The sequence below is a fragment of the Camellia sinensis genome, chromosome 8 (assembly GCF_055761805.1).
Source record: "Camellia sinensis isolate YWXY chromosome 8, ASM5576180v1, whole genome shotgun sequence".
NCBI classification, from domain to species: Eukaryota; Viridiplantae; Streptophyta; class Magnoliopsida; order Ericales; family Theaceae; genus Camellia; species Camellia sinensis.
The window spans coordinates 37,634,473-37,706,561 of NC_138968.1; the positions used below are offsets into that span (position 1 = coordinate 37,634,473).

A 72,089-nucleotide genomic window follows, 5' to 3' on the forward strand; every position below is an offset into this window, starting at 1 on the left:
AGATTGAGCTTCATAATGTTATAATCTTGCATTGGTGCCATATTAGTATGATTATATTTGAAATTTGAGCCATTGCATGCAAGTAATGTAGCTGGAAAATCGATTTGGAGCTCAAGAACACAACCTGGAATTTCCAGAATTTTGACTTCCGCTCGAGCGGGGGAAGGGCCGCTCGAGCGGAGAAATCGTGCTCCCAGCACTTTTTGCAGAGTTGGATGTCCGCTCGAGCGTGATATCTCACGCTCGAGCGGGGAGTTTTGTAGACAGGCCTTCCGCTCGAGCGCTCTATTCCATGCCCGAGCGTATTTTTCATGCAACCAGTACTTTTGCAGGCCTTAAGGGTCCGCTCGAGCGGGGAAGTTGACGCTCGAGCGGGGACCCTGTTCTCTGAAATTTTGTATGCTCGTTCTGTGTTTTGTTTTCTGTTCTTTTTCACTTGTAAGCACTCTTAGGCATGTGTTAAGCATTGTAGATGAGTTAATGAGATAAGAATAAAGCCTAAAGAGGAATATGTGAATTAAGGAACAGGTTGAATTGTTAATGACCCTTTTGTGTTCATGGAATGTGTAGGGTCAAGCTCCAGGGCGAATCCACAAGCCGATCACTGTGAGTAATATCGATATTTGAAAGCTTATCAATGTCCAATTGTGCATTCCCTTATAAGCTTTATGAGTTGCTAATTGGGATTGTGGACAAAAGTCTGACATGAATGGATAATTGGACCAAAGGTCGTTTTGATAATGATAAATGGACCAGAGGTCGCTTTGATAGAAATGAACGGACCGAAGGTCGTTCTGACATATCTGAATGGACCGAAGGTCGTTTTGACATGAATGAGTGGGCCGAAGGCCGTTTTGACATGAACGAGTGGGCCGAAGGCCATTTGACATGAACGAATGGGCCGAAGGCCATTTTGATAGAAATGAATGGGCCGAAGGCCGTTTCGACATAAGTAAATGGGCCGAAAGCCGTTTTGCCATGAATGGAAACCTGAATGGGCCAAAGGCCAGAATGTTTAGAACCACCGTTACTTGATTGAATTTCGCATAGTTATATATATCTGTTAAATAGAAGTATGAATTGGGCCCAAGGCCATTTGGAGCATGTTGTTCTACATATTGTTATGTAACTTCTGTATTTGATATTATCCACTGGGCTATCGCTCACGCTCATTCATATGTTTGTAGGTGAGCCAAGGGAGGCCCAAACCCAGCCCTAGTGAAGTTTGTCAGGAACAACAAAGGTTTTTGGAGAGTCAGCCCTTGTGTCTCACGCATGAGACCCATCCTTGCCATTTTGTTATATATATTGTATTTTGTCATGTTGGCGAGGGCTTGGGTATATTTGTATATATTCTGTTATGGGTTGACCCAGTTTGAGTGATCCTGTCTGTAAAGAATTTTATGGTATTGTACTTTTGATGTGGGTTATTAACGTATATGTAAGTGGTTTGTTTTGATGTGCATATAAGCACAACTCTGTGGACAAAGTTTTAAATTTGTGCTTCCGTTTGGCCCCTTTACTCTTTCGAGTTACGTTTGTTTTAGTTGAGGCCGTGGGTAATCTCAGGATTACTGGCCGGTTGTGTCCTTAACCCATAGGGGCGGGTTCGGGTCATGACAAGAATTGTGCCCACCAGCTGTCACAGTTAGCAGAAAATATCTACAAAAAGCAGATGGAAAGGTCTCGGCTAAAAAATATGGCCGATCGACCACAAAAAGTGTCAATCGACCAAAAAAAGTGCCGATCGGCCACAACTTTTGGCCGATGGTAAGAAAATAAGGCCGATGGCATCATGCCTTAGCCGATGGGTTAAGGGGATGGCCAACAAGCCACTCTCTTCCCTTAGAAGCAAAGCCACAAGTCCTTGGTCCACAACCAAGCACAAAACAGACAAGCTGAGAGATCCTAAGGCAAGGCGCGCAGCCGAGATCTTCGGGAACTCAAAACGAACACGAGCATGAATGATCATCGAGTGTTCAAACGATGACGTCCAAGTCTTGAGGACAATAAAAAATGGGGTGTCTACAGGGTGCTCATTTCAGGACCTTCCCCTCTCATACCCAAGTTCCCGAGCCGAGGCAACTTTGGTGATGACGGACATGTGGCTTTTGGCACTAGTCAGAGTTTTCTAAATTTTCTCAAAATAAAATATTTAGATGGCGACTCTGTAATCTGGCAAAACAGTCAAATTTTGGCATTATTTGATTCAAAATTTGATTTTCAAAAAAATTTGCCGGATTGGACTTTTTGGTGTTTATCAGTTTCACAATGCATTTTGTAAAATTAGATTCAGAACCGTGATAAAAGTCCGAACTGTAAGACCAATTCGAGCTCTCAGAAAGGGGGCGCGCAAAAGTCGAGCTACAATGATTAATTCTAAGAAAGGAATAAAAATGGTTTAGAAAGATAAATCACTTTAAACTTAATTTTTGTTTCTCACCAAAAGTGATAAGATTTGGTGAGAAATCAAAATTATTGTTTATAAAATATTTATAATATCTAAACCACCTCTTTAAATACAAAACAAATAAAATAAAAAGACACATGTATTATCTTTTTCTATCCACATTTTTGTTAGTTTTTGCAGTGTATACATTAGGAGACGAATAAGTATCCAAAAATTATTAATTTTAATCTTTAATTTGAACAAAATAATTAAATTAAAACTAAACTTAAACTGTAAGAAGCAAATTATTCAATTCAAAATAATATTTATATAGAAAACTCACTTTATATAAGGAATCAGATTCTCTCCAATCCACATAGTGGATTCGACCGTGTTGTTCAGACCCATAAAGCCCACCAACGGTCCTGTATCGATAATACGAACCGTTCTATTACACAAAGAAGGCAATCTATTTATAGAGGATGCCTTGGATGCCTATGAACAATAACATAATGCTACACTAACATAATGCACTAACATAATGCTACACTAACATAATACACTAACATAATGCACTAACATAATGCTACACTAACATAATGCACTACATAATGATACACTAACATAATGCTACACTAACAACCACAATGATGATACACTAATATACACTAACATCCCCCCGCAAACTCAAGGAGGGGAAGCATCAACCAAGTTGAGTTTGGAAACAAGATCATTGAAGCGGCCAGGAGGATGAGCCTTAGTGAAGATATCAGCGGGTTGATCGACGGAAGCGATAGGGAGAAGACGAACAGTACCACAGGTAACATGCTGGCGAATGAAATGACAATCAATCTCAATATGTTTGGTGCGATCATGAAAAACATCATTGTGAGCAATCTGAATGGCACTCTGATTGTCACAATAGAGAGGGGTAGGATCAGAAGAAGAAACACCCATATCAGCAAGGAGCCAGCGAAGCCAGAGAAGTTCCTGAGTAGTATCAGCAAGAGCTCGGTATTCAGCTTCGGTGCTAGAGCGGGCAGTGAGGGATTGTTTTTTGCTACGCCAAGCAAGAAGAGAGTCCCCTAAGAAGAAGCAAAATCCCGTGGTGGAGCGTCGATCCGTAGGATCCCCAGTCCAATCAGAATCGGAAAAGGCACGCAGTTCAAAAGAGGAGGAAGCAGAGAAGTGAAGACCATGGAACAGAGTGCCTTTGAGGTAGCGAAGGATGCGGAGTAGAGCAGTATAGTGGGGAGTGCGAGGAGCCGACATGTACTGACTGACAATGTGAACAGCATAGGCAATGTCAGGACGAGTTACTGTGAGATAGACAAGGCTGCCGACGAGTTGGCGATAAAGAGTAGCATTAGAGAGAAGAGTCCCATCGAGAGGAGTGAGACGAATCTGAGGATCAACTGGAGTAGAGGTAGTTTTGCAATCAGTCAGACCAGCACGAGCCAGAAGATCGGATGCATATTTGGCCTGGGACAAATAGGAACCAGTAGAATCATGAGAGACTTCAAGGCCTAAGAAGTAGTTAAGAGTACCAAGGTCCTTCATCTCAAACTGGCGGTGGAGAAACTGTTTGAGGTGGAGAATACCAGCTTCATCATTACCAGTGATAATCATATCATCCACATACAGAAGAAGAAGAGTGGTACCATGAGAAGTAGTCCGGATAAAAAGAGCAGAGTCATAGGAGCTAGAGGTGAACCCAAAATCATGAATGGTAGAACTGAACGTAGTAAACCAAGCACGAGGTGCTTGCTTGAGGCCATAAAGAGCACGCTGTAGTTTGCAAACCTGATGAGGGGGAAAAGTGGACCCAGGTGGAGGTTGCATGTAGACCTCCTCAATAAGATGACCATTGAGGAAAGCATTTTTGACATCCATCTGAAAGAGCCCCCAGTGGCGAGCAGCAACAACAGCAAGTAAACTGCGAACAGAGGTTAGCCGAGCAACATGAGAGAATGTCTCCTCATAATCAATACCATATTCCTAGTTGAAACCCTTGGCAACAAGACGAGCTTTGTAGCGTTCAATAGAGCCATCAGAATGTGTTTTGATTTTGTAAACCCATTTGCAGCCAATGGCAGTCTTGCCAGGAGGAAGATCAACAAGATCCCAAGTATGAGCTTTGTCCAAGGCCTGTAGTTCATCGGTCATAGCTTGCTGCCAAAGAGGATTAGTACAAGTCTCACGATAGGAGGTAGGTTCATAAGTAGAGAAGGCAGCAGATCCAACAATATAATCACGAAGATGGATAGGAGGTTGAGTAACCCGGCGTGGTCGACCCGTAGGAGGATCGGTGGGAGGAAGAACCGGTGGAGAAGGAGGTGTGGCAATAAGAGGTAGACCTTCAGGGAGAGCAGGCTGGACAGGATCAGGAGTGAGCAAGGGCGTCTCGATGGAGGAGGAACCTGTATCAAAATCAGCAGAGAAAAGATCGACAGAAGGATTAGTAAACAGGACAGTAGTGGAAAGTGCGGGTAAGTGAAAAGAGGATAGCGAGGAAAACATTTGGTGCTCCCAGAAAACGACATGGCGGGAGATACGAAGACGTTTAGAGAGAGGATCCCAACAGCGAAAGCCTTTATGTTCAATTCCATACCCAAGAAAGCAACAAAGACGAGAACGAGGTTCAAGCTTGGTGTGTTCATGGGATTGAAGTAGAACAAAGCAGGCAGAGCCAAAAACCCGGAGATTAGCGTAAGGAGGGGGAGTGCCATGCAGACGTTCAAAGGGAGTTTGATTATGGATAACAGGAGAAGGAGCACAGTTGATAGTGTAAACAGCAGTGAGGGCAGCTTCCCCCCAAAAGTTTTCAGGGCAGGAAGAAGAGAGAAGAAGGGCGCGAGTAGTGTCAAGAATATGCCTATGTTTCCGTTCAGCACGACCATTTTGCTGGGACGTGCCAGCACAAGAACGATGAGGCAGTGTACCATGATGCTGAAGAAAGGAAAGGAAATCAGAATCCCGATATTCCATAGCATTGTCAGAGCGAAAAATTTTGATGGTTTTGGAAAATTGGGTGTGGACCATTTGGGCAAATCTATAATAAATGTGTTTAAGTTCAGACCTAGTTTTCATGAGAAAAAGCCAAGTAAACCGAGAAAAATCATCAATAAAGACAACAAAATAGCGGGATCCCCCCATAGTAGTAGTAGGGGAGGGCCCCCAAATATCGGAATGGATAAGATCAAAAGGTGCAAGGGAAACTGAAGTACTTTTATTAAATGATAAAGCAGGTTGTTTGGCAAGTTGACAGGGGATACAATCGAAATTATCGGGAATTACATGACCCAACTGTCCACTAAAAACCAAAGACCGTAAGCGATTAACAGAAATATGCCCTAAACGACAATGCCAAAGATGAAAGGGAGATAATGAGGAAGTAGATGTAGGAGCAGCAATCGGAGGAGAGGCAGGAACATGAAGGTGAATGAGTTCATAGAGACGTCCATGCTTACGGCCGATCCCAATAGTCTGCCCCGTCTGAGGGTCCTGTACCAAACAATCAGTAGCAGAAAATGTGACAGTTAGACCAAGTTCACATAATTGACCAATGGAAATAAGGTTTAAGGTAAGAGTAGGGATATGATAAACTTGAGGGATAGATAAAGAAGAGGTGGAAACAGTACCAACATGACGGACAGACATTAGGGAACCATCAGCAGTATGTATTGAGGGAATATGAGGAGATGAAGAGAAGGAAGAAAAGATAGTAGAACTGGAGGTCATATGATTACAACAGGCAGAGTCAAAATACCAAGAAGAGTTACCTGGGATTACAGACAAAGCAGTAGGAGGAGGTGTACCAGATGGGGAGAGAAGTTGTTTGAGCATGGTCTCTACATCCGTTGGAGAAAAGCGAGGGGTAGACGGAGCAGACGACTCAGAGAACCCCGCAGAGGTGACAACATCAGTGTGGGGAGACTGATTCCCGGAAGCAGCAGCAGCAGTGGGATGAGGCTGATTCCTAGAAGCAGTAGCAGCAGTGGGATGAGGCTGATTCCCGGAACGATGAAAGCTTCCCCGGGCAGAGCCACCGCGAGAGGAGTGGCTATTGGACGATGATCGGGATGGATTGCGAAAACAATCCTGTTGCAGATGACCAGGACCAAGTTTGTTGCAGTAGCGGTAGGATCTGACGGGGCAATTGACCAGGAGATGGGTTGAAGGAAGACCCCGATTCTGACAATAGAGGCAAGCAGTGGTCCGCTGGGTAAATGATGGCCGGTACGGAGGAGTGGCCAGAACAGAGTCCACATGATGAGTTTGAAGAGTACCGAGACGCGTCTCCTCTGATAGCAACTCAGAAATTGCTTGTTCAAGAGTGGGCAATGGATGGCGATGAAGCAGAGAGGCACGTACGGGCTCAAAGGAGGAAGTAAGAGCCATAAGAAAATGCACCAACCTTTGCTGGTTGCGATAGATAGTAAATAAAACAGCATCTTCGGGGGTATGCCAAGTTGGTTCTGAAAGAGCAAGCTGATCCCAAACAGAGTACATTTGAGAAAGGAAGTCATTAATGGACTGAGTGGATTCTTGGCGCATGCGGTGAAGTTGGTTCTGAAGTTGATATTGGTGGGCAAGACCAGTAGTCTGGTATCGTTCTTTCAAGAAATCCCAGATGTCTTTTGCAGGAGTAGTTACAGAGTCAAGCTGAAAGCGACCAAACTGAAGACTGATGGATGTAACAGAGGTATTACGAAACCAGGTAATGATTTGGTAATTCTTACTGTCCCATTCCTCAAGTCGGTCTTCAAATGTAGCAGTAGGAACAGTAGTTTCATTAGTGTCACTGTCTTTCACCGGTTTAGTCACATCCCCGGTGACAATTCGCCAAAGCTTCTTCCCTTTTAGGAAGGAGGACATGGCTTGGGCCCACAGAACATAGTTTGAACCATTCAAAATAACGGAAATAGGATGGGAGGCATCATGACGATCCATAATACTAGTTGAATAGGGTTTAAAGTAATATGATAGACCTGTAGAAGCAAAATTAAGTAAAACAGAGTGTACCAATGAGTCCGGAAGGTCGAAAATAGCCAGGAAAGGTATGCTGGACAGAGATGATGTCAGCAAATATGTCAGCGGCGCACGTTAGCAGAGTGCAGGAAGGAACACGTTAGCAGGAAGCGGCGGTGCACGGTAGCGGCAGGCGCAGACGCGGCGCACGGTAGCGGATTCGGCGCACGCGGGTGCACAGTAGTGAAACGGCGCACGAGAGGCGCACAGTAGCAGGTGCGGCGTACGGGAGAGGCAGGGCTGACGTCAGCCGCGGGTCGTGTAGGCGCGTGTCGGAAGGGAGAAACAACGGATGGCGCGTGCGGGCGCGTGTGAGAGTGGTGGCGGAAATGGTGACGCGCAGTGGACACTGGCGGCGCGTGTGGGCGCGTGAAAGGTTTTCTGAGGCCGGGCTTGGTGCCGTTGGAATCGTGAGGAAATTCCGAGTGGTTTGATGTAGTGCCGCTGTGGATGGGACTAAACACCAAAATCGCAAATTGCCAGAAATGTAACACTGTGCTCTGATACCATGAAATAATAATTGGAGAAAGTGAGAGAAGATAGAGATGAGCGAATAGAGAGAGAGAGAGAGGCACAATTGTTTCTATAAATTGTATGTGTCTATTACACAAAGAAGGCAATCTATTTATAGAGGATGCCTTGGATGCCTATGAACAATAACATAATGCTACACTAACATAATGCACTAACATAATGCTACACTAACATAATGCACTAACATAATGCTACACTAACATAATGCAATACATAATGATACACTAACATAATGCTACACTAACAACCACAATGATGATACACTAATATACACTAACATATACATTGTATAATTCGAATTATCAAAATAAGACCCGTAGTGAATCTTCAGAGTCTAATCTCGAATTGAAAAGAAGGCTAGCCTTGTATAATGCGAGAGTTTTTTTTTCAAATAATAAGGCCTAATTTGCAAACATAACTAACTTTCCAAAATAAGTCTCACTACATTTTCAAGCCGTAAACTTTTACTTTAATTTTCACACACACGCGTCGAACTTATAGGAAATTTGACTATACGCTTTATTTAATTTCTAGGAAATCCTAGGTCTTATATCCATCTAAAAAAAAAAATACTACTTTTTATGTTCTAAATATTTTGGTATATTTTAATTATTTAATATTTAGTAGAAAAATCTTTCAGTTTTATATTTCATATGTCTCTTGGTGTAGTAAATTAATTTACATAATAGTTTTGTTGGTATTATCTAAAAACTTTTTAGTTGATCTTAAGTTTTTCTATACAATTTTTTTTAATTTTAAGAATTTTATTACTCTAAAAATCGCAATGATATATACACTTTCCATTTGAAAGTCTAGAACTAAAAGACCAAAAAAACAAAAAAATGATGGCAAACCTAACAAAAAGAAAGTTGGCCTTACCTGAGTTGAGATCCTCTCCTTATTTTCTCTTTTTATCTCTTTACTTGTAATGGTAGAGATGCACCTAAAGATGGTCTAACGGTCCAGATCTGACTATTTCAAAAAATAAACAAAATTAAAATAGTCAGATGTGGACCTTTGAATCATCTTGAGATGCATTTTCACTGTTGCAAACAAGGAAATAAGGAGAGAGATCAAATAGAGGATCTCAACTCAGTCCTACCTCCCAATAGTGTGCAAATATAACAAAATTCGTGGCAGTTTTTGTTGAATTGACAAAAATTCTAGTTAGTTTAGATTTTCCAAAGAATAATAGAAGGACAATTCTGCCAATTTATCAAAAATTATACATACTCTATATATGTATTTCTAAACTGGAAAGCACTTCTAGCATGTACTTTTCAAATGAAATGGCAAAATAATTATAAAAAAAGCTTATGTCAAAACAATTAATTATTTAGAAGGTAACTTTTAAAATTGTATGAGAGTTGTAAGAGGTTTTTTTTTTTTTTTTTTTTTTTTTTTAAAATGGGCAGTAGTGTGGTAAAAAACTGTGTGAGAGTTTTTTTTTGAATGTGAAGTTACCGTTTTATAATGAAATTACAAATTTATAATAAATTTCAGCAAAAGTTATAACATTATGTATAATGAATTTTATTTGGACAATTTAGAAAAGAGAAAAATATAAACTATTTTTTGTTCTTGGAGAGAGAATTTTTTTGTTGGGTGATACATTATTAAAAATTATCACATGGGTCAGGGAGATCACGTGACCATATGTCTATCCAATGAAATTATATCATTTTTTCACCATTCTCTTATTGTAGCACTATATAATTTAAGGGCCCGCACTATTGATTGGATATACCGTCAACATAAAATTTTAAAAAATTAGAATAATTACTCAATACCTGATAAACAAAATAGAAGACCACACCAACCAACTAAAAAGAAAAAGTTAAAAAATAAAAATAAAACAAATAAAAACTCTCTTATTAATATTATTAATTGAACACATAATCACCAAATAATTTAGGCTATCCAATACATTGCGTGGTATACAGTGTTGAATGCAGGCCGAAGGTGTGTTGATAATAATACAGTGTTGAATTTTACATTGGGATACTTTTCTCACCTTCTATTTTCTTGGAAAGAATAGCAAAGTCAAAAAGAAATTACATTTTCCTGTTTAATAAGTAATCACTAATTATGGCACGTTAACCCCACCCATTTCTGTTCGGTTGAAATTATTAATTAAGTTAAAATATATATAAATATATTATACTCATTTTTTTTAGACTTTTAGGAGTGGTTTAGGTCTAGTTTATTTTTTTTAAAATATTCATTTATTACGAAAGACGTGTCAAAAAGTAAAAAAAGTAAAATGATAAAAAAAAAAGAAGCAAATAAGTAATTGCTTATTTGTAGTGTTGTCAAACCACTTATTAGGTTTTATTTGATTATAAGATTTGAGGAGAGAAATGATAAGAAAAATAGAAATAAAAAGAAAATGAGAAATAATTGATAAGATTGGTATTTGAAGTTATGTTTGGCTGAATTATGAAATGAAAAAAGGAAAGAGCTTAAGTGAATAAAAAAGACAAAACATAGTATTACATTTCCCTCACTTCTTTTTTTTTTTTTTTTTCCGCTTTCTTTTTCATTATAACAAAATAAAAAATAAAATTATATTTCTTTTTATCTTTTTATTTCTTTCATTAAATCTTCCAACCAAACAAATCCTTATTACCATGGTTAGACTTAGGCCAAATAATTTGTGACGGTTGTCTTATCTCTACTAGCGTCCCCCTCTTGCCGATACATGGCGGTAGATAAAGTCCTTTTACGATCTCTTACTCATTACTTTCATTTTGAATTTTAATTTTTTAAAAGAAAAAGATAAATTATATTGATAATTTTTATATTTTATTTCTTGTGTTATTTTGATATTTATATTTTAATTGATTAAATTTTGATCATTATTTTTTGATTTTATATTATTTTGGTCCAATTGATAATACTATTAAAGTTTCTTGACGAAAAATGATTATTGAATTGATTAAGATTGACTTATTGAATTGAGTAAATTTATAATTTTACTCCTAACAGTATGAGACATGTTGATTATATAAGTATTTTTCATAAAAAATGTTAATAATTACAATCAATTCGATCAGATTGAGATAGTCATAAATTTATGATCAAAATTAAACCAATTGAAATTATAATAACTAAAATATAGGGACTATATTTCTGAACAAGAAAGCACTTCTAGCATGTATTTTTCAAATGAAATGGCAAAATAATTATATAAAAAAAAAATTATTTCAAAATCTATTTATCTATATATTATAGAAGGAAAATTGTGTTTTTAGTGAGGGACCTTGTGAGAATTTCAATATCTCAAACTAATTTTATTAATTTTCTTAATTTAAAACAATTAAGAAAATTTGTATTAGCTAGCTTTTATTTGATAATTCCACGTCGGAAAAAGAAGGAAAAAAATAAATTGTTTTAGTCATATAAATGGAATCTTATACTCTCATCCTATTTAGTGAAGAGTCTTGTGAGAGTTTTAATATCTCACACTAATTTTCTTGATTTTTTTAATTTTTAACAATTGAGAAAATCTCTATTGGCTAGTTTTTATTTGATAATCTCACATTGGGAAAAGAAGGAAAAAAAAAAAAGAGTTATTTTACTCATATAAAGTGAATCTTATACTCCAATTCTATTTAATATTATAGTGTTATACATGTTTCATATAATTTGAATTTTAAAAATTTTAATTAATTAATTAGTACCCAGCCGATTAGGCTAAATTATTTTTGATTTGATTGATTTGTTAGTTTAACTGCGATTTTAGCGATTTTATCAAAATATATTGATTAGATTTGGTTGGTTCGAAATAAACTAAAGATTTATCTGATTAAAGATTGAAAGACTAAGATTGCTTGATTAGAAATAAATTTTCTGTCCAAATAATTGTTCACTTTTATCCCCACATCAGGAAAAAAAAAAAAAAAGTGAGTTGTTTAATAGTGTAGTATTATCTATACTTCAATTCAAAACAGTTTAAATTTTAAAATTAAAATAACATTTAAAAGTTTTAATTAATTTTTTTTTTTTGTATAAGTTGGTTAGTCATTTGACTTAACCGATTAGGCTAAACCATTTTGGGTTTGACCGATTCGTTGGTTTAATCGTGATTCCTCATATTGATTTTATTAATTTTAAACAATTAAAAAAATTTCCATTGACTAACTTCCATTTAACCATATAAAAATAAAATGATAATTAGTTTATGATTTATTTTATAATCTCACATTGGGAGAAAAAGAAAAAGCAAATTTTGTTTCACTATTTATCGATATATTATATAAGGAAAATTAGGTTTTTAGGGAGAAACTTTTTAGAAGCTCCAAACCCTTATTCTAAAATTATTGAATTTTCTTAATTTTAAACAATTAAGAAAATTCGCGTTGGCTAGCTTCTATTTACATTTTATTTTTCAATCCCACATCTGAAAAAGAAAGAAAAAGTGAATTGTTTCATTTACATAAAATGAATCTTATACTCTCATTTATATAAACAAAAGAAGATTTTTAGTGAGAAACTCTATGATTAATATCTCATACTCATTTTTTTTATTTTCTTAATTTTAAACAATTAAGAAAATCCTCATTGGTTAGCTTCCATTTAACTTTTATTTTACAATCTCACATAGACATTTTTTATTTTAAAAATAATTTTGTATGAGATTTTGAAACTTTTATAATATTTAGCTTTAAAATAATTACAATCCTACATCGAGAAAAAAAAAAAAAAAAAAGTGAGTTGGTTCACTTATATAAAGTGTTACAATAACACATCGGGAAAAGAAAAAAATTGAGTTGTTTCACTTATATAAAATGAAGCTTATAAAAAAGGTTTTAAGGAGAACTCTTATAGAAATTTCAAACGCTCATTATAAAATTATTGAATTTTCTTAATTTTAAACAATTAAGAAAATTTTCATTGGTTAACTTTCATTTAACTTTTATTTTACAATCTCACATCGGAAAAAGAAAGAAAAAGTGAATTGTCTCACTTATATAAAGTGAATCTTGTACTCCCATTTATATAAGCAAAAAATTTTTTTTAGTGAGAAATCCTATAATCAATACCATTTTTTTTTCTTAATTTTAAACAATTAAGAAAATATCTATTGATTAGCTTCTATTTAATTTTTATTTTACAATCTGACATATAAAGTGAATATTATACTTTCATTTAATATTATAATAATATGCATGTTTCAGTTCAAGATAGTTTAAATTTTAAAATAAAATTTAAATGTTTTAATTAATTAATTTTGTTGTAAATTGTTTAGTCTTTTGACTTATCCGATTAGGTTGAATCGTTTTCGGTTTGACTGATTCATTGGTTTAACCACAGTTTTAGCTATTTTTATCAAAATATATTGCTTAGATTTGTTTGATTTGAAATAAACTAAGATTAACCTTGTTTAAAATTGAACGACTGAGATTGCTTGATTAGAATGAGCTTTCTGTCCAAATAACTGTTAACTTTTATTTTACAATCCTACATCAGGAAAATGAGAAAAAAAATGAGTTATTTCATTATATAAACTTTATGCTCCCATTTAATATCATAATGTTGTATATGTTTCAGTTTAAGATAGTTTAAATTTTAAAATTAAAATAAAATTTAAAAGTTTTAATTAATTAATTTTTGTATAAGTTGGTTGGTCTTTTGATCTAGCCGATAGGATGAACTGTTTTTGGTTTGACTGATTCGATGGGTTAACTGCGATTTTAGGGGTTTTATCAAAATATATTGGTTAAATTTGTTTGGTTTGAAAAAAAATTAAAGATTGACCTAATTAAAATTTAAACAGCTAAGATTGCTTAATTCAAAATAAACTTCCCGCTAAAACTATTGTTAACTTTTAAACAATTAAAAAAATCTTCATTGGCTAATTTTCATTTAACTTTTATTTTAAGGTAAATTACTTACACCTATCTTGAGGTTTAGGTAAATTACAAATTCTCCACTGAGGTTTTAGAAATTACATCTCACCCCCGAGGTTTATATTCGCATAGCAATTTGACCCCTATCGTTAACTAAACGTTAAGAATGATTAGTTGACATCACCAAAATATAAATTGATGGACGATATTGCCCATGCTAAAATTCTTTTGATAAATCAACAAAGTTTTCAAAAGAATTACGTTAGATGGAATTTGTTTTTTAAGTTTTTGGAACTATGTTTGTTTTGTTGTTTAAAAAAAAAAAATTCAGAATTTAAAAAAAAATAAAAACTAATTTAATAAAAATAAATATGAAAAAATATATTTAGTTTATAAAAATTATTTCCAACCACTCAAAAGATAAAATTATATAAAAATAATAATTATTTTTTATTTTTTTATTTCTTAACCAAATTAATTTTTTATTTTTTAAAAAAATAAAAAAATAAAATTCTAAAAATCAAACCAAACATATTCTAAGATTTTTTTGACAAGCATTTTCTTGTGTTATTAACTTATTTAATTATTTGTTAATTTTATGATATTTTCATCATCTGATTCACTACAACATATAAGAGTTTTAGAGACCAATTTTTTATATTTCTAAAAGTGAAAATTTTGTTGTAAAAGATATTTAGGGACTAATTTATATCGTCGTAATGATAGTCGCTAAAAGGTTGTTCTGAAAAGTCAAAAATAAGGCTTTTAGCGATAAAATTTCGAAAATCTCATTAATAAATAGATTTTTAGGGACAAAATAATTTGGTCTCAAAATGGTTTATTTTTTGAGACAAAAAATTTGATACCAAAAAAATAATTATTAATCACTAATGTTCAAGTTTCGTTGCTACAAATATAATAACGACTTTTTTCGCAACAAAAATATTTGGTCCCCTAAAAATAATTTAGTTCCTAAATTTTAGTCTCTAAAACCTTAATTTTTTGTAGGGTGATAAGTACTTTTCCATTTTAATTTTACATTTCATAACTTATTTAAAAATGATAATTTAGCTAAACCTCAAGGGGAATCTATAATTTAGCTAAACCTCAGGGGAATCTGTAATTTTGCTAAACCTCAAAGGGGTGTAGGTAATTTGCCCTTATTTGTCAAAAGGGCATTTTAGTCAATTTATGATATCCGTTAACGGCATTAATTGAGATGTGGGATGTAATTTTTGAAACTCCAAGAGGAAATCTGCAATTTTATTAAACCTCAAGGGAGGTGTAGGTAATTTTCCCTTTATTTTTTTTATAATCCCACATTCAGAAAAGAAGGAAAAAGTGAATTGTTTCATTTACATAAAGTGAATCTTATACTTCCATTTATATAAGCAAAATGAAATTTTTAGTGAGAAGCCTTATGATTAATATCTCATACTAATTTTTTTAATTTTCTTAATTTTAAACAATTAAGAAAATCCCGATTTGCTAGCTTTCATTTAACTTTTATTTAACAGTTTCACATAGAGGTTTTGATTTTAAAAATAATTTTGTATGAGATTTTGAAATTCTCATAATATCTCTCGTGAAAAATATTCTTTTATAAAATATATAGATATATCGATAATCTTAATATCACTCTTATTGTTCCTTAATACAAAAATTATGAGATAATTATGATAATTTTAAATTTATATTTAAAACTTATAAATCATGAGATAGATTATTATAATTTTAAATTTATATTGGGTCAATTTTAAAATTAATTTAATAGATTGCTTTTCATATTTACTGACAGTTTAAATTTTAATAAAATAAAATTTAAAAATTTTAATTAATTAATTTTTGTGTAAGCTGATTGGTCTTTTGACTTAACTGATTTGTTAGTTTAACCGTGATTTTAACGGTTTTACATGTTACGATGATTCTTTTTTACTCATTAAGTTTTTAAAATTTCTTTAATTATTTCTCTTTCAAAAACCAATATGATAATTTTTTAAAATTTATATATTTTTATTCTAAAATAGTGAAATATTAAAATTATGTCTTTTTTTTTAATAACAAAATATAATTTTAATTATTAATTGTCAATACAATAATTTTAATCTATCTATACTATATATTATTGTAAAGGAATATTTGAAAGAAAACCCTTAAACTTATAAATAAAATTTTAATTACGAGAGATAAAATATAAAAATATTAAATATAATTATCATATTTTTAATAAATGATATATTATTTTATCCCATACATAGAACGGGTGATATGTTAGTAATTAATTATTTAGAAGGTAACTTTTAAAATTGTATGAGAGTAAGAGTTTTTTTTTTTTTTTTTTTTTTAATGGGCAGTTATGTGGTAAAAAACTGTGGGGGAGTTTTTTTTTGAGTGTGAAGTTACCGTTTTATAAGGAAATTACAAATTTATAATAAATTTAAGCAAAAGTTATAACATAATGTACAAATTATAATGAATTTTATTTGGACAATTTAGAAAGGAGAAAATATACACTATTTTCAGTTCTAGGAGAGAGAATATTTTTTGTTGAGTGATTCATTATCAAAAATTATCACATGGGTCGGGAAGTTCATGTTGTCATGTAGGGGTGTGCGCGGTGCGGGTCGGTGCGGTTTGAGAGAAAAATAGAAACCGTATGGCGGGTGGCGGATTGATAAAAGTGTCACTAGAATTTGCCATTTTCCTTATCAAAAATCGGCGGTTCGGTTGGCAAATAATGACGGATTTGCCTTGGCGGTTCGGGCGGATTGGCGGTTTATAAAAAATATAATTCAAATTACAAAACTTAAATCAAAGAGTAAAAAAAAGACGAGAGATACCGTGATATTAAGCATCTTGCGAAGCTTTCTTCTGATGCAGCAAGTGTAGCAACAACATGATAATATCAACGACTATGCCATCAGTTCATTACAAGCATCTGTGAAAGCTACCATGATCAAATACAATACATAAAATTCCCCTCGAGCAGTAATGTAATACTATATTCTAAGGTATAGAACAACAAGCAAACTTAAGTAAAAAAGAATTTTTAGAATCTTATAAAACATGATTTAATAGCTTTGCGGGTCGGTGCGGTTTGGAAGAAAAATAGAAACCGGCGGATTGATAAAAGTGTCACTAGAATTTGCCATTTTTCTTACCAAAAACCAGCGGTTCGATTGACAAATAATAACGAAATTGCCTTGGCGGTGCGGTTCAGTGCGGTTTTGGCGGTTTCGACGGTTTCGGCGGTATTATGCACACCCCTATTGTCATGTGTCTATCCAATAAGATCATTTCATTTTTTTTATTATTCTCTTATTGTAGCACTATATAATTTAGGGATCCTTATTATTGATTAGGCACACCGTCAACATAAAATTATCAAAAATTAGGATAATTACTCGATACTTGATAAACAAAACGGAAGACCACACCAACCAACTAAAAAGACAATATTATTAATTGAACACATAATTACCGAATAATTTAGGCTATCCAGTACACTGCGTGGTATACAGTGTTGAATGCAGGCCGAAGGTGTGTTGATGATAATACAGTGTTGAATTTTACACTAGGATACTTTTCTCACCTTCTATTTTCTTGGAAAGAATAGCAAAATCAAAAAGAAATTACATATTCCTGTTTAATAAGTAATCACAAATTATGGCACGTCAAGCCCACCCATTTCTGTTCAGTTGAAATTATATTAATCAAGTAAGTTAAATATATATATATATATATATATATATATATATATATATATATATTATACTCGTTTTTTTTAGGCTTTTAGGGGTGGTTTAGGTATATTTTATTTTTAAAAAAAAATTATTTATTACAAAAAAATGTGTAAAAAATAAAAAAAAAATGATATGACCAAAAAAAAAAAAAAAAAAAAAGCAAATAAGTAATTGCTTATTTGTAGTGCTGTCAAACCACCTCTTAGGTTTTGTTTGATTATAGGATTTGATGAGAAATGGAAAGGGAAATAGATATAGAAAGAAAATGAAAAATAATTGATAAGATTCGTATTTTAAGTTACGCTTGGTTGAATTGGGAGATAGAAAAAGGAAAGAGCTTAATGTTGTATTTGGTTGAGAGATTTAGAATGAGAAAGAGAAAAGATGTGTGAAACTAGGTAAAATATAGGTATATTTTATTCATATTTCACCTAACTTTTCCCATTTCCGTTCCAAATCCCTCCTCAAATTTCCGAACCAAACACAACGTAAGGAAATAAAAAAAAACAAAAAATGGAATTGCATTTTCCTATCATTTTTTTCCCCTTTCTTTTTCATTATATTTCTTTTTTATTTTTTTATTTCTCCCATTAAATCTTCTAACCAAACAGACCCTTATTGTCATGGTTAGGCTTAGGCCATACACTTTATGACGGTTATCTTATTATCTCTAGATTCACCCCAAAATTAGGGGTGGGATGGTTGCTGCAGTCCTGTTGCGCAGTCAATGGGTTTTTTTTTTAGTCTCATTTTGACAATTTGAACTATTTACTTTTAAAAAACATTGAGTAGAATATACTTAAAAAAATTTAAGTTAATCAAATATTGATATCCCTTCCATTCAGATATTTATATTTAAAAAATTGAATGGTAAATTTAATTTTCAGTATAAATTTAAATACAAACATGACTTGATAAAAGAGATACCGATATCTAATTAATTTAAATTTTTACAAACACAGTTTATATAATATTTTTTAAAAACTAAATAATTCAAATTATTAAAATAAAACTTGAAAAATGTTTGATTGACCGCACATGCGCAGCAGCCTCCCAAGTTGCAAAATTAGCATCCCCCTCTTGCCGATACATGGCGGTAGATAGTCCTTTTACGATCTATTCCCATTACTTTCATTTTGAATTTTGATTTTTTAAAAGAAACATGATAAATTATATTGGTAATTTTTATATTTTGTCTCTTATATTATTTTGATCTTTATATTTTTAATTGGTTAAATTTTGATCATTATCTTTTGATTTTATATTACTTTGATCCAATTAATAATATTATTAAAGTTTCTTGACGGAAAATAATTATTGAATTGATTAAGATTAACTTATTGAGTTGAGTAAATTTATAATTTTACTCTTAATAGTATAACACATGTTGATTATGAGTATTTTTCATAAAAAAATGTTAACAATTATAGTCAATTCGACCAAATTGAGATAACCATAAATTCATGATCAAAATTGAGCCAATTGAAATTATAATAACTAAAATACAGGAACTATCAGCATAAATATAAATTTGCCCTCCAAAACAAATTAGAAGGGATTTGCGAAAGGATTTGGATCTTCATGATTTGGACTAGAGGGATTTGTTTGAACTTGTGGGATTTACTGCAGGTCCCATTTTAATGTTTTGAATCGTTTATTTTGTTAAACTGTTTGTATACATCATCCACACAAAAAAGTAGGTCAATCTAATATTCGTAGCCTATGCAATATGTCACATTTGTTATAAAAAAAAATAGGTAGTCTATTTTTTAATACGCACTTGCTGTTTTTTTTTTACATACAAATGTAATAAATTAAATAATTTATAATTATTAAATTAATCTAATTTTTGCGTGTGAATTACAAATACAAAAGGTCTGACAAGAATAAACGATTTAAATTATTAAAAGGAAATCCTGGCAAACACCACGGCCAGAACAGCATCCTCTTATGATCTATATTGAAGAAGCCAAGTCGTTTAACTTGTGATGTGACATATTTTGCTTTGATTTTATCACTGTGTTTGGTTTGAGTTTTTTGGATTAAGTTTTTTGAAAATTGAATTTTTTGATTTTCGTGTTTTTTTGTTTTTAGTGAATATTTTTAAAATTTTAAATATTTTTTTTACTTTTTTATATGCACCTTACTTAGATGTGTCTAAAAAATAAAAAATTGTGAAAAAATATTTTAAAAAATTAAGAAATACATAAAAATATAAAAAATGTACTAAATTCTTGTATTTTTTTTTATTTTTGATATTTAGTGAATTTTTAAAAGATTTTTTTTATAATTTTTTTTACTTTTTAGGTGTATTTATGTTAGGTGTGTCTAAAAAGTAAAAAATTTGCATAAAATATTAAAAAAATTCAGTAAAAACAAAAAAACACGGAAAATAAGAGTGTAGAATTTTTTGAAAACTGTTTTTAAAAAATAAGAACCAAGCAAATAACTTTTCTTTTACCTTATTTATTTATTTATTTATTTGGTGCCATAGATCTCTCCGCACAGACAATCTTAATTTCGTCTACAAATTTATGATTCTTCTGAATTTTTTTTTTTTTTTTAGTTTTTCTAAAAAAAAATGGGCAATAAAATAAAGAAAATGAATTGATTTTTTTTTTCACTTTTTGGACTATTTTAATCAATTAAAAATTGAGAAATGTTTGGGATCCTTTTTTTGGGGTTGCATGACCCGAATTTGATCTTTACCCTTGATGTGTGTGTGTGTGGGGGTCTATTCATGTATGTGTGGACCCCACATTATGAATAGTTGGGATGAGAGTAGGGGTTACAGAGGTTATGTATGTATGAGAGCCTGTATTACAGTTGATTAAAAATTACCAAACATGACCTTCATAGGTGGAGCTATGATTGGAAAGTACTGCTCTTGAGAATTTTTTTTGGTTGAAAAATGTTATGAATTTTAAATAATTTATCAAATTTTTTATCAAACTTTTTATATGAATGTGAGACCCGTACAAACCCACAAGTGTGTGAGTCTCATGCCCGTAAGAGGTTTAGTAAAAAATTTAATAAATCATATAGAATCCAAAGATAACTCTTTTTGGTTGGGTTGCTCTTCTGAACTCACATTGAGGTAACAACGTAGAAAACCATACAACCCAATCCAAATGAGAGTGATACCTCCCATTACTGCAACAAAAAATGAAAATTTTCAAAACCCAAAACTACTTCAATAACTACGAGAAGAACACAAGTGAATGAAATGCATTTAAGCAACAACTATTATCGAACACAAGAGAGTGACTCAATGTATTGAAAAGCATCACACCAGAAGTATATCAAAGAATCCTCGGTCACGCCCTCATTATCAACATCACATATCTTCTTGAAACTCTTATCAACAAGATTGTATCCTATGACTTTACCGGGTACATGAATCACTAGAAATGAGTCCTCTTCTTTTTCTTCCCTCACAAGTGTAAGCACAGCATATGCATAATGACTCGGATCCGTTGGCAGCCTCTTCATCATCCTAGGAAATGCAATACCTATCAAATCAAGATCAACACGGTATTTCACAGACCACCCCGAGTAATCTTTCTCCATCTCATAAACATTGAACCGAGTCATCAGACCATAAACTTGAACAAGATGCAAATGTCCGCGACACTCCACTAAACGCCAATTATCCCTCTCATCCACATCATTGCGCTCCGGACCTCCAATCATTGGCAAAACTCCAAGGCGTTCCTCATCGACATTGAAATACAACGAATCCCCCCAGTTACAAAACCAGTTAATCGCGCCATTCCAATAGACCCCACCATGAACATACATAAACATATCTGCAACGAAAGGTTCACCAGAAGCTTTCCACGAACCAGTCTCCGATGAATATATCTCAATTTGAAAGTAACTCTGGTCGGTGTATGACTCACTAAACGAATCATAGTTAGTACACCAAACATGAACAACTTTGTAATGAGGCGATCTTGAAGGATCAAACGCTAGACTCAAGTTTCCAAGCGCAGCACAGGGTTCAGGAAGCGAAGTGAATTGTTTGGTTGTAGGATTGAGAATATGATACTTTTGCTCATTCTCGCAACATATCAACCCTTTGCAAGAATTTATAATGCGAATGGCTGATAGACTTGGAAAGAGAGTTGGGTTTTCGATAGTTTCAAGAGGAATGAAATCGAGGTCGGGGACGAGTTTGTGTGTCGATGAGTGTAATAACAAGCCAGAGATAATATTCGGGTTGAGATTACGAATGCGGGCGAAGTAGGGGCTGGTGATGAGAGAGAGCCAGTGTTTGGATACGGACTTGAATTTTGGTAATGATGTCAGGGGTAGACGGGTTAAAATTTCGATTAAGAGATCGTCGTTTGCAGCAACTTGTTCTGCTGATGATGATGATGATGATGGGTCTTGTTTGGGCATGTTGATGAGTTTGGCTGTCTTGTCTGCTTCGATGGAAAGAAACATATTTTGTATCAAATTAGAGGTGATTGGTAGGATATGAAATTCTTGGATTTGTTTGTATTTATATGAGGAGTTGTGTGTTTGGGACATTGAGTGGGACAACCGCGTATATGTTCTTGGACGGTTTGGTTGCTGCGCAGAACTTCACCTTGATGATGTAGCCCGACTTTTTGTTTAAAATATTATGAAAGATATAGAAATTCAACTAAGAAACTGCTATTCAGCGTTGTTCTTAGAAGTTGATAAAAAATTAATTTTTTGACTTTTTTAGTGACCTTTTTTTGATAAAAGTTGGATTGTTTTGGGTAAAAAAACTGATTTTTTTGGACTAAAAAAGCTGATTTTTTTCAGTAACTTCTCAAAAGACCCCACAATTGAGGTTTGGAAAATGTTTGCAAACCTTGGAACAGTTCAGTTTTTAATTTAATACACATTTAATTTAAATGATGGTGGGACGTTATTCAGTTTTGTGGGCTTACACGAGTCTTGTTTTGATATTATGCATGGTTTATTTTGTCGAATATTTTGTATATATTATTTATAAAAAAATTAAATCGATATAATAATTATAATTTATTCAATTTATTATATTGGTTATAAAAAAATGAATATGGCGTTCAATTTTTATTTGTTTATGTATTTATAATAAACACCATAAATCATTTTTATTTTTATTTTTATAAATAAACAAATAATTTAAATTATTAAAAGAAAATCGGTGATAAACCCGCAGGAACCGAATAAACCATCCAATCGAGTCCATATTATAAACCGGAGGAATCCATTCACCTTTTTGTTTTTTTCTTTTTCTTCTGGAATTTGTTCTTCCTTATCAAATTCTCGATTCTAAGAAAATGAACGGTTTGTTTTTCCGGCTACTTTCGTCTATGGTGAAATACCTCTTTTACCCTTGTTTTTTGTACGTGCATCTTCTCATGCTTTGGGGGCAAGAATGTAAAATCACAAACAAAGCAAAGGAAAACCCTCGTCTGCGATGCGGAAGTGGACAAGCAAAGTCTTCTCCGACTTCGTCTCATGTGAGACAATAAAGGTAATTTTTATAAGAAAATTCCCCAAATCAGTCTTTGATTCCTGGATTTTCTCTTATTTTTGCTTTATCGATCCTTTTTACTGGTTAGCGATTTTGTCAATTTCGCTCAGTACTGTTTGTATTTTACGTTAAGTTTGTCAATCGTGTTACTTTACTTATTAATGTTATTTTAAAATAAAGTAATAGATTGTCATTTTTAACCTAAGGAATTTTTTAGTTCAAATTTTGTGTAGATGTGAAGATGGATTGAAGTTTGAGTAGGTTTGGGATGAGTTTTGATTAGGTTTTGTATAAAAGTTTCTAATATGAATGGGGGTATGCTCTATACTCCACTAGAATGACTAGAATGAGTTGGAATGAAATGATAATTTTTAGCCTCTGTTTGGGAAGAGGTTTTTGGGCTTTTTTTGGTTAAAATAGCCACAAAAGACAAAATAGACAAAATAGGCTATTTTAGCCACAACAAACAAAACATCATATCCAACCCATAATCATTACACTCTTCTTTCACAAAAAAAGTCAAAAAAGCCAAAAAAACCCTTCGTAAATTAAGTTTTTTAGCCTAGGTTAAAATAGCCAAAAAAGTCAAAAAGCCAAAAAGCCAGCCCACTTCCCAAACGAAACCTTAGGCTCCCTCTGCAGTTATCATTTCTTTATAGGCGGTGTTTGATTGGAGGATTTGATGAACGAAATGGAAAGGAAAATAGAAAGAAAAGGTGAAAGAATTGATAAGATTGAAATTCCAAACTATGTTTGGTTGAGTTGGGAAATGGAGAAAGAAAAGAGCCTGGCCTTGTTTGATTAGAAAGAAAAATTGGTAGAAAGCGAAAGTAAAAGAAAATGAAGTGAAAGAAAAGAAAATATATTTTCTTGCAAGCATTTGATTAAGATGAAAATTTTGTAAGAAAAATATAAAAAAATTTAAAAGTTTAGTTATATATAACTCACACATTCAATTTCTCTTGTGTATTCTTGTGTTTTTTTTCCAAGAAATAAAAAATTAGTTACATTTCCCAAACTAAGTTTTTTAGCCTAGGTTAAAATAGTCAAAAAAGTCAAAAAGCCAAAAAGCCAGCCCACTTCCCAAACGAAACCTTAGGCTCCCTCTGTAGTTATCATTTCTTTATAGGCGGTGTTTGATTGGAGGATTTGATGAAGGAAATGGAAAGGAAAATAGAAAGAAAAGGTGAAAGAATTGATAAGATTGAAATTCCAAACTATGTTTGGTTGAGTTGGGAAATGGAGAAAGAAAAGAGCCTGGCCTTGTTTGATTAGAAAGAAAAATTGGTAGAAAGCGAAAGTAAAAGAAAATGAAGTGAAAGAAAAGAAAATATATTTTCTTGCAAGCATTTGATTAAGATGAAAATTTTGTAAGAAAAATATAAAAAAATTTAAAAGTTTAGTTATAGATAACTCACACATTCAATTTCTCTTGTGTATTCTTGTGTTTTTTTTCCAAGAAATAAAAAATTAGTTACAATGCTAATATGAGTTGTACAAGAAAATTATTTTTCTTATACTTTCCACTACTTTCAAGCTAAACAAACTCATAGAAGTTAATTTTTTCTCTCTTTCACATTTTACTTTTTGATTCTAAACAAACTGAACCCAAGTGAGACCAAAAGACAAAAAGTGGGATTACATTTCCCTCTCATTTTCTTTTCCTGTGTTTTCTATTATAATCAAACAAAACATGGGATTGCATTTCCTTTTCCCTTTTCATTTTTCTCATCAAATCTTTCAATCAAACACAACCATAGTGGTGAATGATGATTCTATTTATAATATTTTTTTTAAAATTAATTTTTTAATCAATCAAATATGAGGATGCATATTTTGATAGAATGATTATTTCATTTTACTCCTTTCCAATGAACCATGGTCAGATTTCAAGATTTAGTAGTGAAGCTACTTTTTCCGAATAAATAAGTTTTGGTGGTCTAGGTAGCTTGGCAGTTTTGCAGTCGGTGGAGAGGCAATTCTTATCTACATAGGAGAAAGTCAAGAAAACAAGAATTAGACTGTTTAGATCAAAGTTATACTTCCTTTGTTACTTTTAGGCTATTATTGATCATTCATGTTATTAGTTAACAAATTTTAGTTTGCTCTTATTCTTCCTCACAAGTACAATTTCATGTTGTTGATGTTTTTCTCTTCTTCTGCATTGTTCTCTTCATTTTTTTTTAGATTCTAATAATGCTTTAATTCGTTTTTTGTTTTTGTTTTAATTTCGTGAGAAAAAATAGAAATCTAGAGTATATGAATTGTGTTTGCCACTGTTAATGCTTGCTACAAAGTTGTTTGCCTGTTCACAGACATTTAATGTTAGTGCAATTCAACTTGTATAATTTTGTCTTGGTGGGGGGATTTGGGGAGGGAAAAGGTGTATAAAACTAGGTGAAATGTAAGTATATTTTATTCACATTTCACCTACCTTTTTTATTTCCCTTTCTAAATCCCTCCTCAAATCCTCTAACCAAACACAACATTACAGTCTTTCATAGTGTGATTGTTACTTTAACACTAGGCTTGCTCTATTTTATAATTTTTTACAATGTTTTTTCCAGAAAGGTCACCTGTATCCTCAAAATTTATTAAAATTCTGTTATCACATAATCACCATCGCAATGATCAATTCTTTTGTTCTTTCATTTTCACTTCGAGAAAACCAAACAGTTTTCTATACTTTACCAATACCAAATATCTTGGTTAGTATTTTGGAAAACCTTTTTGGGTTTTAGAAGCTAAAACCTATGCAATTTTCTTTATTTTCTTGCTTGAAATTTTTTTTTCTTCTTTCTATTCTAATTGGTGCCTGAATGATTTTCAGGGAGAAGTCCCTGCTGGTTTAAATTTCGCAGCAGGTATGGGAGGCCCTGTTATTTTTTTTATTCCACAAGTCTGCAACAATGGGCGGCGCAATCAGTACCCCTTTAACCGAGCAGCTTCAAAGTACTTTTCATCACCTAACTGATTCTCTATATATTTTGCAATCTTCTTTAAATTAAGGGTTGAGTTCATATTTGGTATCCCATAGCTACATTTTGTTGAGTTCCCTTATAGTGGCTTGGCTGGCCATATTAACCATTCACCAATATGACTAAGTTATGTAATTTCATTTTTTTTCAAAGCACATGTGAATAGGGATACATCTAATTGGAACTATGTGAAAATGGGTACCAATCATGGTTATCAAAATCATCATATGGATCGTATCCTACTATCCTAAATTGGCAAACAGTTCCAAAGCATTGTAAAAATCAGTATTGTAGGAGGATCACTAGTAGAATTGTGTGGGGTAGTGTGGGATCATGGAGAATCGTATAGGTCGCAGGTAGGATCATTGGGTTGGTGATTTTTTACCTTATGGTTAATATTCATTATCTTTATTGATATTTATTTTTACCTTTTTTATTTATTTATAGAAAGTAGCTAGAATCTTTCAATCTGATCCATGAGAGAGAACCTCTCTTCGATCCCGCTTAGGATCTTGATTTTAACAACCATGGTACCAATGTGGTGCAAAACTTTCTTGAAGTTCTACAATTTATTTATTATACTCAAAGAAGTTCTACAATTTAATCCTTTTCTTTTGTTGCTTGTATTTTATTTTCTTTCCTTAGGTGATTGTATTGTTGAGGGTCAAGCTTATGAAATACAAAGTACTGAAGTGGATGGAAATGATGCACTAGTTGTTTACACTGCAGTACAGCTCGTGAAATGGCCATTACAGAACAAAGACTCCTTTTAATTGAGCATATTGGTTTCTTCATCATAGTTCCTACTAGAGCATCATTTTATAGAGCTCATGTACTTCCCAATCACAGCAGGCCGATATGCTTTATTTCCACCCAGCATTGGCCAGTTTGGTATCATTTTCATTTTTTGTTTTTATCTTTTAGAAAGCACACTACTTCTTTGGTGAATGGTTTTTGAAAAGGTGAGAATGTGAGATTTTGGGAACATTTCTATTGATTAGGTTGATCATGATTGATAGGACCAAATTTGATGTGTGGTGGTTGGGATCAAATCTAACATAGTGATCCTGAACCACCGAATATTTTTTCTTGAATCTGATATTTCATTCAAATTATTTTTTTAAAAAAAAAATATTGAGTGCAGCGATAATACCTATCTTGTGTTCTAAATAAAGAACATGCCTTTTTAATAGGGGTGAGTAGCGGATATCACTACAACAAAAAAGGTCTATGTGACGAAAACGCATGACGAAAAAATATTTCGTCTCCAAATATACATGTTTTAGTGATGAAAATAAAATTTTGTCTCCAATTGTACTATTTTTAGAGACGAAAACAAAATTTCGTCACCAAATGCTTAAAGAAAATAAAATAATAGGTGACGAGAAAAATTTTCATCTCTAAATTTTATTTTTCGTCGCAAATCAAATTCCTGCCCATAGAAATTTTGGTGAAAATTTTGGGCACCATATTATAGAGGAAAAGTTTCATCACCATTGTAAAAATTTTCAGAGACAAATATAATTTCGACACCTATAATTTTAGGGAACAAAACGACGCTGTTTTGTCTTCCCAAATCACTCTACCCAAATCACTCCTCTCTCGCACTCTTTCTCTCACTCTCTCACCCAGTCTCGTCTCTCTCTGGTCTGAGCTCGTGAAACATTCTCACCGATCTCTTCCTTGCCCTCACATGCACATGAGCATTGCCGGAAACCCTTTCTCTCCGTTCGAATCACACCACCGGAAGCCCTCTTCTCCGTTCGTTTTGCTTCACTGCTGCGAACCAATGGAAGCCCTCTTCTCCGTTCATTTCGCACCAGGTATCTTCTTTTCTATATATATATGTACACTTTTCGTGAATAAAGATTTGTATGCGATTTCCTTCAATTTTTTTTTGCGATTTCCAATTGGGTAAATTGTTGAATGCGATTTTTTCCTACTCTGTGTTGAGGTTGTGGTATGCTGGTCTGCTCTGATTTGAGGTTGTGGTTTCATTGATTAGCTGCTGTGAGGCTTGGTGGTTATTCTGAAACTTTGCCCATTTCAGGTGTTTGATCTGCTTGGAAAATATCCTAATATGATGAATGGGTTCAATGAATTTTTGGAGATTGAAATTTGATCTGCTTGGAAAATATCCTAATATGATGAATAGGCTTGGTGGTTCAATGAATTTAATCTGCTTGAAATTTTATGGTTGCTTAACTTGTTTGTTCTAGATATATTAAGGTTGTTTCTAATTAAGGCCTCTTTTGCAGATTGATTCCTTGCTGGTGTTATGAATAAAAGTATGTGACAGTTACCTTTTTCTTCATAATAAGAATAGTAACAGCTTTTTTTCCCTCCAGTTGCTCATCAAACTTGTCATTATAAAGTGCAGCATTTATTTCATGATTTATAACTGTGAATGGAGGAGTAGAACTATTTATTTCTTTTACTTTTTGACTGCATGGTTTAAGTAAAGTAAAATTTTTAAGCAGAAATTCGTAAATGATGGATGGATAGTTTGTAAGTCAATTGGTCACAACATGTAGACCCTCAATCTCTTGTCTTGTGAATAAACACAATGTCTAAATTTCTTATAATTTCAAAGTTTTGACTAGTTGCTTGAGTTAAATAGGATGATGTAATCTGTTTATTCTTTCATTTGAGTAGTTAAGATCATTGGTTAATTTGCACATCTATCACATGTATATAGGATTTATTAGAATAACAAACTAATTAATGACTTTATGCTCTGTTTAAATTAAAGAGGGGAACAAATGGGAATAATAAGTTTTTTTTAATGTCTTTACACTAATTAAATAGGTACAAGATGGACAACATTTGATTCCTAGAAAAGCTATTTCAATCTGCTGTTTTGGCATTGGTAATGCATATTAAGAGGGTCAATCGGAAGGAAAATAGCAAGGAAGAGAATCCACTAACCAACGATCCAGTTCAAAGCAATCTCAAAGAAAAAATTTCATTCCCACACCAAATTCCCTCCCTTATTGTTATTAAGTTATGTTCTTATAGGTCTTTTTTTTGTGAGTTGCAAGTTGCTTTGTTCATTGTGGCAAAATTGTGTCCCCTGGGTTTAGCTGCCAATTCCCTTTCGATGTTTTCCATCTCCTCGCAACACTTCTCCATTTTCATTCTCTTCAATATCAGAATATTTTAAAGCTTGTTTGTAGTTAATGTTTTAGCGATAACTGAATGCACACATACTATATTACTATGCACAACTTGTGCATCAGACAACTGCCTAGGTGACTTGGGGGCTGTCACCATCACCTAGGCTCTGGCTATAGGTGATTTGAGAGTATTCCTTAGCAGACAGTGAAAACATCTGCTAGCTATTTCGTCATTCATTCTTTATGATTTATGCTTAAGAGTCTAATTATTATTGTTTTTCAATTGAATTTGTGGTCAGGGTTCCAAGACTAAAAAATGGAAGCTTATTGTCAGAAACATTCCTTTTAAGGTTGACTTTGGCAACAGTCATCTTTATATGTATACTTGTATGCATATATGTTTGTACGTGTGATTGTGTGTATTTTGGAGAAGTTCTACCTCAAAGTCCCCCCACCCTCTTCTATCACTACTTTACTTTATAAATGTAAGGGTTCAATACAGTTCTCAAACTCCTAAGAATAAAATCTGATTCTGGAGGTCCACATTGGTCTATTGGTGATGACATAAATGCCAATATGGATGCTGGGTATCTGTCTTCAAAGGTCATTTGTCACATCGAATCTCTTCATTACAGGTCAGTGGATCTTGCATGATGAAAGTTTTCTTCATGAAATTTCTCTAGTTTGTCTTGTACTCTTGAAATCACGTTCATGCTCTGAATAAGAACTAAAAAGGATTTTCAAGTATGATAAAATGTTAAAAATTGTTCTTAAATTCTTGAGCTTATTAGAAAAAATTCAGATTTTTGGAAAATCTTGATTTCTCTAACATAATGGAAATGCATCACTATTTCTTATTATATGCAAGCATATTTGAAGTACTAACTGTTTAGCAAGAAGGAAAATGCAACAAAATTAGCTGCTGATAGTTTCCAATAGTATATAGAAATGGTAAATTAGTGTAGTGGGGTTGTCTTAACTTGGTACTAGTGCTCGGGCTATATTGACCAAGTGGAACCCAAATTGAAAAGGTATGTTTGATAAAGGGCGTTAAGGATGCAAAAATGCGAAAGAGCCCATGAACCACCATATGGATGTCACGGCCAGCTTCCCTGTGACAATACACATAATGTAATTAGCAAAGGTAGGTTGGGAATTAGAGCCGAAAACGCCTTAAACTTAATCGAAAAAGGGTGTTAAGGGGAAGAAAATGCGAAACAGTCCCTGAACCACCGTACGGATGTCATCGCTAACTTCCCCATGACAAATAGGACTTGTGACAGAAGACAGAATGTAATTAGCATGTGTAGGTTGGGAGTTAGAGCCAAAAATGCTTTAAACTTAACCAAAAAGGGGCGTTAAGGGGACAAAAATGGGAAACGGCCCCCGAACCACTGTACGGATGTCACAACCAGCTTCCCCATGACAAATAGGACTTGTAACCACAAACGGAATGTAATTAGCACGTGTAGGTTGGGAGTTAGAGCCGAAAACGCCTTAAACTTAACCGAAAAAGAGCGTTAAAGGGGCGAAAATATGAAACGCCCCCCGAACCACTGTACAGATGTCACAACCAGCTTGAAAACTTACAGAACTAGCAAGGGACTCCCGGTTTGAAAACTAAGTCGAAAAGTACACTTTTTTACACTTAAGCTTCAAACTAGGCCATCAGGGGCAAAAATCGTGCAATAGCCACGAGACGGCCCGGGGAATACCTCAAACACCTTGGGAGGGACCAATGTGAGTTGTGAAAACTTACGGAACTAGCACGGAACTCCCGGTTTGAAAACGAAGTCGAAAATTACACTTTTTCACGCTTAAGCTTCAAACTAGGCCATCGGGGCAAAAATCGTGCAACAGCCACGAGACGGCCTGGGGAACACCTCAAACTCCTCGGGAGGGACCAATGTGAGTTGTGGAAACTTACGGAACTAGCACGGGACTCCCGCTTTGAAAACTAAGTCGAAAATTGCACTTTTTCACACTTAAGCTTGAAAATAGGCCATCGGGGGCCAAAGTCATGCAACAGCCACGGGACGGCCCGGGAAACACCTCAAACACCTCGAGAGGGACCAATGTGAGTTGTGGAAACTTACGGAACTAGCACAGGACTCTCGGTTTGAAAACTAAGTCGAAAATTGCACTTTTTCACACTTAAGCTTCAAACTAGGCCATCGGGGGCCAAAATCATGCAACAGCCACGAGACGGCCCGAGGAACACGTCAAACACCTCGGGAGGGACCAATGTGAGTTGTGGAAACTTACGGAACTAGCACGGGACTCCCGGTTTGAAAATTAAGTCGAAAATTGCACTTTTTCACACTTAAGCTTCAAGCTAGGCCATTGGGGGCCAAAATCGTGCAACAGCCACGAGACGGCCCAAGGAACATGTCAAACACCTCGGGAGGGACCAATGTGAGTTGTGAAAACTTACGGAGTTAGCACGGGACTCCCGCTTTGAAAACTAAGTCGAAAATTGCACTTTTTCACACTTAAGCTTGAAAATAGGCCATTGGAGGCCAAAATCGTGCAACAGGCACAAGATGACCCAAGGAACATCTCAAACACCTCGGGAGGGACCAATGTGAGTTGTGAAAACTTATGGAACTAGCACGGGACTCCCGGTTTGAAAACTGAGTCCAAAAATGCACTTTTTCACACTGAAGCCTGAAAATAGGCCATCGGAGGCCAAAATCGTGCAACAGTCACAAGATGGCCCGGGAAACATCTCAAACACCTCGGAGGGGACCAATGTGAGTTGTGAAAACTTACGGAACTAGCACGGGACTCCCGGTTTGAAAACTAAGTCGAAAAATGAACTTTTTCACACTTAAGCTTGAAAATAGGCCATCGGAGGCCAAGATCGTGCAACAGCCACGAGATGGTCCGGGAAACACCTCAAACACCTCGGGAGGGACCAATGTGAGTTTTGAAAATTTACGGAACTAGCACGGGACTCCTGGTTTGAAACTGAGTCCAAAATTGCACTTTTTCACACTTAAGCTTGAAAATAGACATTCGGGGGCCAAAATCGTGCAACAGCCACAGGATTGCCCGGGGAACACCTCAAACACGTCGGGAGGGACCAATGGAAGTTGTGGAAACTTACGAAACTTGCACCGAACTCCCGATTTGAAAACTAATTCGAAAAATGAATGTTAAATTGTATATTTTATGGATAAGATAATAATTTTCTAACTTGCATTTTTTTTTTTGTTTTTTGTGTTTCATTTTTTTGCAGATTCGAGATTTGATACGGACATGTTTGGTAATTTGGAGGGCAAATAGTAGCTCATTTTGTGTTTTTGTTCATATTACCTTACATGTATTTTAGTTGCATTGTAAATTTTATATTTTTGTTGGTATTACAGGGCATGTTGGGTAATCCGCCCTTGATATTTTATTTTTGTTGATATTAGTAGACATGTTTTGTTGTTGGATATTAGGAGATGTGTTTGGTAATTCGCATGCGGTTGATATGATATTTTTGTGGATATTAGTAGACGTTGTTTGTGAATATTATGAGACATGTTTATAATCCGCATGCAGTTCGTATTGTATTTTTGTGGATAGTGCTGAAATTCAATTGTGATGTTTATGAAAATGAACAGATTTTTGTATTGATTTGTAATAGATATTTTATTGAACATGTTATTGAAATGCGCAGGGAATTGTTATTGAAAAGAAAAAATTTCAAAAGAAAATAGTACTCCTATTTTCAAATTTTTTAATTTTTATTAGGGACGAAAAAAAAATATCGCTATTAGTTTTCAAAAAATATGACGAATAATTTTGTCACTAATGATATAATACGAAACAAATAATTTCGTCACATTTGCTGAATATTTCATCGCTAAATTGAAATATTTTGTGACAATATTTTTTGTCATTGAAGAATTTTCTTTTCTACTTATTTTAGTGACGAATTTTTTTGTCACCTTAATCCATATCATTGGTGAGGAAAACTTTCGTCACTAAAATTTATTTGGTGACGAAATATTTCGTTGCTAAAAACAATTAAAATAAAATATTATTTAGTTTTGGCAACGAAATTGATGTCATAGAGGATGAAAAATTCAACATTCAGCGACGAAATATTTTGTCGCCAAAAATCAAAAATAGGCGACGAAACTGTTTTTCGTCACCAGGTACTTTCAGTGACGACGTATAGGTCACGAACGTGGTGGAAATTTTTTTCGTTGCAGATCACTTTAGTGACGAAAATATGATGTTTGGAGACAAAATTAGTATGTCACCAAAGGTCTTTTTTGTTGTAGTGTATATCGATCCGCCAAAACCGACCGAATCGAACTAATCCGCCACATTTTGGATGGATGCGTGATGACGAGCGGACGGTTGCGGATTGATTTTCTCCAATCTGCCAAGTTGGTGGACGGATGGTAGATTTGAGATTCCTTTGGCCGCAACCGAACCGGCAAATCGCGAACACCCCTAGTAATTTATAAGACTTTGTGTTTTCAGTTTGTTTAAATATTCTGTTTGTGTTTTCAATTAAAAAAGAATTTAAATATTCTGTTGAAAAAAAGTTTTCAATTTGAATATCTTTTTTGAATTGAAAAAAATAAATGTATTATTTATCTATATTTTTTTTTGTTTTTAAATCTATCTCTAAAAATAATAAATAGAAAATATGATATATGCTTGTTGGTTTTTGTTTTCAAAAACAGATACAGATGTAACAATACAGAGACATACAATATCTACTATTACTCTGTTCATGGTTTTGGTGGTTTGAATTGTTTTTATATTTTAAGAACCACAAATTGTAATACTTTATGTGGATGAGACATGTTGTAATTGTAGTATGTGGATGAGACATGTAGTGCTTGTGATATTCTAAAGTTTCAAACTTTCTTACTTTGGAAGAGGCATGAAGTGATTGTAATATTTTTTTAAGTCATTAATTGTAATACTTTTTTTTTTTTTTTTTTTTGAGGAAGTGCACAAGTTGAATTATGTTGAAAATTTATAAAATTTTAAACCGCCAAACTGATTCGCATCCATCTGCCAAACCGCTAATCTGCTCAATCCACATCCGCCGGATTGGCGAACGGATGGCGGATTGGAGATCCTGTGGCCACAATCGACCTGCGCCCACCCCTACTTTTTAAGCTATGCTTCATTTACTTAGGTATCACTTAGTTGGCACTAGCATCTAATAAAAGAGAAATTAATTAAGATCATCCATATTCTGTTAACATAAAATTCAACAATGGTATGAATAAAACCAATGGCAGTGATATCTTCAATTCAGAAACATCAAAATCATTTCCTGAATCACATTATTGCAACAAAAATGTTGTAAGATTTCAAAACCCCAAACTACAAGAAGAAGAATGAGAACAACAAAAGTGAAAGAAATGCTTTAAAAGCAACAACTATTGTCAAACACTAGAGAGTGACTCGATGTACTGAAAAGCATCGTACCAGGAGTATCTTAAAGAACCATCTTGCACGCCCTCATAATCAACATCACATATCTTCCTGAAAGTTCTATCAACGAGATTGTAACGTATGACCTTACCAGGTACGTGAAGCACCATAAATGAGTCCTCATCTTTTTCTCCCCTTACAATAGTGAGTACAACATATGAGTAATCATCAAGATCTATTAGGTGCATCATCTCAGGAAATGCAATTCCTACTGGATCAAGATCGACATGGTATTTCACAGACCAACCTGAGTAGTCCCTTTCTGTTAAAATTTACATCACCTACCACCCATTTACCATCACCTACCACCACCTACTCCTCACCTACTCCTCACCTACTACACTCACCCACTCCTATATAATGAGCCACTCACTATTTGTAATACACACAACATTCATCAATCAATAATATATATATTTTTTAACATGGTATCAGAGCAGGTTTAGAAACTAGTATTCGCGCTTCACCGGCGGGCGGCAACCTCACCTTAGCCGTCCGCCGGACCTCAACCTAGTCCGCTAAAATTGTTTACACATACCTTACTCTTCTTCACCACCACATGTCCAAACCAGCTGCTGACTGTCCTCATCTCCCTCAGGCAGGTCCTCAGCATCACTTTCCTCATCCTTTTCTTCCTGATCCTTCCCGCGAGAAACATCATCAGCTGGAAACTTGCCACCACTGCCGCTGCTCCTTTCCCGGTGGCGCGTCCATGGCGATCCACCAAGCCCTGCCGCGCTCCCAACTCATCCATAAAGGATCATCTTCCCAGCCTCATCAGCAGCCTTGCAAGCCACAACAGTGGCGTCAATATCCCCTTCTCCCTGCAAGCACACGTAGACACGCCATTCTGGACAGACACGCCATTCTGGACCACATTTTCACCAGACGTCCTCTCTATCTCTGGGGGCGCAACAAGGTACTTGCTTGGCAGCTTCAACTCCCTGTCATCCTCAAGCATTCCCGCATAACGCATTTTAGGGACTCGACCGCGATCCACTTTGTCAAAGTCTTCATATGCAAGTGCCTTAGCAAGCATCACCATATGGTCTGCTCGAACTTTGAGAGTCCCCACAGCATCACCATCCACCACAGGACCCTCTGCTTTCCCGCTCCCGAGGGACAGCCACTGCTGTGTTGTTTTTTGCGACGAGTCCGCCACACTTGCATCGACATTCGTCTCTCTCACTTTACACTTTCCACCCCACTATCCTTTTTTTAACCCACCCCCTCAACTTTCTTTTCTTTCTTTCATTTATATCTATATATATAAATCTGTTTTTTATATAATATTGCACATGGGTCTTCTACCGAGCTGGTGAAAATGCAGGCACATGGGTCTTCTTTTTTATCTATTTCTTTTATTTTTTTTATTCTCTTTATCTGTCTCACCCATGTGTGTGTCTCTCTCCTCACGCACATTCACCTTTCTTTTAATATTTCCACCCATTTATTTTAACATTTTCTTCCACTAACCCACTGCTTCTATATTTTATTTTATTACCTACCCATCATCTCTTTTCCCTTTTTCTTCCCACCAGTTTCCATCAACTTGTCTTGTTGTTTGAATTTTCCTCTTTTTTTCTTTCTTTTGCTTTTTTTTTTTTTTTTTTTCCCTCAGCCTTTTGACAAATTTTCCTTTTTCTTATCTCCGTATTTATCATTTTCGTTTTTCATATATATATATATATATATTTCACCAACACAAAAAAAAAAAAAAAAAAAAAACAAAAAACAAAGCAAAACAACAACCAACAAACACAACTGCACACCACACTCATTTTATTCATATCAAGGGATCAACCCCGATCACAATTTTACACAAAAAAAAAAAAAAAAACCCAAAAACAACAACAAACAAAACAACCACATCCACAGGAAGGATTTTCTTCTCTACTCTGCCGCCGGTCTCTTCTTCTTGCCTCCGTCCTGAGCGGCCCTTGACGGTGTTGCCTCCGTGCTTCCTAGACCACCAAGCAAGTTCACTCCCCCATACTCCTCCACTGCAGCATATGGCGGCCCTCCAAATCGGAACATCACGGTGGCCTTCCGCTTCAGCTCCTTATTTTCCGCCTTCAGCACACTTATCTCTGCTCGCGCATCCTTATACATGCGTTGGAGCAGAGCCAGCTGGGAGTTTAACTGCTGCACCTCATTTGTCCTACTCTGCAGCCGGTTCGACAAGTTTGTAACCGCAGTCATGGTTTCCACACATGACTTCAATGTATACTGATTGGCTTCCACATCCGACTGCACTGCCATTCTTTGCTCCACAGACCGCATCGGAAAGTTCAGCGGAGCAAACTCCGGGGCACTTGGTTGAGGTTCCAGTGCCCCCGCTCCAGTTATCTCTCTTGTTGACTCATTGAGGTCGGGAAAGAGGGTGAGCAGACCGCGGGAAGATGAAGCCATTTTTCTGGGCAACAGCGTGTTACCGAGTGTTACAGAGTATCTCTCTCAGCAAAGGACGAGTTTTTCAGGGGATTTTCAGAAGTTTTTTTGTCTGCCTCCGCCTCAGCATCAACCTTGGTTAAATAGCCAAGGCAGCCACGCGTATCGCGCGCCCCTTGCGCCAGACGACAAACGGGCGCGCCAGCCAAGACGACAAACTCACGTGCCTCGCCATCATGTTCGGTACACCTTTTGATAAATTGGGCACGCTTTTTGATGGCACGCCTTTTGACAGATTGGGCACACCTTTTGAGGGTGCGCCTTTTTCAACGGTCCGACATGACCCCATAAACTGTCCCGACATTGATTCCGGTTAGCTTTTCCAGTGTCCTCTACAACGTTATGACACAACCATCCAGTGTCCTCTACATCGTTATGACACAACCTTCCAGTGTCTTCATCAACGGTCTGACACGACCATACAGTGTCTCCTATCCTTTTTATTTTTTTATTTTTTTACTTTTATGTATTTTATTATTTTGTTCCTCTCTCCAAACTCAAGTTGGTTAGTTTCTATCCTCCTTGAGTTTGCGGGGGACTGTTAAATTTTACATCACCTACCACCCATTTACCATCACCTACCACCACCTACTCCTCACCTACTCCTCACCTACTACACTCACCCACTCCTATATAATGAGCCACTCACTATTTGTAATACACACAACATTCATCAATCAATAATATATATATTTTTTAACACTTTCCATCTCATAAACATTGAATCGAGTCATTAGACCATACACTTGAACAAGATGCAAATGGCCTCGAGACTCCACGTAACACTTATATTCCCTCTCATACTCATCATTCCCTAGACCTGGATCATTGGCAAAATTCCAACACGTTCCTCATTGAGATTGAAATATTTGGAATTCCCCCAGGTACAGAACCAGTTAATTGCACCATTCCAATAAACCCCGCCATCAAGATGCATGAACATATCCGCCCCCAAAGGTTCACCAGAAGCCCTCCAAGAGCCGGTCTCGGATGCATATATCTCCATATAAAAATAGTAGTAGCTGTTGTAGTGCATAGGGCCCCAAACACAGGCAACTTTGTAGTGAGGTGATCTTGATGGGTCAAAGGCTAGACTCAAACCTACGTGCTTAGGATGGGGATCAGGAAGCGTAGTGAATTGCTTGGTCAAAGGATTGAGGATATGATACTTGTTGGTAGTCTTACAAAGTATTAATCCATAGCAAGAATTTATAATGCAAATGTCAGATAGACCTGGAAAGGATATGGAAGTTGCGTTTTTGCCGGTGTCTACAGGTATGAAACCAAGGTTGGGGATGTATGACGATGAGTGCAAGAACAGGCCAGAGACAGTGCTTGGGTCAACATTTTGGGTGCGAGTGAAATGGGGACTGCTGATGAGAGAGAACCAGTGTTTGGATACAGACTTGAATCTCGGGAGGGATTTCAAGGGTAGGCGGATTAAGATTTCGGTTAAGAGGTCGTCGTTTGCAGCAACTTGTTCTGCTGATGATGAAGCGTATTCTTCGGGCATAGGGGAATAATCGAAGAGTTTGGCTGTGTTGTTTGTTTCAATGGATAGCATTTTGTATCAAACAGGAGTGAATTGAGAGAGGTTTGTTTTCTATTTGTACATATATATGTGGAACTCGAATTTCTCTGTATGTGTGTATATATATGATGAGTCTCTGTTTGAGACATTGCGCGTTGTTGAATGTTCTTTTGTTGAAATGGGCAGTTGACAAGGCCAACTGCTTATCGGTTGCGAATGATTGAATATAATGAGTCTGTGTCGACTTTCTTTCAAACAATTTAACTGATGATGTCAGCCAATTGTATCAGAAAACCTAACAATTAATTAACGGGAGTCAAATTGTAATGAGATCATAAATTTTATGGAGGAAAATGTAATTTCCAAAACTTCATGAAAGTATTTGTATTAAAACTAAACTTCAGCGGTATAGGTTTAATTTACCCAATAATAAAATAAACGCCGTTCTTTTTGTTTTGGGTAATCTCAATATACACCACAAATAGTGTTTGGATATAAATTTTCGAATAAAAATTAAATATTTAGATATAAATTTATGAACATAAAACAGTTGCTCGGATATAAACAATTGAATGGAATGTATATTTGAAAAATTTATTTATGTTCATAACATTAAATCCGAACATTCGACTTCGGAAGTTTATATTCGAACACCATTTGTGGTGTATACTGAAAGTTTGTATAGTATGCAAATAGAATTTTCCTTTTTCTTTTATGGGTAAATTACACGAACTTTTTATGAAATTTAGAGAAAATACAATAAGTTTTACAATTTTAACATAATTATACTGACCTTCTTTATAATAAACAAAAATAATCAAAACTAATACAGATAATATAGAGCACAAATATAAACAAGATATAATATATATTTGAGTGTAAAAGATATGACAATATCATTTTTCCATCTATATGACTAAGAAATTTCTATTGAAAAGCAGCTATTAAGTAAATTAAAATTTTAAAGGAATTCAATATATTTGTGCCAAACTTGTGAAATTATTGTATTTTTTCCCAATCTCAAGAGAAATTAGTATAATTTAGGCTTCTTTTCTTGAAAGAAAAAGTTTAAAGAATAATAAAAATTAAAATGACAGAATAATGGAAATTAGTATAACATTTTTAATAAGCACCATTGATACACATGCCACTCTAGGTTAGCGACACTCATATGTGCCACAATACCAACACTTTGAGTGCCATTTTAGACACCATTAGTGACACTTAAAACATATCTTGTAACATTTTTTAAATGACACTAGATTTCTTACTAGTGTCACTTAAAAATGTTACCTTGACTTATTAGTTGGTTGCCACTAAAAATATAAATAAATAAAAGCTTACAACATTAATTCTACTAAACATTTTCCTTTATAAATAAATAAAATTTCATTTATATAAGGTAAATACAAAATCCATGAAATTAACAAAATACAATAAAAACAACCATTTGTAATCTAACTAAAAATATTTCAAATAAAAAATTACAACTCAACAGCCTTACCTATCTTAAACAATTATAAGTATGTCAATACCATTTGGATTAAAAACAAATGTTGATTTCTTTTCACCGACTTCAAGTTTTGCTCCAACAGTCTTGAAAGAACTCTATACTTCTCCATATATATCCTTGACATGTAAAGATAACGCCTATTTGTGCTTCTATTTCTTCAATTGTACTTTGTTGCATAGTTTATCCTCTAACAATTTCATTGTCTGCTCCCTGAGATTTTACAAATGAAAAAAGTATAGAACAATAAGTAAAATTAGGAAGTTACAACACACATATCAAATAAAAAAATAAAATAAAAAAATAGTCACACCTCTTTGAGGCATTTTATCAAACATGCAAAGGCTAATTGAAAGATACCCAAACAATGAAAAAATTTGTATATATATATATATATATATATTTTAAGTTTCTTTCCATAAAAAAATATATAAGAAGAGAGGGGAGAGAGATTACCTCTAATGGTGCCTTAGTGTGAAAGTAGAAGTTTCGATTGGAACTAAATAGATTTCTAAAAAAAAATGTATATAAATGAATAACTTTTTCTTAAAATTGATGTACATATTAGATTTAGAATAATCTAGTGGAATCTCTAAAAATTGATGTATATATTAGATTTAAAATAATCTAATGAAATCTAATCAAATGCCATTACAAGTAAATGGTTCCATGGCATTTTTTAAAACATGCCACTACATAATATTTTTTATGGTACTTCATGAAAAGATGGCACTAGGTTAATGCCACTAAAGCAAAACTTGCCATTAGATGATATTTTCATGACATTTTTTAGAAAATGACACTAAATTAATGTCACTAAAAATCACATTTTTTTGTAGTTAACTACAAAACGTTGTACAACACATAAAAGTATTTATATCATCATTTTTTTTTTGTACTTTTATTTTGATATTGACTGAGAATTTTATATATGAATTTAATGATACTTTTTAATTTTTGGGGGTTTTTTTTAAGGTCCCTGGTATTATGATTTTATAGCATAAAGGACACCAAATATTTTCATAATGTCTAAGGTCCCTCAACAATATTTTCATAATGTCTAAGGTCCCTCAGCCTTGATCCAGAGAAATTTCAGCCCAGAGAAATTTTAGTCCAGAGAAAATTGGTCCAGAGAAATTTGGCCCAAAGAAATTTCAGTCCAGAGAAATTTCAGTGCAGAGAAAATTGGTCAGAGAAATTCTGGCCCAGAGAAATTTCTCTGGACCAAATTTCTCTGGATGAGTTTCTCTACTTTTCTTCTCATTCACATCCAAATCATTATGATTCATTAGGTAAGCAACATTGTTCAACTAAATTCAACTGGAAAAATTCCACATTGTAATATGTAAGCAACATTAGAATGGGATAACAATGACAACTTACCAGCACCAGAGAAATTCTGAAAAAATCTGAGTATTTCTCTGGCTTGTCAGAGACTGGAAAATACCTCTGGTTAATGGCAATCAAATGATTCCAATTTCTTGTAATGTTAACGATAAAAAACTTGAGATGTTTGTACACAAATGTAGTTACAGCTACAGTTCCAATAGATCTTTTAGTTTTGTATTTCAACTGACACAATCTCAATGTCTTTCTTCTAGATTATTGTTCAGATGATTCATACTTGCATTTTGGTCTTTTATGACTCTTTACTCTGTTTTTTGCATCTTCTACAGCTTTGGGTTACAAATATCTGAATTTTTTTAATTAAAAAGAATTTTTTTTGAAGAGCAACATTTTTCAAGCAATGCCAGACCAACATAGAATAAATGCTCTGACATTACATAATTCAACACATGCTAGTGTTGGAGTTTAGTAGGTGGATTCCATGATACAGAATTATTGATAATAGATTTCTAAAAAATGTAATGATCTTCTGGATTACACTCTTATTCTCAACATAATTAAGGATAATCTCTCAACAATTTTTGCTACGGATACAGTAAAAATTCACAGAACAAAGTGGTGTAGAACCCACACCCACCCTTGTATCTATGCTGCAATTTTGTTGGTGTCCCGTTTGCATACTTTCTCATTCATATATGTCTATGCCCCAGGTTTTGGCAGGTCGATTGGTCTAGTGCTTAACACATGCACAAGTGAAGAAGGTTGTAGAGAAATTTTCAAATTTCTCTGGAGTGGTAATTTTGTGAGAAGGCCTGTGAAGTCAGAGAAATTTTCAAATTTCTCTGGAGTGTCAATTTTGTGAGAAGGCCTACGAAGTCAGAGAAATTTTCAAATTTCTCTGGAGTGAACCTCCTACCAATCAACCTCTTTGCATCAGCACAAAACTTATTACATTATTAAGGCTAGTACAAAACAGATGCAAAACAATTTCATGTTGCATTTTCACTACAATGATGCATCACACAAGTACAGTAGAGTTCAAAATCCAGAAAGAAAATCAAAATAATTTAAAACAAATGCAATTACATACAGAGCTAAAAATTGGACCTTTCACGATTACATATTATCAAGTACTCCTGGACAACATATATATTTAGTTAAATCCAGAGAAATTTTAGTTCAAACCCAGAGAATTTCTCTGGGGATATATCGAGAGTGTCGGAACAATTTTACAAACCGAACTTACAGCCAAAGAACCAATTTTCCCAAAACACAGAGAGAAAATAAACATAGATAGATAAACTTGTGGTTTGGAGATATATTTATATATATATATATATATATATATATATTTTTTTTTTTTCATCTCTCCTGTTTTCATCACTTTTTTCTACCTTTGCACAGTGAAGCTTCTTACCTCTTGTCTTCCAACTCCATCACTGAAGCTTTGCGCCTCTGCTAAGATCTAGATCCATAACTTCGTTGAAGGATCTAGATCCATAGCTTTGCGCCTCTGCACAGGATCTAAGCTTTGCGCCTCTGCCACATACATATATATATATATATATATAGCTCCGCCTCCTCTTGTGTTCCTTTTCATAATCAACCACAAAAACTGCTACAAAACCCCCCCTCTCTCTCTCTCTCTCTGTGTGTGTGTGTGTGTATATTTTGATTTTGTTTTGTAATGGCAACGATTAATCTTTCCACGAGAATGTCTGACGCCATTTTTGGGTGAGAATGAGAGAGGGGTTTCTGGTATGCGAGGAAGAGAGACAAATTTATCTGATATATGTTTAGGGACCTTAGACATCAAAAAATAATTTTGTGGATCTCTTCCATTACGAAAAGTGGAGGAAGGACCCTAGACCAATTTTCCCTTAATTTTTTTGCTTATAAAAAATGTCTATTCGTATAACTTACCTACAATATTTTGGTTATAGATGAAATAATTAAAATTATGTTATCAATTTGCTATTCTCAATGGGAAGTGGAATATTTATCTCATAGGACTTTATTTATCTCATTCAAAGTCAAAGGTACATGATTTTTTTTTTTTGTTTTTTTTGATCAAGCAAAGAAAATTTTATTGAAAAAGGAAGGGGTTACAAGAAGTTCCAGTAAGAATTGCATTATAGCTAAAAAATATATCCCAACTAGGTTGACATATATTTTGGAGCCCAATCCTGTGCATACCGAGATCGACGAAAATCAAAAAGTTGACGAGAGCCCAACTGATACAAACACAGATTTAACACAAGAAAAAAGAAGAGATCAATTCAGTTGAGCACGGTTTGGGGGATGAACTCGAACAGATTTCAAGCCTTGACAAATAGATAAAATCAACAATTGTATAATCTGGGGTGTTAGAATCTTGCTTCACCCAAATTGCAGCTTGAATCTTTATAAGTTCCACGAGCTCCAGCCAAACAGGAGCTTTATGATTGAATACCTTTTGGTTACATGCAAGCCAAAGTGACCGAAGAACTGCTAATGGAAGAGCATCCCAGATAATTCTGCCTAGATGATTCGGCTTAAATCCGTACCGCCAAATTAAAAATCAGGAACCGAACCAGGGGAGATCCAAGTCAATCCCTACCAATTCAGAATGTTAGACCAAACCATCCCTGAGTATGGACATTGGAGAAAAAGATGATTTGTAGTTTCAGCAGCTAGTTCGCAGAATGCACATGCGTAAGAATCAGGGATAATGTTTCTAGAGAAAAGAAGATCAGATGTGGCAATACGGTTCCACCAGCTCAACCATCCAAATGCTTTAATTCTGGGAGGAGCAACAGATTTCCACATTCTCATTGTAGGAAAGGATGGTAGACAGGCTCGGTCCTGAGATTTTCGGGGTCTAAAGTTGATAATCAATTACTAAATTTCTGGGCCCTTCACATATTTTTTTTATTGAATGAAAAAAAAAAAAAATTAAGGTAAAGAACAAAAGATTTGTATTAAAATCACAAAACAACTATCCTTTACAAATTTTTGGGCCCTTCACTTTTTCCTTTTTGCCAATCCAGACGGATAATTTCTTTTAAGAGTCGTGATGAGCTGAGATCAAAATATTTTTTTAGATCAAAATTCAAAACAAGAGCACCACCACTTAACAAAACACAAAACTTTTGAATTATGTGATGTGAACTATTAAATTTAAACAAATTCTTATTGATGATGTAAATACCAATATTATAATAACAATTAATTGTGCAAAAGACGAGACAAATATTTAATTAATTGAATAGAAAAAAATATATATTTACCTGTGCTTGCTGTGCTGAGATCAAAATATTTTTTTAGATCAAAATTCAAAACAAGAGCACCACCACTTAACAAAACACAAATTTTAAATTATGTGATGTGAACTATTAAACTTAAATAAATTCTTCTTGATGATGTAAATATCAATATTATAATAGCAATTACTTGTGTAAAAGATAAAATAAATATTTAATTAATGAAATAGAAGAAAAAAAAAAAAAATTTACCTGTGCTTGTTGCTGCTTCGTTGCTTTGCTTTGTTGGCTTGGGCTATTGGTGTGTGCTATCAAACAAATGTAAGGAATGTTGGATTAAGAGAAGATAGAGTTAGGAATTAGAAAAAAATGGGCCTTTTAAACTGTTGGGCTGGGCCTTAACTATTGGCTTTTTAATGGGTCAAAAAAATTAAGTTAGTTTGAGCCTTTTTTTTAAATTTTTTTTAGACTTAAAACATATATAATATATTATACCAACTCATAATAGGAGGGGCCTTATTTTGGGCCTATTTTGAGGAGCTCTAAGCCATGCCCTTGTGGGCCTATGGCCAGGGCTGGGCTTGATGGTAGATTCAGAGAAGATTCAAATGGAGAACTCACCAGAATCTGAGGGTGCCCGTACAATGGAATCCTTGCAAGTTGCAACCATTTCCTGAGAATTGCTGAATGAGTGATACGGGTGATCATCTCATGATGAAGCTCCTCCTCCCAAGCTCTTAGCCCTCTTCTGTAATCCGAGGCCAGTACAAATGTAATGGCGGGCAATCCATATATCAAGAATTGATTGATGTTTGAATCTTTTGAGAGAGCCAAGTTGAATAGCCTAGGATAGAGGATTGAGAGTGGTTCATCTGTGGCCTACGCATCTTTCCAGAATTTGAGCCTAATACCATCCCCCAATGAGATAAATGTTGTAAACAAAAATGTTGTAAGATTCAAAACCTTAAACTACAAGAAGAAGAATGAGAAGAACAGAAATGAATGAAATGCTTTTAAGCAACAACTATTGTCAAACACAAGAGAGTGACTCAGGCCTCGTTTGGGAACAGGTTAATTTAGTAACTTTTTAGCTATTTGGCTAAAAAGGTAGGTAAAAAAAACTTATATGTTTGGGATGACTTTTTGGCTAATTACGAAAAGATGTGCAAAAAGTAGAGAGAAAAGAGAATCTTTGACTTTTTGGTATGAGTTGTTGGCTTTTTGACTAAAATGATAACTTTTTGACTTTTTGGCTAAAAAGGTAAGTCCCCAAACGGGGCCTGAAAAGCATCATCACAGGAGTATCTTAAAGAACCCTCGATCGCGCTCTCATAATCAACATCACATATCTTCGTAAAAGTTTTATCATCGAGATTGTAACGTATGACCTTACCAGGTACGTGAGGCACCATAAACGAGTCCTCATCTATTTCTCCCCTTACAATGACAGGCCAGAGACGGTGTTTGGATCAAGATTTTGGATGCGAGCAAAGTGGGCAGCGACGGTGATGAGAGAGAGCCAGTGTTTGGATCAAGATTTCGATTAAGAGGTCAACTGTATCCTTTGGGAATGGTTCAACAGAATCTGTGACTTGACTCTCTTTCAAACAAATAGGAATACAGCTTTCCTTTTTGCAGTTTGTTATACTCTGAATTTATGAGATCTTTCATGGTTCGCTGCCAAAAAATTAATAAAATTGTCTATCCAACCTTTTCAGGTGGATTTTTTTTGGCCTGCTATAGACTCGCATAGCAGTTCGGGTTTTTTTCGGATTTCGTGCACAAATTATTAATTTTAAATTCAATTAATTTAATAATGCAATTTCATACTTTATGTTAATCTTACAATAGTTTTGATCTATTTCTATCTATACTCAACCTTACTTTATTGATGATCTTTCAATATTTTATTTTATATTATCAGAATTGAGTTTGTTCAAATACAATCAGCTCAGGTAAGTTTGCATGGCATAGATAATTGTTTAAATTTGTTTTATTGGAAGAAAAAGTGTAAACAAAAAGGGAAATCTATTGGGGGTGGATACTATATCCACCCTATTACAAATTAGCGTAATTTTATTACAAATTTTTTTAACATCGATCACCAAATGCATAATCTTATCACAAATTAGCCAAATAAAGAATGTCATAATCAAACCACATACTTTTGTCACATAAATTACAAAATTTTAGACATTTTGTTACGTTGATATTAAGATTTTATAAGGTAAAAGATATGTAATATTTTCATATTAATTGGAATCTCTCAACATTTTTATAGAGAAATTTCAGCACATCAGTGAGAAATTTGTTATAGACAAATTTCAAATTTGTCTGTGATGAGCTGAAATTTTTTTAATAATATTATTGAGGGACATTAACTAATAAGAAAAATATATATTGGATCTCTTTTACTATCAAAAGTTGAAACATATATAATTTTTATATGAGTTTGATGTTTTAAAAATTTATATATTTTTTATTACTCTTTTCATGCATATTATATTATTGTTTTAAACTTGTTAACATCTACGCTAAGCAAACATGTTAACAAAATTCTCAAAATATATTTTATACATATACAACATTATTAAAGGCTAATTGTATGGGTTGGCTTGCGAGCTCAACCCGTTGGCTCATGAGTCATGAGTGGGGATTGTCATTTTTTCTTACCCCACCCCCGCTTCCCTCACCCGGCCTTGCCCAGGTTTTTCATGCTTCAGGGATAGATTTTGCCATTTTTTTTTCCTTGATTATATTTATCAAATATATTTATATGTATATAATATATAATTTAATTTTTTTATCATAATAAAATTAAAATACTAAAATATTATACATATTAATTTTTACTCATTTATTTTTTATCTTATATCTTATAATTCTTATTAAGTATAAATTATTATCCGTACTATATATTATATATCTATAATTTTTATTAGTATTCTCATTTTTCTACTTATAAAATTAATTCATCTTTCACCCCGTTCTTGCCACTGTCTCTCATTGATTTGCCTCGTATTGTCACCCCTCGATTTGTCCCGCCTCCAATATGGGATGGAGATGGATTATTTTGTTGCCCTAACTTGTGAGTTTACCCCTTAGGCGCAACACAGTTGGTTAGGAGGGGGACTCAAGTTGCTACCAATATAGCACTTGGCGTGGGTTTGATTCTTCCCACTAAGCAAGTCCTAACTTAAGCGAAACTCATGTTGAGGGGTCGGTGCAAGCTCTCCGATTATAGTCTTTGGTCTAGACCAAATAATATGATACCTTGGTGATCTCGACACGGGTGCTGCCTTAGACCTGTGGGATGATGTGAGGATTTTCCTATAACAAAAAAAAAAAAAAAAAAAAAACTTGTGAGTTTGATTGGATTAAGTTCATTGATCAAGATTCAAGACTTAAACATTTTGGCTACCAAATCGAAAATCCCGTTGAGCTTAATTTAGGGGTGGACTTAAGTTTTATTTTTCCATCGGGCCGGGTCAGGCTGCCTTACTATTAACATACGAGAAATTCTAATATACATATATTTAAAAAGAATATATCATATGTGTTCCTAATTATACTATTTGTTTTCTTTAATTATATTTAATTATGATTATGATTATATTTTTTCTTTTTATATTAATTATAACTCAAAAAATTAAAATTATACTATTTTTCTTTTGGTAGTGTGGGGACACATTTTGTGAATGACATCACGTGGCTAAGGTGGCGCTGAAGTGTTAGTCGAGGTGCCACGTGGCTTGGTCATGCGCTGAGATGATCTTGGCTAGGCCGAGGTTATCTGCGGAGATACTGAAATCCGAGATAAGCAGATAAGGGACAAAAGTCCTATAATAGGGGAGGAGCTCAGTCTGGATAAAGATAAGGCTCAATAAAAGTATATCTCTATCTAGATGAAGGTCCAAGATGAGCACGGAGCCTAAGTCCTTTGAAGTGAGGCTTCTAGGGGGATCAGGTCACTGCTGGTTATAAAAGTGTAGCACCCTCGTGGGTCTGAGGTAAGTTCTTTCTTGTGAGTTTAAACACAATTTGCTATTTTTGAGAGATATTGATTACTGATTTGATCGTCGGAGCACCCCCGGGTGGGCGAACCACCGCCGGATTCTCATATTCTTGTGCGGGTTGTTGGGCTTAATCTATTCTGCTAGTGCTCTCCAGCTAAGTTCCCTTGTTGGTTGTGTGGTCAAAAGCAACACTCACAATTTGGCGCTGTCTGTGGGAGCTTAAGGAGAATAGATGGCCAACAACGGGCATGGAGAAAAGATCAAGGACTATGTCCCAGGTGGGAGTAGTAAACATGCCGATCCCAACATCGAGGAAGAAAATCGTAATGAAGGAGCATGAGATCAGAATCTTGGGGAGAAGGACGTCGGCAAAGAGGGAGACGCCTAAAAGAAAGCAGGTCGAGATGAGTGTTACAACGAAAGTGACCTCCAAATATGGAAGGATAGATACCTGAGGAGGGGCATCGAGATGAAAAGGATGACAAACAAGTTGGCAGACCTACAATCAGTTGCCAACTTCACGATGCAGAACAACGTAATGCAACCACCGTACTTGTTACAGGACACACCGATACTAGCGGCCAAGATCGACGCCTAGAAAAGAAGGCATAAAGCAATCCCAGCACTTCCTCAGCATAACAAGGAGAAGGAACGTTCACATCGGCCTTCACAAGATGGCGGGCGAGTAGAGTCAGTGAGAGATGAGTCGTAGAGGAAGCCTCATACCAAGAGAAACTATGTCAAAGAACATCGGCATGCCTAGCGGAAGGGACTTTGCTTTGATACAGTGAATGAAGAAAAATCCAAGAGGACACACCATGACGCCAAGAGCAATGCACCAAAGAGGCTGAAATCTGTTGATAGCCGAGCTCCCGATTGAACGAAGGAGGATCTGAGAGACTACCTCCAGAGGAAGCGACTCAACGCCAAGGTTACATCTTTCATCAAACTGAGAACGCCGTTCTCAGTGGAGTTGGATAGGTTTGATGCCCCGAAGAGGTTTCATATGCCAAGGTTCCAAATTTATGACGGTAAGTCTGATCCGCTCTTTCATGTCGGCTTATATTTGAATTCAATAGCTTTATATAGTGAGTATGAGCAGCTACTGTGCAAGATGTTCCTTACATCCTTTAGGGAAATTGCATCGGATTGGTTCCACAAGTTGCCGAAAGGAACTGAAAAGAGTTGGGAAGGCCTAGCCGAGTTGTTACAAATAAGTTATAGCCACTAAGGGTAGACTCCCTGCTGGCTTTAAACATTAGTGAGGGTGAAAGCCTCAGGGCTTATGCCAAATGGTATTACGAGGTGTTCAACCGAATATCGGTATGCAACTAGGAGCTGGCAATTGTATCTTTACAAAATGGCCTAGAGGATGAATGCACGCTTTGAAAGTCACTTGCAAAAACTCTACCAAAGAGTATGGAGAAGCTCATGGCACGAATTGAGAAATATGAAAGAGCGGAGGAAGACACATACAGAGCAAAGGCACTAAAGTAGGAGAAGAGAAACGGCTCGCCGAAATAAGGCCAAGGTAACACTGGTTTCAACAGGTAAGAAACAAGGTTGAGGGTTGCACAGGCAGTCACCATTGTATTCAGAATCTTGGTCTACAAAGTTCTAGAAAGGATCAGAAACCAACCGTATTACAGAGCGCTGGAGAAGGTCCCTGGCGAGTTTATGGAAAGAAGCCTTGGGAAGCATTGCGCTTACCATAATAAGGATGGACACTTGACACAGAGATGTAGGGCTCTGAAGACACACTTGGAGGGTTTAGTCAGATAGGGTCACTTGAGAGACCTAGTAGATGAGGCCAGAACAAGGAAAGAGCAAACAAAGTTGCCCCAAGCATCGGCAGCAGCAGCAGCACCACCACCACCACCACCACCACCACCACAGTAAGCAGATAGACCTCAGGTGATCAATGTGATTCATTCGAAGGTCAATGAGTATAAGGTGCGTGAGGAGACTCAAAGAGTAAGGCACTTGCAGCATGTGTATCAGGTCCAGCAAAAGAAGCCTATGACCAATGAGTACCAGGGACCAATGGTCTCATTTACTGAGACAAACTTGGATATGTTGCAGCATCCACACAATGATGCCTTGGTTATAACACTGAAGATTAGGGAGTGCTAGGTAAGGCGTATACTGGTTGATTAAGGCAGTTCCTGTGACATCATGTATGTCAAATATTACGAGAAAATTGGTCTTCACCTAAATGATCTGGAACAGTCCAACAGCTCGATGGTTGGGTTCAATGGAATGTTGACGTAGCGTCTAGGAGCTACGGATTTGGGGGTACAGGAAGGCACGAAGAAGGTAAGCATTGAGTTCACGGTGATTGACACCCCCCTCCTTACAATGTTACCTTGGGCTGACCGTGGCTGCATGCAATGAGGGTTGTTCCCTTAATATTGCACCAGTTGTTGCAATTCTTAACTAAACATGGGATTGAGGAGCTCAGAGGGGATCAAGTGTAGGCAAAAAATTGTTCCATGATAGCAATGAAGTCCACTTGTAATGTGGAAGAAGTAGAGACAATAGAAATTGAAAATGAGGACATAGAGGTCCTAGATGATGTCAGCAAAGAACTAGCCGAAAATAGTGTGGAAGCTTTGAAGAAGGTTCTGGTAAAAGAAGATGATGAAGAGCACTTTTTCCTTCTCGGCTCAGGCTTAGCCGAGGAGGAGGAAAGAGAGTTAGAGGCTTTCTTGCGAGCAAACATAGAAGTGTTTACTTGGATACCATACGAGATGCCTAGCATTGACCTCGAGGTCACTTGCCATAGACTTAATGTAGACAGGTCAGCTAAACCTGTTATCCAACGCACAAGAAGGCCGACATTGATTCATGTGGAGGCAATAGAGGAGGAAGTGGACAAGTTGTTGGAAGCCAAGGCCATTCGGGAGGTGAACTACCCAACCTGGCTGTCCAACACAATAATTGTGAAAAAAAAGAATGGGAAATGGAAGGTCTGCGTGCACTTCACCAGCCTAAATAAGGCTTGTCCCAAAGACAACTTGCCTCTGTCTAAAATTGATCAGCTGGTAAATGCCACTTTAGGTCATTGGAGGATAAGCTTCCTGGATGCTTACAGGGGATACCACCAAATATCAATGTATCTCCCTTACGAGGAGAAGACTGTATTCATCACTCCAAAAGGGATATACTGCTACAGAGTAATGCCTTTCGAGTTGAAAAATATAGGAACAACCTACCGAGGTTTGTGACCAAGATGTTTAAGCATTTGATTGGGAAGACAGTAGAGGTTTACATTGATGATATGGTCGTTAAGACCAAAGAACCTGAAAATCATCTAGTCGACTTGAAGACAATTTTTGATATCCTAAGAACATATCTGCTCCGACTTAATGCATCGAAATATGCATTTGGAGTCGGGTCTGATAAGTTCCTAGGATACTTGGTCACTAGAAGAGGGATTGAACCAAGCCCAGATTAAATCAAGGCCATCATTGACTTGAAGAGGCCAACATCAGCCAAGCAGGTCCAATTTCTGACTGGGAAGTCAGCAGCCTTGAATAAATTTATCAGCCGAAGTTCTGATAAATGCAAACCATTTTTTAGCTTATTAAAGAAAGCCACAGATTTTTTGTGGACAGAAGAGTGCGAAGTCGCTCTGGTCGACTTGAAAATGTACTTAACAATAGCTCCAGTTCTGTCAAATCCAATACACAGGGAAAACCGTTCTTATACTTGGTAGTTTCAAAGTACGCAATGAGTGCTGTGATAATTAGAGAAGAGGAAAGAGAGCAAAATGCTATATACTATGTCAGTAAGACCCTAGCAGGTGTAGAAACCAGGTATCTGCCCTTGGAGAAATTGACACTAGCCTTGGTGATGGCTTCAAGAAAACTGAACCACTACTTCTAAGCCCACAAGATTGTGGTGCTGACTAAGCATCCTTTGAAATTCATGTTGCAGCAAGGAGATCTAACAAGTAGAGTAGCTAGATGGGCAGTAGTGTTGGACCAATATGACTTGGAGTTTAGGCCCAAAATAGCAATTAAGGGCCAGGTTCTGGCCGACTTTGTGACTGAGTTCACCCTTGGTACCATCTCACTTCGGGCTCCAGTGAGTCGCGACTTAGGATATCTAAGAGAACCAGAAGAAACTCAACTAGGCCAAAGGACCCCACACCAGCGAAATAGAAGAAGGTAGGGAAAGCAAGACCCTGCGACCTCTACATCGGCGATTCCTTCTGCCTGTTTGTTGATGGAAGTTCAAACTGTCAAGGAGCCAGGATAGGAGTAGTGTTAGTATCGCCAGATGGGCGAATGATAGAGCAGTCTATTCGTTTGGAGTTCAAAGCCTTAAACAATGAGGTAGAGTATGAGGCATTGATTGCGGGATTGAAACTAGTAGTAGCCATGAAAGCTAATGAGGTGGTAGTCTTTGGTGACTCCCAGTTTATTGTAAATCAGGCAACGGACGGGTATGCAGCCTGGGATGAACGAATGATAACCTATGTCAAAGAGGTTATCAGACTGCTAGCATTGTTCTAGGATTGCTAACTATAGCAAGTTAGCCGAGATGATAATAGTCATGCCGATACCTTGGCTAACCTGGCTAGTGCAATGAAATCAGGGGAGGCAAGGACAATAATAGTTGATTATTTATCAGGCCTAAGTGTAGGACCACTGATCACAGAGTACAAAGCAATGTGTGTAGAGATGGGTCCAAGCTGGATGAATGTAATAATAATGTTCCTCAGGGATGGCAAGTTGCCGGATGACAGAAAAGAGATGCATAAGACTAGATTGAAGTCGGCCAGGTTTAGCCTGACAGTAGAAGGCCACCTCTACAGAAGGTCCTTCACTAGGCCCCTTTTGAGATGTGTGCATCCCTCTCAGGTTGAAGACTTCCTGTATGAAATATATGAAAGTGTATATGGAAGCCATGCTGAGGGCAGATCACTAGCTCATAGAGCCATATCCCAGGGATACTGGTAGCCATACATGCAGAAAGATGCTGAAGTTTATGTAAGGAAATGTGAGAAGTGTCAAAGGTTTGCACCTTTGATACATCAACCAACAGTAGATCTAAACCCAGTGTCCAGTCCTTGGTCATTTGCCTAGTGGGGCATGGACCTAGTGGGACAACTGCCCTAGGCAACTGAACAAAGAAAGTTCTTGTTAGTAGCCACAGACTACTTCACAAAATGGGTAGAGACAGAACCCTTGGCCAAAATCAGAGATGTGGATGTAAAGAATTTCATCTGGAAGAACATAATCACCAGGTTTGGGATTCCGAGAGCCATTGTGGCAGATAATAGCACCCAATTTGATAGTAAATTGATCAAGAGCTTTTGTGCCAAAAACAAAATTAAGAATTATTACTTTACTCCTAGTTTCTCCGAGAGTAATGGTCAGATAGAAGCATCCAACAAGACCATCTTGGATGAGATCAAGAAGAGGCTAGAAATAGCAAAGGGAAAATGGGTGGAAGAGTTGCCCAATGTACGTTGGGCATATCAGATTATGCCGAGGAGATCAACTGGGGAGTCTCTTTTTGCCATGGCTTATGGCACTGAAGCAGTTATCCCGCTAGAAGTCGACATCCCTGGAATCAGAACCTAGGGAGTGGAAAATAGGACCAACGAGGCATTCCTGGCCTGAGATCTGGATCTCTTGGAAGAAAAAAGAGAAAGAGCAGCAATTCGGCTAGACGCATTCCAATAGCAGTTAGCTAGGGCTTACAACAAGAAAGTCAACCCAAGGGAATTCAAGGTTGGGGACCTTGTCCTAAGGAAAGTTGTCGGCAATAAGAAAGATCCCAAGGAGGGCAAGCTTGGGCCAAACTGGGAAAGACCTTACAGAATCATCTCGATTGCCAATAATGAAGCATATCGGCTAGAAGACAGTGATGGCAAAGAGTTACCACGACCTTAGAACACTTGGAATTTGAAGTTTTTCTTTAATTAGTTTTTTGGGATTTATGTAATTAGCCGAAGTTTTAATAAAACACTAGCTTGATTTTGTTTTTATTATTGTTGATATTTGTACGATAGGACTGAAGTAGTCTTATGGCAATATTTCCGATTGAAACATGACGAATAACTTAGACTTGTCATATAGTAGAGTTGAATTATGCTTGCCATATGATGGAGTTGAACTAAGTTTGCGATGTTTCCGATTGAAACATGACGAATAACTTAGACCTATCATATGGTAGAGTTGAATTATACTTGCCATATGATAGAGTTGAACTAAGTTTGCAATGTTTTCGATTGAAACGTGACGGGTAACTTAGGATTTCCACTACGACAGAATTGAACCAAGTTTGATCTAGTTAAATTGATAGAGAAACCGGGATCGTAAAACTCGGCTAATCTTTGTTTGAATCAGACCTTAGTAAAAATTGGAGTTGCACGATTAATGTGAACATAAGTGGTACTTAGGTTCACATTAAGAGGCAGGAGGCAGGAGGCAGGAATGAGAAATAGGCTTAACACTTGTTGAAATTTTTGAAAAAATTTACAAGTTGGAGTCAGCCGAGGTATCCAGAAAAGGGATACTCGAATTGCTTGTTATCTGAGATCACTAACTAGGTTAGTCTATCTTTGAAAGGTTGAGGTCTTGCTAAAGGACAATTAGTACACGTGAAGGAAGAACACTTGTAAAAATGTTAGCATAAAATATTTTTAAGTGTTGTTTGGCCGAGATCACAATAAAAGGTGAACTTTGAGGTAAGTTGGTCCGAAGTGGCCAACTAATGGTGCCCCCGAGATGAAGTGGATTTGAGGTGGTATATGTCGGATGTCTTCTAACCCGAAGTGATTACACAGTTTAGGTGTACTTTGAGGGATTGCAAAAATATTCTAAGTATGAAAGTATACAAAGAAAGCAAAGACAGATAAAACATAAGGAAACAGACATTTAACACTTAGAGAAAAAGAAGACTTGCATTTAAAAACGAAGTTTTGGATTATAGTAGAGGGCATATCGGCTAAAGAAAAGCAAGCTTTGTTCAAAAAACAAAAAGATTACAAGTGATGAAAGTAGAAAAAGTTCAAAGAAAAATGGAAAATATCCTAAGTACAAGAGTTTCTAACATTTTCCTCAGACTGTCTTGCCCCGGCAATCGGCATTGTTTCAACCTCCGCAGCCAGCAGGGCAGTTTTCTCAGCCTGGATCTCGGCGTCAATTTCTAGAAGTGTCTTATCAAGGCTTTTCTCGGCTATGTGGACCTCGGATGTTGTCTTCTTAGGGAGGCACTCTTGTAGACCTCGTCCTCTTCATCATGAGTCAAGTCTAGGACTTGCTCATTCAGAGTGGGGGACTTGGTCCCAGCAGCAGCCTCTTCCTCTTTATCGGCATCATCAGCCTCGGCGTCCTTCTCATCGGCTTCATTTTCGGAGTCCTTTGAAGAGGGGGGAAAGGGCACACTGAGCTGGTTGATGTCTCTGAGTGGGGAGTCTATGGGGACAGACAACTTGTTGAGCGTCGCCGTCCAGCCGAGATAATAACCTCGGTTGCAAGCCAGATTGACTTACTCTCTGTATTGATCGCGGATGGCTACTTGGCCTTCTTCAAAGGCCTTTTCGTCGGCCGCCTTGACCTCAGCCTCTTTTGAGTCAATGGTCTCCTTGAGCTTGGCCTCTAGCTCTGTTGTCTGGGCCTTGGCAGTCTCACCCTTGGCCTTAGCAGCCTCGACAGTAGCATTAGCAACTTCGCCTTTAGTCTCAACCTTAGTTTGAGCAGCATTGGCAGCCATAGCTTGATCCAGCAAACTTCGGTTGCTGGCCTCGGCATGGTTGAGTGAGAAAAGGAGTTTAGTAGCTTCTTAAGTTTTCTTTACCAACTCCTTCCTCATCATCTCAGTCTTGATCGCGTATGAGTGCTCATGTTGGATGGCCTGTGAGAATCGACACTTAATTATTCAAAAAGAAAATAAATAAATAAATTAATTTTATCCAAAGTCTATCTGAAATATATATTAATGTATAAATTAGTTTTAATTTAATCCAGTTCAATCACTAACATAGACATTATTAAGAATAATAATTTTGTGGGTATTCTATATTTATTGTTTGTAATTTATTTTAACAAGGATTCAACATAAAAATTATTCTTACTAAATACCTTAGTTAAAAACCTTAGTATATTAATTTTAAGAAAATCCACACACACACGCACACACACACGCACAAATCAGAATTATATTTTCGGTGGCAGTAGAATCCCACTTGTTTGTTTGCATGTTAATATAGGAATTAAGACTCCATGATACTTCTTGGATTTGGAACATACGATTAGACCTGAAAGAACGATGAGAGAGAGAGAGAGAGAAAGAGAGAGAGAGAGAGAGAGAGAGAGAGGAAGAGCGAGAGATACATATGTGCATGCTACTCCTTCGGTTGGAGAAGGATAAAATCTGTGAGTAGCGAAGTTGAGTAGGAGAATAAGAGGACGAGGAGATTAATAAGGTTACATATTTTCCTACCATTTCATCATTTCATTTCAACTCTACAATTAAGTAAGAAAACCCTTTCAACCCACTCATTTTTTTAGTTAAAACTTCAGATTGTGTTCCTAGAAATAATTATAGATAGAATTTTATTTATAAATGTATATAAATTTTGTGATGTATGTATCAAATATTTGAAAATATTGATAGTCTTAAAGTCACGGTATTATTGTGGAAATAGGCTTGCACGTGTAGTTTATACCATTAAAGAGAGGATTGAGGATTTTATTTGTCCCTTAAATTTTCCAAATAGTTGTACGAATTTTTAGACAATTGTATACTCAAAATGTGAACATGATTTCTTCTACAAAGTTGTTGAGAATGATATCTAGTTCATCCACGAATTTTTGCAACAATTATTGAGTTTTGTAAAAATTTATACAAAATTTTAATTAAATCTGGAACCGTAAGACAGATTTTACTATATGTTGGAAAAATCATTAAAAATTATATATTAAACCAAATCTGGTAATTTCTAAATCAAAATTGAAAATTGAGAAATCTAGCTTCACAATAAAATTTTATATTATAGAATTGATTTATAAATTCAAGTATAGAATTAATTTAAGAAAATGTGATAAATCCGTATCATAAACTTTCTTAGAATTTTTCAGAATTATTTATAATTTATTTTTGGAAAATGTATTCTGAAAAATGACCATAACATGTTTATTAAGTATTAAATAGATTTATATGAATTTTAGAGTTGTATAAGTAATTTATTTATAATTTTAATTATGACATATACATTCTGAAAATTTCTGGCAGATTGAGGAGGAACCAAAATTATCTCTTCAACTGTTTATTTAGACTAAAATTTAATATTGTGCTAGTCTAATCTTTTAAATTAAAAAAATACATGCATGTGTGTGATTATGGTTTATTTTCTTTGTATCTAAATTATTTGTATCTAAATTATCATTCCATATCATGGTTTAAATTAATTATTTATTTAAATTTCGTACATTGATTTATTATTGTGTGACATGTGTAATATTTTATGTTGGGAATTTTAATGAGTTGGTATAACATTATTGGTGATTAAAATTTGAATTATCTGTGATTAATATAAAAGCAAACTGAAACAATTAACAACTTATACAAAGTTAACAATTGATGGTTAATACCGGTTATTTAGGGTGAGCCCTGGCTTTTAATAATTTTATATAATTTTGTCGCAAAACCTCAAGATGGCATGGGACTTATTTGAACCTTTTCGGTATTTGATTTTGGAATAAGGGTAGATGTGCGGGTGGCACACAGAGAGTTTATGTACCCTTGGCAGACCATTTCCTTGGGGTAGACCACGGATGCCACGACTTGGGTATATAATTGTAGACGTGGGTATCCTTGGTAGTCCTTGAATATTTGACCAAGGGGAGGTTTTCAAATTAATCGTGGCCATGGCTTAGTGGTTGGTAAGTGTAGACTGCCCCCGGGAACTCCCGCTCTCCGCACCGGCGAGGGTGAGAATTGCTTTTGTTCTGGGCTACTACAGTTCGGACTCGTGTCACAGTTCTGAATCTAATCTCACAAAGTGCAATGTGAGACCGATAAATCACCAACGAGTCCAAATCTGGCAAATCATTTTGGAAAACTAATTTTTATAAAGAAGTGCCAAACATGGACTGCTTTGCCAGATACAGAGTTGCTACCTAAATGTTTTATTTTGGGAGAATTTAGGAAACCCTGACTCGTGCCTAAGGCCACGTGTCCGTCATCACCAAAGTTGCCTCGGCTCGGGAACTTGGGTACGAGAGGGGATGGTCATGTAATGAGCACCCCTGCTCGCCCGATCAAAGATCGGCCTGTACTAAGCATGATATTTTGTTTTTGAAAACACATGTGTTCTTATTCCGGTTGTTTAACCTAGAATTACTATGTAATGCGCACAACATACAAGTATAGACCAGATCGCCTAAGTTGGAACAAAACATTGCATGTTCGTTTTGACAAAATGATTTGAGGTTTGCTACTCGCAAGTAGGCTAAAAATGCAGATTTCAATGAATTGTTCAAATTCAAGCAATCCAACCTTCACCCACAGGCATTCAGGCAGTTATATCAAATAAGCAGTTAGCCTCACGGCAAACATGCTTTCATGGCAACATTAACACACATGCAGTATGCTAAAGCGTAAACACTCATAGTGTACTCCGAGCTAAAACAAAGAACTAGTTAGAAATCATACATGATCCTAGTTCATGTTAAGATGGCTAATGTAACACATGCAAAAATGCAGCTAAAATAGGCTCGGCTATTCTAGAATGGCATATGAAATGCAACTTGATACTTGTATTCAACTTGGAATTGAAATACGATGCAGTTAGTACGATGCGCCGAGCCCGGTGCATGAAAAACAGATGAATGATGCACGCATGCAAGCATAAGGTATGCTAATCGAAATATGCCCTAAAACTAACCATCGTAAGTGGTTAAGTAAAAGGGAGAAAGAAATGGGGGTTGGAAGACATGCATCGCACACACGCACGTTTATTACAACAATTGGCCCTCTCGACGGAGGGTCCGAATAATAAGCTAACTAGCTAATCTAAGCTAATTAAACTAATTATTACATCACAAAACTAATTAACTAACAAACTAATTAATTAAGCTATTATAACATGAATTGAATAGCTAAACGTGTTTAACTAATTAGGTACAAAACCAAAGCATAAACTAGCTAAGCAAATTAGCTAAGTAAAGCAGTAAAGCAATGTCCTCAGAGGGAAAAGAATGCACGCATGCTCGGTCGCCTCGTTCAGAAATCTGTCGCGATGCCCCGATTTGCCTCTATTTGCAACTATTCTCAGAATCTTGCACCAAGCTCCACAAAGCTTCAACTCCACCATGGGAACCTGTAGGAACATGGCCGACCACTTTCCGGCGTTGCCGACCACTTGGCAACCACTTTTCTTTGCTGCAGACCAGAAAAAGTGGTCGGCCAGCTGGTTTATCTGGTCGGCCGACCAGTTGTTGCTGCACTCTCCACTTTGCTGCAACAGAGAGCAAGAAAGGACATGGCAATGTATTTGCAAGATATGTGTGCACAACCACTCTCCCTATCATTTCATAAGCTCAAGGGAGTGTGGTTCTCGGCCCTCGGGCCACCAATCACGCATCTCGATGCATGATGGCCGAGAAGCCAAATTGCACAATTCAATATGAAATGAATGCACACATAAACACATAAAGCCTAGAACTCTATCATGTATGATCAAGAGGGTCGGCGATCAAGAATTGAGGCACGTTTCATCACTTCAAGTATGAAACGTCCCTCGTTCCTCGTGTTTGGACTAACACCTAATCCAAACAAATGCAACAGCATGTAATCATGGAAATGTAATGCAATTTAAGCATGCAAACATGCAAGGCAAGGCATGCAAAACACAATGCAACTACATGGCATACACAATGCAAAAGATAACATGGCATACACAATGCAATGTGACATGATCAACACAACGAAGCTAATGACATGCAAACAATACTAAGGCCTCGTTTGGGAAGGCTCTGTTTTAGCCAAAAAGTCAAAAAGTTACTAAATTAGCTAAAAAGCCAACAACCCATACAAAAAAGTCAAAGATTCTATTTTCTCTCTACTTTTTGCACATCTTTTCGTAATTAGCCAAAAAGTCATCCCAAACATACTAGTTTTTTTTAGCTCATATTTTAGCCAAATAGCCAAAAAGTTACTAAATTAGCCTGTTCTCAAACGAGGCCTAATGCATGCATACACAATGCAAAGTAACATAAGTATGCAACAACATGATGCAATGTAACAACATTCACATATCATGCTTGATGGACTTAAACCAAAATAGGCAGACCTCAGTCATGCCCAAAACAGTGGCCATAATGCTAAAATGAAGGCACCAAAAGCATATACAAGCATGCATGCAAAGGTCCTTAAGCATTCAAGTTAGCAAAGAGGTCTACAAATGGGGCATGCAAGGGGCTATCAAACCAAACTTTAACAGAGGTATGATATGGCAAAACATCACCAAGAACATGCTGAAATGGACTCAAAACAAGCTAGAAGACATGCTACTTCATGAAGCAACAGTTTGTGAGAAATACACTACAAGTGTATAAAGCATGCAAGAGGTGACAAAACCAAACCAAAACAGTGGTATGCCATGCTGAAATAACCCCAAATACATGCTAAGATATGGCCAACATAAGCTTAACAAACATGTTCACACATGAGGCAAATGAAGCAAGCATTCAAGAACACAAGGAGAGGGGATGACCTTCTCCTATTTGGGACCTCAAAACACCATTTCCACCACTGAAATTCCTCTGAGTTTCAGTGGTGAGAAGGCCAAAACAAGGTGGTCCCAATAGCTTAAAAAGAAGGCACAAGAACAAGGCCAAACAAGGCCTAAGAAGGGGTAGACTACCCCCAACAAAAAAGTGACCTTAAATAAACATGTTAAGCATGCAAAAATAGAACTTTTTGTAGTAGAAAGTTAAGCTTAAAATAGCATGCAAATAGGTCCAAAAGCTTAAGCCAAAACAAGGGTTTAAGGGGTTAGTTTCTCACCCTTGAAGAACACCTTCAAAACTGCAACTCCAGCAACTTCTTTGAGCTCAAACCAATCCAAAAACTCCAAAACCAACCTCAAAGAGCCTTAGCAACAAAAGGATGGTGTTTGAGTGTGTGTTTGTGTGTAATAGTATGGAAAAATTACACTTTTAGGCACAAAACAAGAGCAAACAAGGAAAAATAAAGACAAGTGTGTATTTATCACTCCAGCCACAAAATTTTGAACCTAGAATAGGGAGGAGGAGGTTCTCTTGTATAGAGAACCAAGCCTCAAGCTTGTTGAGGAAGCTAAGGGCTCAAAGCCATCCCTTCATACACGTGTATGGAGGATGGCTTCTGTGCCTTCCAGCTAGCACAGCTGGCCTAAAAATATCTCCAAAAATGTGATGAAAAGCAGTCGACCACTTGAAGTGGTCGGCCGACCGCCACAAGTGATCTTCCAAGACAAAAAGTGGTCGGCCATGGGGGGAGAAGGTCTACAGCATGAAAGCAAGGCAGTGGTGTGGTGGCCGACCAGAAAAGGTGGCCCAAAGACCAAGGAGACCAGTTGGCTGACCAGAAAACTGGCTGGGCGGGAAGAAAAGTGGTCTCCAAGGAGAAAAACTGGTCTCCCACCCTTGTACTACCTTCCAAACACGGAAAACAAGGTTTGTACCAAAAATAAAACCAAAAAAGATGCAAGACGAAAGTTCGGGAGTCACGGCGCGCGGCCGGGAGACTTGAAAACTAGTCTACGGGCATCAAAAGTGGTCTACAACCACAAAAGTGGTCTCTCGGACCACAGTGTCCCTCTAGGTAGAGGCAACAAGGTATGGTTCAAAAACCACACCAAACGGAGAACGTTAAGCGGTCCCGAGACAAGGTGCGCGACCGAAGGCTCCGAAAATCAGAAACTAGTCTCCAAGCAGGAAAAGTGGTCTACGACTACAAAAAGGTGGTCTACAAGACCTCCTCCTCTCTCCAAGGAAGGGAAACAAGGCTTGGTCCACAAACTGAGCTGAAACACAAAGAGTTCAGAGGCTCGGAGGCAAGGCACTCAGCTGAAGACTCCGAAACCTCGAAACGAGCACAACATGCGCAATCACCAAGCGTTCAAACGATGACGTCTGAGTCTTAAGGTCGGTTAAAATGGGGTGTCTACAGTAAGAAAATCTCTTTGGTGAGATTTTGAGTGTCACCTAAACTATTATAATGGTTGTTACCTTTATCATGTTATTAATTTTTATTATTATTTTAATTGTCATGATCTGATTATTTTATGTTAAAAAGAATGGTAGGTTGGTTTTGTTTTCTTACTGTGTTGCAAAACTCATGGCATATATTTTGTTGCACTGTCGTTTTATGCCAGATTATGACGAGGAATGGACTGAAGCCAAAACTGGGGCCACTGCTAATATAGAACCGTGGCTAACTTGAAGTCAAGAATTTAGCCAAATTAAATTTTATTATCTCTTGTATTAATAACTAAGAATGTTATAAAGTTGTTGTAATGTTGTATGTGGACTCGAATTTTTTTTTTTTTTTGTGTTGTTAAACTTTTAAATTTTTTTTGTGATGTTCCGAAATTTGGGGCGTCACAGTTTAGTATCAAAGCTTAGATTTAAACCTTTGGGCCATGGGTAGCAATTATATTTCTTTTTACGTTTAAGAAAACCTTACGTTAACTTGTAATTTTCTATGACTTGGCTAAGTTAGAATCTTTTTTAATTGTAGGATGCTAGGGTTATCAGATATTAACTCTAATGAGGAAGAGTTGGTGGGAAACTATGACATAGAATCTGACCCAAGTGAAGAAGTGGAGTCGCGTGTAGATGACTATGAGCCTGAGTCAGAACCCGAAGAGATTGCATGTACAACCCACTGGAGATAATTGTGATTGAGTTTGACTCCGAGGAGGAAACTATAGAGGGCAATATTGACGAGAGTACTAGAGATATAGGGGCTATATTCGAGAATTGGGATGTTCGAAATGGGCTGCAAATTGGCTCATTTGTATATGTTAGAATTTATCCCTTAGGAAGTTGTGCTAGGAAATCTCAGAGTTGGGTACGTGTCTATATCGGACCGTTCCAAATTTTGAGGCAAGAGACTCCCTGGTTATATCAGCTAGGCCTTTTCCCGAATGGCTTTACCGATAGGATGGACAACCTTTTTGACATTTGGAGCCTTCAGTATATCATGCTCGACCCAAACAGAATTGTGAAGAGAGATGGGTCAGTGGACTTTAAAGACTGGAGGATCTATCAGGAGGAGCCGGTGCAGCTGCTAGGGCATTATGTGCAGGAAACTGTTGTCTTTGTGAGGGTGTTGTGGCGATTCATGGGGCTTTTCCAAGCCACGTGGGAGCCGGAAATCCTTGTGAGGAGAGACTTTCCTTGATTGTTTTAGAGGTCTCAGGAAAATAACAAACTAGGCTAATAAATTGTTTTGTATGCTTACTATGTAAAATTGCCTAATTTAGAATTGTTGGTGTAAGAGTTAACCTGGATTTGTAGGGGCTATCTTTTGCACGTATTATTTTTATTTTTGTTTTATTTATATTTTGTTGATTGTAGCTTATCTAATCTAATTAATGAGGTTTCTTTTTTTTAATTAATGTCCTTGCATATAAATATATAATAATAACAATAATGATAATAAATAAATGAATAAATCAAAAATTACTAAAAATCCCATTATGAAAAATGGCTGGACGAACAAGAAATAGTAACAACAGTAATGGTAATAGAGTGTCTGATGACGATGTCGCTATAATTATCTGCGCAATTGCTGATAGGGTAGGCAATATACCACCTCGAAACCAAGATCAAAGCAAATCTGAAATGATAACAAAATTTGAAAAACTACATCCCCACAAATTCCTTGGTGGATCAAACCCTACGAAGCTAAAGCTTGGTTAAGACAAATTAAGAAGTTTCTAGATACTTCTAACATCCAAAATGAGCAAGATAGAATGACTATGGCAGCATTTCAAATGAAAGGGGAAACAGATCATTGGTGGGAAATGATCAGAAGTACTCAACAAGTAGAGACATTAACTTGGAGACAATTCGAAGACTCATTCATGGAAAAGTATTTTCCTAACTTGCTAAGACAAGAAATGATTCAAGAGTTCTGTCAACTGAAATAAGGAAAAATGTCAGTTACTCAATGCAAACCGTTTTGAGGCTCTCTCACGGTATGCTTCAGCCATAGTAGCAAATGAAGAAGATAAGGATAGACGATTTGAATGGGGTTTTGACACAGACATTAGAGGAAGATTGATCGCAATGCAGCTTTCTACCTATGCTCAAATGGTGGATCGAGCTTTAATTGTGGAGCGAGAATTAGCGGATTTTGAACACATTCGAAATCAGCGATCGAGGAACAATAACTAACCATGTGGAGGAGGTCTAGTTCGCAACACGAGAAACCATCTTGCTCTAGCACCTTATGTCGAAGGGTTGTAGCAGCAACAAAGGCATAATCAAGGAAACTAGCAAGGTGGAAACTTTGTAAATGAGTGGAAAGAAAAGTGTTTCAGATGTGGTCAATAGGGGCATCGTTGAAGTGAGTGTCCTTAAGGTGGGAAATATTTTATGGATCAATGAAGGGCATAACAATATAATAAATGCCAGCCAGGACAAGGCTCTAAACCCACTCAAAATACTCAGACCAACAAGGGGCAGCCACAAGCCTATAGAAATGCAGGCCGGCCAAGAATACAACCACAAGGAGCTGGAAATGGAAAGAAACTAGGAGGGACTAACCAACAGGCAGTAGGAAAAATGTATGCTCTCCAAGAAGAAGAAGATGTTGGTAACCCAGCAGTAATTCAAGGTATGTTAATCCTTATGAATTCTTAGGTTAAAGTATTTTTTTGATTCTGGAGCTTCACATTCTTTTATATCCATTGCATGTGTGTCAAGTTTGGGTTTGAAACTAGAAACATTAGAGATAGCTATGAGTGTTGCTTCACCCTTAGGTGGTCAAACTCGAGTAAATCTAGTATGTAAATCTTGTAAACTAGAAATCTTCGGTTCATATTTGATCTGTGATCTAAGGGTTATGGAGATGTCTGATTTTGACGTCATCCTAGGAATGGACTGGTTATCAGTTCATCGAGCCATTATTGATTGTTACCGTAAGACGGTGACAACATCCTCCCTTAATGGCACTAAAGTTCAATTTAAAGGGGATAGACAAGATTCTTTAAGTCCAACGTGTTGCAAGTCATGGTGGCATGATCAACTATCTAGATGGTTGGCAAGCTTAATTTTAGAAGACAAAAATCGAAAGGATCCAGGATTGCCTCGTGTGGTGTGCGAGTACGCTGACGTTTTCCTTGACGAATTACTAGGATTACCCCCAGAACGGGACATAGATTTCACGATCGAGCTCCAACCGGGGACTTCACCAATTTCTATAGCACCATATCGTATGGTGCCAGCTGAACTTTAAGAACTGAAGGAGCAATTACAAGAATTGTTGAATAAAAAGTTCATCAGACCAAGTATGTCTCCATGGGGGGAGCTAGCATTATTCGCAAAGAAGAAGGATGGAATCTTAAGATTGTGCATCGATTATTGACCACTAAATCGTGTCACTATTAAAAATCAATATCCAATACCAAGAATTGATGACTTGTTCGATCAATTAAGAGATTCAAAATGTTTTTCCAAAATTCATCTTAGGTCAGGATATTACCAACTTTGTGTCAAAGAAGAAGATATACCCAAAACTGCATTTCGAACCTATTATGGCCACTATGAGTTCGTAGTAATGCCATTTGGTTTAACGAATGCGCCTGGGGTATTCATGAGTTTAATGAACAAAATTTTTACACCTTATTTGGACCAATTTCTAGTAGTATTCATTGACGATATTTTGATATCCTTATGATCGAAGGAAGATCACGAGCAACATTTGAGAACCGTTTTGCAAATTCTAAGGGAGAACTAATTGTATGCTAAAGCTAGCAAGTGTAATTTTGGTTGAAGGAAGTAAAATTCTTAAGTCATGTTGTGTCTGAATCGGGAATATCAATGGATCGTGCTAAAGTAGAAGCAGTAATGGGATGGAAACAACCTAAGAATACATTTGAGATTCGTAGTTTCTTGGGATTAGTAGGTTATTATAGGAGATTCATTCGTAGTTTCTTGGAATGAAACTTGTGAGCAGTCGTTTCAAGAACTCAAGAAGAGATTGACAAGCGCTGCTATACTAATCATACCCGAACGTGACATTGGATACACAGTTTATTGTGATGCCTCTAAAGAAGGGTTAGGTAGCGTGTTAATGCAAAACGGGAAGGTTGTAGCTTATGGATTAAGACAATTGAAGAATCATGAGAAAAATTACCCTACCCATAATCTGGAGTTGGCAGTTGTGGTCTATGCACTTAAGACTTGGTGACATTACCTTTATGGCGAAAAGTTTGAATATTTACTAACCACAAAAGCTTGAAGTACTTGTTCACACAAGGAGATTTGAACATGAGGCAAAGACGCTAGATGGAGTACCTTGAAGATTACCAATTCACTTTGTCTTATCATCTCGGGAAGGCTAATGTTTGTAGTAGATGAACTAAGTCAAAAGACAAGAGTGATCATAGCCAACATATCAATTAAAGAATGGGAAATGGTAAATACCGTGAATGAGTTTATGTTACAACCAGAGACTCAGAATGGGAAGGTTAGGTTGTTTGCAATAGTTACAACGTCCCAACTTCTTACCAAAGTGATAGAAGCCCAAAGATTTGATCAAGAGACCGACTTCATCAAGGCACGATTAGAATCCAGGGAATCTTCACCGGATTGGACGCTCTATTAAGATAGTAATTTAAGGTATTTAGGTAGAATTTTTGTGCTAAATATCGAACAATTGAGAGAAGAAGTACTTAAAGAATTTCACCATTCAGTTTTTGCAGTTCATCCGAGAGAAAACAAGATGTACCAGGATCTCAAGCGACAGTATTGGTGGAGTGGAATGAAGAAGGACGTTGCTCAATTTGTATCTAAGTGCTTGACGTGTCAGCAAGTGAAGGCAGAATATTAGAAGCTGACAGGAAAACTCCAACCTTTACCAATACCTAAATGGAAATGGGAAAACATAATAATAGATTTTGTAACGGGATTACCCCAATCGCCACAAGGCCATGATGCCATTTGGGTTGTGGTTAATCGGTTAGCTAAGATGGCACATTTCCTACCAATTGGACCAGCAAATACACTTGAATCATTAAGTCGATTATTTAATCGAGGAATCATTATGTTGCATGGAGTACCAGTCTCAATAGTGTCAGATTGTGATCCTCGTTTTACGTCACAATTCTAGCAAAGTCTGCAAAAAGCTATGGGTACAGAGTTGTGTTTTAGTACAACTTTTCACCCTCAAACTGATGGTCAATCAGAAAGAACAATTCAAACTTTAGAAGACATGCTTCAAGCTTGTGTGATGGACATCAAGGGTAGTTGGGAGAGACACTTACCACTAGTCAAATTCTCTTACAATAACAGTTTTCAAGAAAGTATTGGTATGGCACCGTATGAGGCTTTGTATGGATGGCCTTGTCGATCACCAATATGTTGGACAAAAATCAGAGAAGTACATATTTTAGGGCCAAAGTTAGTTCAAGAAACTACCGAAAAGGTGAAATTAATTAGATAAAGACTTGAGACTGCTCAGAGTAGACAGAAAAGTTATGCAGATCAAAGGAGAAGACCTTTAACATTTCAAGTTGGAGATCATGTATTTCTGAAAATACAACCTCGTCGAGGAGTTGTTTGTTTCGAAAAGAAGGGAAAGCTGTCATCTCGCTTCATTGGCCTTTTGAAATTTTCGACAAAGTAGGAGAGGTGACGTACTGTTTGGCTCTACCACCTCAACTGGCTGGAGTACATAATGTTTTCCACGTCTCTATGCTGCTGAAATATGAGCTGCACCCTTCTCACATCATCAACTGGGAGGAAATTAATCTTAATGAAGATGTGGCATTTGAAGAGAAGCCTATCAAAATTTTAGATCGTTGCGAGAAGAAATTATGAGGTAAAATCATATCATTAGTTTGAGTTCTTTGGAGACATCGTGGGACAGAAGAGTCAATGTGGGAATGAGAAAATATGATACGTGCCAATTACCCTTAACTCTTCAAATCTAGATACGAATTAATTTCATAGACATTTTTTTTTAGGGAGGTAGATTGTGAGAACCCGAACTTAATTATTCAAAAGGAAAATAAATAAATAAATTAATTTTATCCAGAGTCTATCTGAAATATATATTAATGTATAAATTAGTTTTAATTTAATCCAATTCAATCACTAACATAGATATTATTAAGAATAATAATTTTGTAGGTGTGGGTCTACTGCTGTGTTGTTTCGTCATAAGGAATTTGCTTTGGTCTGCTATGCTTAGCAGTCGATGCAAGTCCCAAGTGGAGAATTGGCTGTAAGTTTCTGATGGTGGCTGCAAGCTCTGGGTTTATTGAACTGATATGCTGGTGGTGGTATTCGGTTGCTGGGCTGATCTACTGCTGATGGTTCAGTATTGCTTTCAGAATGGAAGTTGAGGCCTGTCTTTGTGATTCTCAGTTTTTGCCACTGGGAGCTGTATATGGAGATGCTGCTGATATTACTGGTCTGAATTGATATTCTGTTTGTTGAACTGGTATTTTATTTGTTGAGTGCTGTTGATGGGATGGTCTATACTGTGTTGTGCTGTTGGTGAATTTGTTGTGATGTAAGGCTTGGGAGTTGCTGGTAAAGCATGTTTTGCTGCTATTCAGTACTGAATTGTAGATGTAGTGAAGTTAGGATAGTGAGGCTGGTTCTTTTTGGTGTTGTATTATTGTTTACTAGTTTTGGTTTGTCTGGTGAGGTTGTTTTTGGGTGTTTGTGGTTGGCAACTCACCAACTCTTGATGATGTGCTAGCATGATTGGGCGGTTTTATTGGTGCCAACCCAGTTAGGATTGATTTGGCTCGCTATAATGCTTTTGAACTCATCCTCTTTTTCCCTTTATTTATGTATTAGTTTTTTCCTCTTCATCAATAAAGTTTATTTTCTTTGCTGATAAAATAATAATAATAATAATAATAATTTTGTAGGTGTTCCATATTTATTGTTTGTAATTTATTTTAACAAGGATTCAACATGAAAATTATCCTTACCAAATACCTTAGTTAAAAACCTTAGTATATTACTTTTAAGAAAACCAACACACACACACACACAAAAAAAAAAATCAGAATTAGATTTTCGGTGGCAGTAGAATGCCACTTGTTTGTTTGCATGTCAATATAGGGAATAAGACTCCATTATACTTCTTGGATTTAGAAAATATGATTAGACCTGAGAGAATGATAAGAGAGAGAGAGAGAGAGAGAGAGACTCCATTATACTTCTTGGATTTAGAAAATATGATTAGACCTGAGAGAATGATGAGAGAGAGAGAGAGAGAGAGAGAGAGAGATGAAGAGAGAGAGATGGAGGGAAAGCCTCAGCATGAATCATGAATTCATGTGTATACATACATGCATATATATATATATATATATATATATATATGCATGCTACTCCTCTGGTCGGAGAAGGATAAAATCTGTGAGTAGTGAAGTTAAGTAGGAGAATAAGAAGAGGAGGAGATTAAGAAGGTTACATATTTTCCTTCCATTTCCTCATTCCATTTCAACTCTACAATTAAGTAAGAAAACCCTTTCGACCCACTCATTTTTTTTAGTTAAAATTTCAGATTGTGTTCCTAGCAATAATTATAGATAGAATTTTATTTATAGATGTATATAAATTTTGTGTTGTGTATATCAAATATTTGGAAATATTGATAGTCTTAAAGTCATGGTATTATTGTGGAAATAGGCTTGCACGTGTAGTTTATACCATTAAATAGAGGATTAAAAATTTTATTTGTCCCTTAAATTTGCCAAACAGTTGTACGAATTTTTAGATAATTTTACACTCAAAATTTGAAGATTATTTCTTCTACAAAGTTGTTAAGAATGATGTCTAATTCATCCACGAATTTTTGCAACAATTATTGAGTTTTTTACGGATTTATACAAATTTTTAATTAAATCTAGAACTGTAAGACAAATTTTACTATATGTTGGAAAAATCATTAAAAATTATATATTAAACCAAATCTGGTAATTTCTAAATAAAAATTGAAAATTGAGAAGTCTAGTTTCATAATAAAATTTTATATTATGGAACTGATTTATAAATTTAAGTATGAAATTAATTTAAGAAAATGTGATAAATCTGTGCCATAAACTTTCTTGGATTTTTTCAGAATTATTTATAATTTATTTTTGGAAAATGCTTTCTGCAAAATGACTATAACTTGGTTATTGAGCATTATGTAAATTTATATGAATTTTAGAGTTGTATAAGTAATTTATTTATAATTTTAATTACAACATATACATTCTGAAAATTTCTAGCAGATTGAGGAGGAACCAAAATTATCTCTTCAATTGTTTATTTGGACTAAAATTTAATATTGTACTAGTCTAATCTTGTAAATTAAAAAATACATGCATGTGTCTGATTATGGTTTATTTTCTTTGTATCTAAATTATCATTTTATACCATGGTTTAAATTAATTGTCTATTTAAGTTTTGTATATTGATTTATTATTTTGTGACATGTGTAATATTTTATGTTGGTAATTTTAATGAATTGGTATAACATTATTGGTGATTAAAATTTGAATTATTTGTGATTAATATAAAAACTAACTGAAAAGATTAACGGCTTATACAAAGTTAACAATTGAGGGTTAATATCGATTGTTCAAGGTGAGCCCTGATTTTTAAATTTTTTTTAAATAATTGTGTCGTGAAACCCTAAGATGGCACGGGACTTATTTGAACCTTTTTGGTATTTGGTTTTCGAATAAGGGTGGATATGCGGGTGGCACACAGGGAGGTTACGTACCCTTGGTAGACCATTTTATCGGGGCAGACCATGGATGCTACGGCTTGGGTATATAACTCTAGGCGTGTGCATCCTTTGTAGTTTTTGAATATTTGACTAAGGGGGGGTTTTCAAATTAATCATGGCCATAGCTTAGTAGTTGGTAAGAAAATCACTTTGGTGAGATTTTGAGTGTCACCTAAACTATTAAAATTGTCGAAATTATTATAATGGTTGTTACCTTTATCATGCAATTAATTTTTATTATTATTTTAATTGTCATGATATGATTATTTTTTTTAAAAAGAATGGTAGGTTGGTTTTGTTTTCTTGCTGTGTTGCAAAACTCATGACATATATTTTATTGCCCTGGCGTTTTATGCCAGATTATGACGAGGAATGGACTGAAGCCAAAATTGGGGCCGCTGCTAATATAGAACTGTGGCTA

General features: G+C 35.8%; 4 protein-coding genes and 1 long non-coding RNA gene across 7 annotated transcripts; 3 read left to right on the forward strand and 2 right to left on the reverse strand.

Moving 5' to 3' along the window:
* Positions 1 to 20,795: 20,795 nt before the first annotated feature.
* LOC114310561 (F-box protein At5g07610-like) lies at positions 20,796 to 21,998 on the reverse strand. Its single transcript, XM_028256612.2, has one exon. It carries the CDS (start codon positions 21,996 to 21,998, stop codon positions 20,796 to 20,798), a length of 1,203 nt encoding a protein of 400 aa, XP_028112413.2.
* Positions 21,999 to 22,179: 181 nt separating this feature from the next.
* Positions 22,180 to 32,678, forward strand: LOC114299998 (uncharacterized). Of its 3 annotated transcripts, XR_014337559.1 has the most exons (7): positions 22,211 to 23,046; positions 25,877 to 25,998; positions 26,670 to 27,847; positions 27,979 to 28,074; positions 28,283 to 28,312; positions 29,440 to 29,775; positions 32,382 to 32,678. It is a non-coding gene; the product is annotated as an uncharacterized LOC114299998 (long non-coding RNA). The 3 variants fall into 3 exon arrangements; XR_003642518.2 differs by lacking the exon at positions 27,979 to 28,074 and having other exon boundaries at positions 22,180 to 23,046; XR_014337560.1 differs by lacking the exons at positions 27,979 to 28,074; positions 28,283 to 28,312.
* Positions 32,679 to 37,859: 5,181 nt separating this feature from the next.
* LOC114300014 (F-box protein At5g07610-like) lies at positions 37,860 to 38,609 on the reverse strand. The gene has a single exon (XM_028244867.2). It carries the CDS (start codon positions 38,607 to 38,609, stop codon positions 37,860 to 37,862), a length of 750 nt encoding a protein of 249 aa, XP_028100668.2.
* A 13,814-nt stretch (positions 38,610 to 52,423) lies between these two features.
* On the forward strand, positions 52,424 to 53,211 carry LOC145797707 (uncharacterized). Its single transcript, XM_082885117.1, has 3 exons — positions 52,424 to 52,543; positions 52,631 to 52,863; positions 52,950 to 53,211. Exons 1-3 carry the CDS (start codon positions 52,424 to 52,426, stop codon positions 53,209 to 53,211), a joined length of 615 nt encoding a protein of 204 aa, XP_082741243.1.
* A 10,360-nt stretch (positions 53,212 to 63,571) lies between these two features.
* On the forward strand, positions 63,572 to 64,102 carry LOC145797708 (uncharacterized). Its single transcript, XM_082885118.1, has one exon. The coding sequence runs from the start codon at positions 63,572 to 63,574 to the stop codon at positions 64,100 to 64,102; it is 531 nt and encodes a 176-aa protein (XP_082741244.1).
* Positions 64,103 to 72,089: the final 7,987 nt, after the last annotated feature.

Bases quoted from the DNA above. Each gene is read 5' to 3' on its own strand.
- LOC114310561 (XM_028256612.2), bottom strand. From the start codon at position 21,998: ATGTTTCTTTCCATCGAAGCAGACAAGACAGCCAAACTCATCAACATG.
- LOC145797707 (XM_082885117.1), top strand. From the start codon at position 52,424: ATGAGTGCTGTGATAATTAGAGAAGAGGAAAGAGAGCAAAATGCTATA. The intron at 52,544-52,630 runs GTGATGGCTTCA...TTCATGTTGCAG, and splicing joins AGAAATTGACACTAGCCTTG to CAAGGAGATCTAACAAGTAG. The intron at 52,864-52,949 runs GTAGGGAAAGCA...TCAAGGAGCCAG, and splicing joins CACCAGCGAAATAGAAGAAG to GATAGGAGTAGTGTTAGTAT.
- LOC145797708 (XM_082885118.1), top strand. From the start codon at position 63,572: ATGTACAACCCACTGGAGATAATTGTGATTGAGTTTGACTCCGAGGAG.
- LOC114300014 (XM_028244867.2), bottom strand. From the start codon at position 38,609: ATGCTATCCATTGAAACAAACAACACAGCCAAACTCTTCGATTATTCC.